General features: G+C 40.1%; 1 long non-coding RNA gene across 1 annotated transcript; it reads left to right on the top strand.

The window, feature by feature from the left end:
* The first annotated feature begins 12,945 nt into the window (after nt 1–12,945).
* On the top strand, nt 12,946–60,574 carry LOC121399159. Its single transcript, XR_005964785.1, has 4 exons — nt 12,946–13,087; nt 36,217–36,324; nt 49,900–50,000; nt 60,303–60,574. It is a non-coding gene; the product is annotated as an uncharacterized LOC121399159 (long non-coding RNA).
* The last annotated feature ends 2,539 nt before the right edge of the window (nt 60,575–63,113 follow it).

Here is a 63,113-nt window from a genome sequence, read left to right on the forward strand (position 1 = left end):
CTCATACCTTTCATTTGCTTATTATTTTCAAACTATCAGAAAAGGACATTTGTTAGCGGTACAACATGGTTTTTTTTCTCCCCGTTCTGTTTTTTGGGCGACGTCGCTGATGTACTAGTTTTAATTTCTGTTTGTTTTAGAATGTTTTTGGAATGAGCCGCCAGAATGAATGATGCATTGCCTTCCAGCGTGAGCAAATATTGCTTAACCTTTATTCCAGAGCAATTTATTTGCTAATTGGATGCTGTATTTCCATGAAGTTCTTCTAAAAAGAGACTGAAAGTAACCTTGTCCCTTCCAAAAGAAAATAATCTTTTCCTGTGGAAGTAAAACTGATTCATTCCTGTTAACCTTTTTAATGAAAGATACTTTTCCTTGTAAAACAAAGCAGTGTTACCCTTATAAACCCAAATCTTCTGTTGTTATATGAATTCCATGACTGATCTGTTCCACCAGTAATGAAGTTTTGGAATATGTGTCCATTGTAAGAGATCCTATTTATGGTATCAGATAAGGATGCACATTTCAGGACTTGCCATATTCTGATGATGCTTGTCACTTCTGTGAATGCTTGTGAAGTAGCTAGTGTACATGTCTACAAGCAAAACAGGCAAGTGACATAATGTATTAGAATGCAGAGCGAGGTCAGTGTTTTTGACCATTTATCGTAGTAGGGAAAAGCTTACATAGCACTACCCCGGGGTGTCCTAGACTGAACTGAGGGTTTAAATGTCAAACTCTCTTGAGTTAACACAGGTATTCCTGTTTCTATTTATATAACTGTTAATTGTATACACAATTCTTTACATTATACATAGATTAGGAACTATACATTAAACAATACACATACAAAAATATGATTACAAGTGTTTAAGGGCCATAAATAGGGCAAGAAATGGACATACTTTTTCCTATTATAAAATATCGTTTTTATTTCTTGCCCAAAACTCCCACTCTGTGGGCGGCTGATTTGTTTGGATTGTGCTTTAAAGAACAGCAGATAGAATGTCACTTTACTTTTCATTTCAGATGTTATTCTGTTTGGTGCAACAAATAACAAAAACAATAAATATTTTCTTTATTAAAACAAAAGTATATATTTGATACAAGCCCTTTCATTGAACACATCTTGCAAAAAGGGAGGGTATACTGCCTCTTAAGAGACAAGAGGAAGGGGGTCTCTGCTTCTTAGACCTTACAAATTATGCATACCTCCCAACTGTCCCGTTTTTTGCAGGACAGTCCTGATTTTGACTGCTCAGCCCGCAGTCCAGATTTGTTACTGAAATGTCCCGACTTTCTCTTTGTTCTCCTGCAATGAACAGCCAGAAAAAAGATACAAAGTTTCTAACTTAATTGGATTTTGGCAGAGAGCCCAGATACAATAGATACTTATATACTTTTGTAACAGTTAAGATAAGCAGGTCTCTAGGGATAACTTAGACTCACAGCTTAAAGGGCAATTCACCTTCATTAGCAAAACTGTAATAACACATAAAAAAACACAGAATTGTGTTTAAACTTTCATAGCCTACCAAATTTTGTAAAATGGACATGGTAATTAGGAGGTGTGGCCACAAAAATGGACGTGGTCGAAAATGCGGCAAATCTTTTTGTCCCTCTTTCTATTTTCAAAATGCTATGGTCTTGTGTTTTGTTAGATTGCTTTAAATATCCACCAAAGATTAAATTAAGCAATTATGTACATTGTACATGTATGTCACAGCTAGGATAGCGTGTGCTGATAACCCCTACAGCATTCCTGACACACACCTACAGCAGCCCAGAACAAAGTGAACACGTGTGGTGCTGACACCAGGGAAAGTTATTACTAAGATGGTTCTTCTTTGTCCTAGAACTTTTGTACAAGTTTTATTAATAAGGTATATCATGTGAAAATCTTTAGTTGCCCTTTAGGGGCACTTAGTTTTCCTAGATAAGTATGGCTAAATGCACAAGGGGGATTAAAAGGCAGTTATGTGCGCAACAAATGTTGCATATCAGAGGTAAAATATTTTTGCAGTATGCTGCCTTGTTAGTTTTTTTTTTTTAGGTTGTATATGTTATCTTAAAGGCATAGTTCACCTTTCAATTAACTTTTAGTATAATGTACACATGATGTGGTGATATTCTGAGGCGATAAATTGGTCTTCTATTATGTTATTTTTGAGTTATGTAGCACTTTGTTCAGCAGCTCTGCAGATTGGAATTTTAGCCGCTATCTGATTGCTATGGTCTGTGTTAAGGTCCCCAAGAAGTAACGATTCTTCTTTGGTGAACGACCGATTTCAGTGCAGTCCGACCAATCCATTTTTTCACAAATTATCGTGCAGTTAGTGGGATTCGAACGATCGTACATCTTACGTTTTTTCGGCCGACATCTGTCAGAAAATTGATCGGCCAGGTTTAAAAATCTTTATCGGTCCCAGTGCAGTCTATCTATGTTTGCAGGGCCAAGCAGGCAGCTACTCTTCAGTTCTGCTGGCAATATCGCACGAAATGGTCTTTTATTAACAATAAAATTGTTAGCAAATAAAAAAACAAGACCAGTCAAAAAGTAGCTAAGAATAGGACATTCTATAATTTGTCCTATATAGAAATGTAGGGTTTTATTTTCTATATTCTAAACATCTTTTTTCTATTTGGTGCCCGTTTAAAGCAGACTGCCTAGGATATTTTCTGGAAATGCGTGGCCTCCTGAACCACTGCAACAAAGGCCTTAGGAGACTATTGCACTGCAAAACATTAAACATTGTGCTGTTTACATTGCTTTATAAGGTAATATGACTTCAGTGGCAGTTTGTTAACAGTGCATTATCAGTTAACATGGTATAATGCATATTTTTTTTATATTCACAACTTCTCGCAAACATCTCGTTACATACTTTACATACAGGTATGGTATCTACTATCTTCATGAATTAATATTCTTTTTTCATTTCCCTACAGATTCTTACGGATCATCAGAATATGTCGGAACATGTTCTCTGTATGCTTTTGTATCTTATAGAACTTGGGCTGGAAAATTCTCCTGAGGACGAGTCTTGTGAAGAGGTAAAATTGATATCTGCCTTTTTCTGTTTTGAGACCCATAGGGAGCAGGACAAGTGTTTCCCCAACAGAGCACCAGTAGTCATATAAAAGTATAGATTCTGCTATATGTATGTATATGTATGTATGCATGTAGTCTAATCAGGGCCAGCATCAGAAATTTTGTGGCTGTGATTTATATGTCCCCCCCCCCCCGTTCCCCCATGAACTCAGGCGCACAGTACTTAAATTATGGCCACTCCACTTGTTTCTTCTACACAAATGATCAGCTAACAGTTATGTTGGTTTTGCTAGGACCATGTATCAACGTGTTGATGGGAACCTCCAGCAAGCACTAGCACTGACGGACCATTATTGGCACAAGTAAGTAGCTCTGGGCACTGTTAAAACGAATTTGCACAAGCCATTTGTACAATCGTGCAGTGCAGTTTAACCTCACAGTATACTTTTTTGGATGTTGATGCTTTGTATGTATTTTTTTTATTTCTGTAATGTAAATTATTACAAGCACATTTTGCACCATAGTGCAACACAAATGGGGGTCATTTATCAACACTGGGCAAATTTCCCCATGGGCAGTAACTCATGGCAACCATTCAAATTGCTGCATTCATTGTTCTACTTGCAGCTGGCTTCAAAAAGATAATCACTGATTGGTTGCCATGGGCAAATTTGCCCAGTGTTGATAAATGAGCCCCATTACTAGTTCTATTTTACCTTAATCATTTATTATCCTTTTGTCAGAGTGCAAGACGACCATCTCTGCTCCAGAGGGAGGTAGATTTGAGTGCAGTTGCCCATTAATGCTTATGACTGCATTGAAATTTACAGTGAATTGCATGTCCTATTAATAGCTGTTCTAATTTCTCTACTAATAGAAGTGGTTAGGCTATTGTTAATTGTATAGTTTATAACTAGGGCAAATCATTTTAAAACCTCACCGCAAGGGATAGAACTTGGTCTGCAATTCCAGGACCTTTGCATTTAGTTCAATCCCTTGAAATATTGATGGTGACAGTATAACTAGTGTGTGTTCCATTGATTCTGTTCACAGGGGAAACCAAATGTTTTGAACCATTTTCCTGTGTGATAGTACAATCTCTTAAATTGGGAAGTATAAAGTCTCTCAGGGTTCCTTTCTAAATCTCTTTTGATTAATAATTATACCACCAAGCTGAGAAGCGCAAAAGAATCAAAACCTCCCTGTTCAGGTCTTTCACACATCACATAATTGGTTGGCTTCCATAAGCTTTCTATGGAGGTGAAGTGGGGTAAATCCCTACATATTTATTGCATTCTTCAGTGTAACGTTTCGGGGACGGACCCCTTTGGCAGACATACAGAACTGCATTCAAAAAAGTGTAATTACCATAGTGAATTAGCTCCATCAGTTGTGTGAATTAACATGTGCAAACAACTCCTTGACCAAAAGTCCAAATGGAGTCCATATAGTACTAGGGGTATATAACACTATTTTGAATACAGTTCTGTATGTCTGGCAAAGGGTCCACCCCTAAAACATTACACTGAATGACACAATAAACATCCAGAGGTTTACCCTACTTCACTTGCCATAGTGTGCTTGTTATTCTATTTGTGTATTCAATTGGGAGAGGTGCCAACCTCTCTAACCAACCTCTCTAACCAACACAAGGCAATTCTTAAATTAAAGGGGTTGTTCACCTTTGAGATAACTTGTAATATGATGTAGAGAGTGATATTCTAAGACAAGCTTTTTCAATTGGTTTCTTATTTTTTATTATTTAAGGTTTTTGAGCTATTTAGCTTTTTATTCAGCAGCTCTTAAATTTGCATTTTAAGCAATCTGGTAGCTAGGGTCCAAATTACCCTATCAACCATGCATTGATTTGAATAAGAGACTGCAATATGAATAGGAGATGGTCTGAATAGAAAAACGAGTAATAAAAATGAGCAATAACAGTACATGTGTAGCCTTACAGAGCGTTTGCTTTATAGAAGGGGTCAGCGACGCCCATTTGAAAGCTGCAAAGAAGAAAAAGGCAAATAACTATAAAAAAAAAAATAATGAAAACCAATTGAAAAGTTGCATAGAATTGGCAATTCTAAAACATATTAAAAGTTACCTTAAAGGTAAACCACCCCTTTAAGAGACTGGGGAGAAAGAGGAGTAGTTGTTGTATATGCTCCATAACCCGTGTCTTATTCTGGTCCCAGAAAGAACTGCCTTGTGAGTTGCTATCCCATTCTCCCTCTCCATAATCTTTTTGTGCAGGCTGTTCTATATTAAAACAATGGTGTCATACAAAGACATTTCTGAATCTGGCTGTAGGGTCATATAGATTTCTTTGACGGGGAGGGAATCTTTTCCCTTGCTATATGGGGATATAGACGGCATCTTTAATAGTGCTTAATGAACTAAATTGAATTATTGAGTATCCAGTATTATCCAGTTTTCCCAGTATTAAGCTTCTTTGATTTCCTGCCTTATTTTATCAACTTGACTTGTGCTATATTTCTTAGCCTTTAAATATATTCTATTTCAATTTGGGACCATAGGTCCATGAACATTTCTTCAGGCTTCTCTAGCTAGGAACTTGCACTTTAGTTGACTAGCCTTATACCTGGCTAGGCTACAAGCCAAGGCATGACTCCAAGTAACCGTATGGCAGGCAGCATTTAACCAATGGATTTTTAGGTATAGTATAGAAGTATAGATGACCGGTTGTTTGGCAGTTTGCAGGGTGCCATCCTCAGTTTTTATATGGACTTTGTTGTTTGGTACTGTATAAGTAGTAAAAATCAAAGCTATACTAGTTGTCCATAATGCATGATATTGCTTGACAAACTGCATTAAGCTTTGTGTGCATTTTTTGCATGCAGTCTGTCGAGTTGAGTGGAAAAATCCCTGCTCATGTAGAAAAATTGACTTTATATAACGTTATGCCTAAAACACTTAAGATCTAGATTATTTGTACTTCCAGCACTTCTTTGATCATCCTCCTGTACATCTCATGCACACACACTATACATGCTCTATCTGATTGTGCTGATATCAGCAATAGAAAGGAAGTAGTTTGTGCTCGGGCCGGGATGACTCTTATTTGAACTTACTTATTTGAACATGTAAACTCTTTGTTCTGAACTAAATAATGTGTATCCCGTGTCTTTCACTATTAATACTTATGTTTCTACCATCGTTCATAAGAAAAGCAAATTGGAGATAATGCCACATTTGATATAATTTTGCTGTCCTTTTGAAATCTGCTAATTGAAAGCTCAGTGAGAAATGCAAATTAATTTTGAAGAATGGCATTGTACAAAGTCTGCATTTCTGTTGGCTATAAATCATTCATTGCTAGCTCTGTGCATGCTTTCTATGCAAATGTAATCTAATCCACATTACCTCAATTCTGCATCAGGGAAATATAATTGGAATTTGTATGTAATATCACTTGGAATGGTTATTAATGGCCTTTTTCATTTGCACTTGTGACAAAGAGAGAAAAGTTGCGCTGGGTTCCTGTTGTGATCCGGTGTTTCGTTTTTCTGGGCACTGACATGAAGCCCTGGGGTTCAGCAGCACATTGCATTTTTTTTACTCCTCTGGTTCACAGTGCAAGGGTTTAATCCCAAGACTATCTATAGCTCCTGGTGGTTGAACAATTAAATAGTTTTATATTAATGTTTTATTAGTTTAATATAACTGCTCTGTATTTTGAGCTCTATGAAATCATCTACTGCTAGGCTTTGCTTCATTATTGATTCAGTATGAAGCATGGATGAGCCTGGTTTTAATTTTGGTGAGCATTTATCTATTCAAACATGTGCCGACTGATGAATTTATAATATACAGTTACAGGGCCTGTTATCCAGAATGCTCGGGACCTGGGTTTTTCCTGATAACATATTTCCATGCTTTGGATCTCAATACCTTTAGGGTCTGGCCACACAGTCTCTAGGTGACAAATCTCTTCTTCTTCGATGCAACTAATCTCCCTGATCTGCCTTCCCCTGCCTTCCGCCGGCTAAAATGTAAATCGCCTGGGGGCAGGCTCACGGAATGCTTTGTTTCCCGAAGTCGCCCATAATTGCCTCACGAGGAAACTTTGATTGACTTCAGAAAACGAAGCGTTCCGTGTGCCTGCCCCTAGGCGATTTACATTTTAGCTGGCGGAAGGCAGGGGAAGGCGAATCGGGGGGGATAAGTAGCCGCAAAGACGAGGAGATTTGTCATGTAAACATTAAATACATCCCCTGATTTCAAGTTTTTCCTCATTTTAGGTGGTACCACCTATATATTATGCATAATACATTTCCCTGATTTTACATTTTCCTGGATTTTACACCATTTCTTTTCTGCTCCCCTAAAAAAATGTAAAATGGGGGTTCCACTGTAACAAATATATATATACAGTGGCGTAACTACCAAGGAAGCAGACCCCGCAGTCACGGGGGGGCCCGGGGGTACAGGGGGCAGGGCGGGGCCTGCTTCCTCAGTAGTATGTGCAGCCAGTTCCGACCGTGGATGGTGCTGGCCATTAATTATACGGACCGCTGGGCATTCAACCTTATATAACCCACTCTGCACCCCACATCCTTCTATGAACCAGTTAGCATCCCGGACGCGGAAACGAAACAGACTCAGGCAGCATAATACAAACACTCCATTCATACCAGGTTAAATAGAGAACGCCGTCAAACAGACCAATCGCGCCACGTGACGTCACCGAACGCTCCGATTGGATGGGCGCGCAGCCGCACACACAGGTTGCTAGGAAATGGCGTATGGAAATTAGAGTTAAATTACATATACCGACAGATATCTCACGGTGTTCAATAGAAGATTGTGGTCGTTAGCTATATTGTATATGGAATGGAACTATATTATATCAAGATTACTTGAGGTAGGAAGAAAGTTCTTCAACCCTAAAAGATTGTTTTTATCTTTTTTTCTTTTTATCCTACTCATGATAAAAGTTGGGATTCCCTGTCTAATGTTAATTCCCCAGTGGTGCTCTACCATTGCCTTAGAAGATAACTTGGGCTTAAAAACCCTACAGATAGAAAAGCAGAGGCTATATTAAAGGAGAACTAAACCCTAAAACCAAAAAACCAAAGCCACATTTTATATACAGAATGTACTTCATCGGCATCTCTAAACAAGTAAAGATCCAGGCCTTCAAAGTTATGTACTGGGGGTCACTATCTTGGATTTTGTTAGAAGTGTCAGTGGCCCAGCACATGCTCCCTGTGCTTTGGGCAACTGTAGGGAAGGCTGTTGTACATAAAAAAATGTGTTCAGTGGGTATCATTTATGAATCTGCCACTATGCCATTCTACTATTATTTATGGGGGATATTATACATGGAATTGCCTTTGTGCCATTCGACTATGAATTCTGGGGAGTATTATACATGGAATTGCCTCTTTGCCATTCTAATATGAATTCTGGGGAGTATTATACATGGAATTGCCAGTGTGCCATTCTAATATGAATTCTGGGGAGTATTATACATGGAATTGCCTTTTTGCCATTCTAATATAAATTCTGGGGAGTATTATACATGGAATTGCCAGTGTGCCATTCTAAAATGAATTCTGGGGGGTATTATAAATGGAATTGCCTCTGTGCCATTCTACCATGATTTCAGGGGGTATTATACATGGAATTGCCTCTGTGCCATTCTAATATGAATTCTGGAGGGTATTGTACATGGAATTACCTCTGTGCCATTCTAATATGAATTTGGGGAGTATTACACATGGAATTGCCAATGTGCCATCCTACTATGAATTCTGTAGGGTATTATACATGGAATTGCTTCCCTATTGTATGCTTGTCTATGTTTTTCTTTTGTGTTCTCATAACTTTTCTTTGTTTTAGCTGTTCCATTTCTCTCCATTCCCTTCTGCCCCCTCCCTTTTCCCTCTGGCAGTGATTTTCTTTTATTATGTTAAATAGAACTGCACATGGGTAGGATAAGTTTTATACTTTTCCATATATTCCATATATGTTATTCTTACTTCAAAAAGAAAAAGTGTATATTTATTATTGGCATTTCCACTAATTAATATAAATGGAGAGGGCACCAAAAGTTGTTCGCCAGGGGGGCCCCTGAAAGTTCCTCTGCAGGGGGGCCCCACAAACTCTAGTTACGCCACTGTATATATATATATACACACACACATATGTTGGAAGAAGTTCTAGGAGATAATCAACCGTAATAACAGTGAAGCCAATCAAGTTGTGCTCTCCAAATCTTCAGCTCTGAATTGACTGCGTCTGGTGTTAACTACGGTCATATTAGAGGTGAAAGATATATAAGAAATCTTCTCCGCCAGTGCCACCCAGAAAATCTAGTCCTGCTGACAAAAAGACTTTGAGTGAAGAAGAAAGGTGATGGCTCCTGATGCTACTAATCATTACTATTAGAATAATTGTTTTATTTCTTCTTGTGGCAGAACTTGACAAAAGGTCCACCATAGTTATTAAATAGAACAAAAGTTTTAAAATTATTAAGGCTAGAAATTCTATATTTTATATACTGAACTTACGGTATAAGCAAGTGGTTCAACTGGTCTTATAGCAGTAATGATCCAGGCCTTTAAAGTTGTTCACAGGACAATGAAATACACTGACAGTATCCTTTCCTAAGGCTACAAAGGGCATCGAGAGACACATTGAATACAGAATGGAGCAGAATTTGCATGTTTCTGCTCTGTGTGTCTACACCCATGCTGATTCAGTGATAGAAGGACCAATGGTGGTGCAGCCATGGATCAGAGGGCAGGGGCAGTTTCTTGACCTCCACTTTTATGCAGGTTGAGAAACTGGCTTGTGTCGCACTGCAGCTCAAATATTGTATGCCCATCTGTGAAGTTCTCAGTATTTTGTACTTAACACTGTCTGCTCACAGCCTGGGATAAAGCCCACTTCCGCAGAACACAAACTTTTTTTTTGTAATCCCTTTGACATACCTCCCAACATTTTGGAAATAGAAAGAGAGAAATAACCACGCCCATTTTGTGGCCACACCCCCTAATTATCATGTTCATTTTACTAAATCTGGCAGGTTATGAAAGTTTGAACACATTTCTGTTGTTTTTATGTGTTCTTTCAGTTTTGCTAATAAAGGTGACTTGCTCTTTAAGCTGTGAGTATAAGTTCTCCCAAGAGACCTGGTTATCTGAAATTGTTACAAAAGTATCTATTCTGGGCTCTCTTCCAAAAGCCAATTAAATTTTAGAAACTGGCTGTTCAGTGCAAGGATCAAAGAGAAAGTTGGGACATTTCAGTAACAAACCCGGGACTGTGGGCTGAGCTGTCAAAATTGGGACAGTTGGGAGCAATGATCTAACAGTTTCAGTAATATCCAGAACAACAAATAAAGTTTTTATTCTAAATCTTACCAGCTCTCAATAATAGTTTAGAAGCATTCAAACAGGTCCTGTCCAACGAGTTCACCAACGTAGTCTTCACATACACACGGCACTTTTGTTTGTTGTATTCTGTTGTTGTAACAGTTAGAATTAAAAACTTTAAAAAGTTTATAAGCTGTGTTATGTTTTGCGGCTCTTACATTTTTCTTTAGTGGAAGAGGGGGCAAAATGTCTCTTTTAATAGTAACGGTTGCTGACCCCTGTACTAGAGTAATACTCTATTCTAACAAAGTGTCAGTATTTGTGATCTAACAAAGTATGTAAATAATGGGGCGAAGCAATTGTGTCTGCTGTCTATCCCTATGCAGTTGTGATGCAACGGCATAGACACAATGTTTGCTGATACATTTACCTGTTGGCAGCTCTATTTTGGCATTGTGATGCTGCTCAGAGAACCCAACTTTTATTTATTACTGAATTCCAAGCCAAGTTTCTTGTAATGAAGATCAAATGAGCTATAAGAGCTCAATGATGACCCATTTCTGGTTACTTCAACCTGCAGACAAAGACAAAAGTGGCATTACCCAGACAATGTGCTGTCACCATAGAAACTGTGAGTGAGCAGTTGAAGAAAGGCTGAGAAACGCTGCAATATTTTTCAGCCTCCGTGTCTCATGAGCCATCATGGAAAATTACTGAGCTGCGCTGAATCTGTCAGACTTTGTTTATGTCTTCTTGTTAAGGGTCTCTATTTACAGTCAGACCTGCTTAAATTGAAGTTTATAGTAGATAAGGAGAAATGCATGCAGACAACTGCTAATGCCACATGAGCTTTACAAAGCAACAAACTGTTGGCAATGCACAATTTCTATTTATATTCCAGTGCAGTCCTTCCTTCAGGGTAGGGAGAAAAAAATGAGAACAGCTCTGTGTCTTCAGAAATAATTATTAAGTTGGCTGCAGAATGAAGCAATTGCTAAACAGATATTGGTTTGTAAGCAGCAAAATCCTGCGATTGCCGCAGGCACGCTGTTAATTGACAGAAATGGGGAAGCAGCTTTAAAAAATCCTGGAAATGCATCACACTTGACAAATCCATGTGGCTAAAACTACAGGGCTACGTTGTCAGTTGTGATCTAAGTGGCTGTGGATGGTGATGTGAATGAGCAGTTCAATACTTGTGACTGATTTTGTCATTATTTATGGTGGTCTTCTAGAGAACATTGCCAGCCAAAGACGTAACCTACCCTTGTTGGGGTCCCACCTCTTTTTTAGTATAGAAAATTACATAATATTTAAATTTAATATATATAATATTACATAAATATCATGGTCTTTGGGTGCAGCTTTGCCCACTTTTACTTTTTAGAGCCACGGTACATCTGTAATCAGCACTTTTCCCTTCTGTCACCTCTGCATTTCCCAGTGACTGCAGATTTTTCTCTTTTTTTTCTCGCTGAAAGGGTCTTGGAGCTCTGTGGATTAAATGTTCTGTTTAAGAAAGCTTGTGCATCTTACATGTAGTATGACTTTTTGTGTAGAGTACCAAAAAATAATTTAGTGGTTCCCAATTAAAAGTGTAAATAGAAATAGGCTATAGTTTATACATCTTGCAGGATTTGGATTTGGCCGAAGCCTTGTGCCTAACTGAACCGAATCCTTAAAATCACGTGACTTTTTGTCACACAGAACAACAAGGAAGTAAAACATTTTTAACTGCACACACAATACGCAGTTCTCTTTTGCCCTTTCCGCCCCTAATTTGCACATGCAAATTAGGATTAAGATTCAGTTTGGTATTTGGAGTAATCATTTGTGAATAATGGATTCGGTGCATCCCTACATCTTACTGTTTGTGAAGTAGAACTACATTCAATTCAATTAAAAATATGGCATATATTCAGAATATAACCTTGTGCAGCATTTTCTGTTCTGCCACCCCATCAGAAAATAACACGATTTGCAAACTAACTGAGAACACTGGGGTCAATTTAAAATTATGGTGGGTAGTTCTTATCCATGAAGAAAGCCAATAACTGTGCTATATGGTACGTGTTATATATAGTAATTTATGGCTATCCATTAAAGAGCATTCTTACAAATATGATCATTGTTAATAAAATTGGAGTACAGCAGTATAAAGCCCAGCATTATATCTTTATTTTTCCAATATTTAGTAAAAAAAAAAATCAATTTATTCTAGTGATTAATTCAGCATAACTCCCTATCCCCATTATGCTGTATTCATATTTTCTCCAGTGCTGCAATTCTTTTTTAAAGTATATAGATAAAGATCATATCTAGGCACACTTGATAAGGCACTAAAATATAGGCTTTGAACAGAGTAATTCTGCTTCATCTACAATACAAAGTATTTAAAAGCATTTTTTACAGATCCCACAAAGAGCTGAGCTGTAAAAGTCTGCCACACAATCTGAGCACCTTCTCTACAGACAAAGACCCTAGGCTTGTGCATTTCCTCTGATATTAATATATTATACCAATAAAATAAGAGTTCTCAGAATCTTTATTTGTGCATTTATGGTTGAAATGTACTTTTTCCTTTTTATGTATTTGTTATGTAGATGGCAAAAAGCAAGGGAGAGACAACAGAAATTGCTTGCAGAATTCGCCTCAGGGCAAAAAAACTTCATGGAAACAGCAATGGATGTTGGTATGTCAATCTTTTTCTGATGGAGAATTACTTCAGTTATGAAATATCAAATGCTTTGTCCTTAGTAGAGATGTCGCGAACTGTTCGCCGGCGAACTTGTTCGCGCGAACATCGGGTGTTCGCGCTCGCCGGAAGTTCGCGAACGTCGCGCGACGTTCGCCATTTTGGGTTCGCCATTGTTGGCGCTTTTTTTTGCCCTCTCACCCCAGACCAGCAGGTACATGGCAGCCAATCAGGAAGCTCTCCCCTGGACCACTCCCCTTCCCTATAAAAACCGAAGCCCTGCAGCGTTTTTTCACTCTGCCTGTGTGTGCTGAAGAGATAGTGTAGGGAGAGAGCTGCTGCCTGTTAGTGATTTCAGGGACAGTTGAAAGTTTGCTGGCTAGTAATCGTTTTGATACTGCTCTGTTATTGGAGGGACAGAAGTCTGCAGGGGTTTGAGGGACATTTAAGCTTAGGTAGCTTTGCTGGCTAGTAATCTACCTTCTACTGCAGTGCTCTGTATGTAGCTGCAGTGGGCAGCTGTCCTGCTTCTGATCTCATCTGCTGACTGCTGCAATAACAGTAGTCCTTGTAAGGACTGCTTTTATTTATTTTTTTGTTGTTTTACTACTACTACTACTACTACTACTATAAGAGCCCAGTGCTATTAGTCTAGCAGTGTTGGGGAGTGGGACTGGTGTGCTAATCTGCTGCTCCTAGTAGTTCAGCAGCACCAACTTTAATTTTTTTTTTTTAATATTCATTTTTTTTTTATTTTACTTTTTTTATTTTACTACCGCTGTAGTAGTGTATAAGTTGACCTTTTAGGCATTATTTGCCCTGTAGGCATTATTTGCACACTGTTTTCTTCAACCCGCCATCGAGCTGTGTGACCTTGTTCACATTCTGTCTAAATATCCATAATATTACCGTCTCCAGAAAAAACACCGGAGTCACTTTTTTCAAGCAGCCATAATATATTTTACGTAATCCGTATCCACCGCTGTAGTAGTGTATACGTTGGCCTTGTAGGCATTATTTGCACACTGTTTTCTTCAACCCGCCATCGAGCTGTGTGACCTTGTTCCCATTCTGTCTAAATATCCATAATATTACCGTCTCCAGAAAAAACACCGGAGTCACTTTTTTCAAGCAGCATTCATATATTTTACGTAATCCGTATCCACCGCTGTAGTAGTGTATACGTTGGCCTTGTAGGCATTATTTGCACAGTGTTTTCTTCAACCCGCCATCGAGCTGTGTGAGCTTGTTCACATTTTGTCTAAATATTGATAATATTATCGTCTCTAGAAAAACCACTTGAGTTACTTTTTTTCAAGCAGCATTCATATATTTTACGTAATCCGTATCCACCGCTGTAGTAGTGTATACGTTGACCTTGTAGGCATTATTTGCACACTGTTTTCTTCAACCCGCCATCGAGCTGTGTGACCTTGTTCACATTTTGTCTAAATATTGATAATATTATCGTCTCTAGAAAAACCACTTGAGTTACTTTTTTTCAAGCAGCATTCATATATTTTACGTAATCCGTATCCACCGCTGTAGTAGTGTATACGTTGACCTTGTAGGCATTATTTGCACACTGTTTTCTTCAACCCGCCATCGAGCTGTGTGACCTTGTTCCCATTCTGTCTAAATATCCATAATATTACCGTCTCCAGAAAAAACACCGGAGTCACTTTTTTCAAGCAGCATTCATATATTTTACGTAATCCGTATCCACCGCTGTAGTAGTGTATACGTTGGCCTTGTAGGCATTATTTGCACACTGTTTTCTTCAACCCCCCATCGAGCTGTGTGACCTTGTTCCCATTCTGTCTAAATATCCATAATATTACCGTCTCCAGAAAAAACACCGGAGTCACTTTTTTCAAGCAGCATTCATATATTTTACGTAATCCGTATCCACCGCTGTAGTAGTGTATACGTTGGCCTTGTAGGCATTATTTGCACACTGTTTTCTTCAACCCGCCATCGAGCTGTGTGACCTTGTTCCCATTCTGTCTAAATATCCATAATATTACCGTCTCCAGAAAAAACACCGGAGTCACTTTTTTCAAGCAGCATTCATATATTTACGTAATCCGTATCCACCGCTGTAGTAGTGTATACGTTGGCCTTGTAGGCATTATTTGCACAGTGTTTTCTTCAACCCGCCATCTAGCTGTGTGTATTATCGTTTCCAGAAAAACCAACTGAGTTTTTGTTGTTGTTGTTGTTTTTTTAAAAATAATGCCAGGCAAAGGCAGGCCGCCACGCAGAGGCCGTGCTAGGGGCCGTGCTGCTATGCAATCCTGTGGCCCTAGCAAATTGCCCAGTTTTAAAAAGCCAATGACCCTGAACTCCCAAAATGCTGAAGAGGTAGTTGACTGGCTTACACAGCACACCCCATCCTCTACCGTTTCTAACTTTACCACAACATCCTCCTCATCCTCCACTGCTATGGCCACCCCACGTAACACTTCCTCCACCACCGGTGCCCCTTCTTCACTGGGGTCAGAGGAGTTATTTTCCAATGAGTTTCTTGAACTGAGTAATGCGCAACCATTATTGCCAGAAGAAGATGAAGGAGATGAGGACCTTACACCAGATTTAATTCTGGCAGAGAACACGATAGAGATGGACATAATGAGTGATGAGGAGGAGGTCCCCGCTGCTGCTTCCTTCTGTGATGTGTCAGAAGAAATTGATGCATCTGAGGAGAATGATGATGAGGAGATTGATGTTTTGTGGGTGCCTAGTAGAAGAGAGCAAGAGGAGGGTAGTTCAGATGGAGAGACGGAGAGTCAGAGAGGCAGTAGGAGAATAAGACTTAGAAGAAGCAGGGAGGACAGCCCGCAGGGATCAGCAGGGCAACAACATGTATCGGCACCTGTGTTCAGCCGGCCAACGCACCCGCCATTGCCGCCAATACCGCCAACTCCGCCAACTTCTACTGTTACCGCCAGATCGCACACTTCCAAAAAGTCAGCAGTGTGGGATTTTTTTAATGTGTGTGCCTCTGACAAAAGCATTGTAATTTGCAATGAGTGCAGTCAGAAACTGAGCCTTGGTAAGCCCAACAGCCACATAGGTACAACTTCTATGCGAAGGCACATGAGCGGCAAGCACAAAGCACTTTGGGAGCAACACCTCAAAGGCAACAGGCAAACTAAAAGCCACACTCCTTCTGGTCCAGCATCTTACTGCTCTACCTCTGCTCTCCTTGACCCGTCTGAACCACCCTCCACTCCGCCTTCCACCTTGACCACCTGTTCCCATTCCCAGTCATCTGCCACCAGCCAAGTTTCTGTGAAGGCCATGTTTGAGCGTAAGAAGCCAATGTCTGACTGTCACCCCCTTGCCGGCGTCTGACAGCTGGCTTGTCTGCACTCTTAGCCCGCCAGCTTTTACCATACCAGCTGGTGGACTCTGAGGCCTTCCGCAAATTTGTAGCAATTGGGACACCGCAGTGGAAGGTACCCAGCCGCAATTTTTTTTCTAAAAAGGGAATACCACACCTGTACCAACATGTGCAGAGCCAAGTTACCGCATCTCTGTCACTTAGTGTTGGGCCAAAGGTCCATATGACTACTGACGCATGGTCCTCCAAGCATGGTCAGGGCAGGTATGTCACCTACACTGCCCACTGGGTGAACTTGGTAATGGCTGGGAAGCAGGGAATGGGTAGCTCAACAACAACAGTGGAGTTGGTGTCACCGCCACGGATTGCACGCGGTTCTGCCACCACCTCTACTCCTCCATCGCTCTCTACCTCGTCTTCTTCTTCTTCTTACTCTGCTGCTGGGTCCTCCTTCTCCTCCTCCACACCTGTGCACCCCCAGCTCCCCCTAGGCTATTCGACGTGCCAGGTACGCCGTTGTCACGCTGTCTTGGGGATGACGTGCCTGGAAAGCAAAAACCATACCGGATCTGTACTCCTGTCATCTCTGCAGTCACAGGCCGATCGGTGGCTGACCCCACACCAACTGCAGATCGGAAAAGTGGTGTGTGACAATGGAAGCAATCTGTTGGCAGCGTTGAGACTAGGCAATTTAACACATGTGCCCTGCATGGCACATGTGTTAAATTTAATAGTCCAACGTTTTGTCTCCAAGTACCCAGGATTCCAGGACGTTCTCACCCAGTCCAGAAAGGTGTCGGCCCATTTCAGACGTTCCTACACAGCCATGGCACGCCTTGCTGACATTCAGCAGCGCTACAACATGCCAGTCAGGCGTTTGATTTCTGACAGCCAGACTCGCTGGAATTCAACGCTCCTTATGTTGGAACGTCTGCTGCAACAACAAAGGGCCGTCAACGAGTACCTTTTTGAACTGGGTGGTAGGACTGGATCTGCACAGCTGGGGATTTTTTTCCCCCGTTACTGGGTGCTTATGCGCGATGCCTGCAGGCTCATGCGACCTTTTGAAGAGGTGACAAATATGGTCAGTCGCACCGAAGGCACCATCAGCGACCTAATACCCTTCGCTTTCTTCCTGGAGCGTGCCGTGCGACGAGTGACAGATGAGGCTGTAGACCAGCGTGACGAGGAGCTGGAAGCGCACGATTTCTGGTCGGAATCACCAGAACGAACCCAGGCACCTGCTGCAACGCAGGGAGAGGTGCCAGAAGTGGAGTCAGAGGAGGAAGGTGGCTTTGTGGAGGAGGAGGAGGAGGACCAACAGGAGCAGGCTTCCCAGGGGGCTAGTGGTGACCTTTTGGGGACCCCTGGTCTTGTACGTGGCTGGGGGGAGGAGACCGTGGATGATGCAGTCCTTGATAATGAGGAAGCGGAGATGGATAGCTCTGCATCCAACCTTGTGAGAATGGGGTCTTTCATGCTGTCATGCCTGTTGAAGGACCCCCGTATCAAGAGGCTTAAGGAGAAGGACCTGTACTGGGTCGCAACGCTACTAGACCCTCGGTACAAGCATAAAGTGTCAGAAATGTTACCAACATACCACAAGTCCGAAAAGATGCGGCATTTACAAACCAGCCTGCAAAACATGTTGTACAATGCTTTTAAGGGTGATGTCACTTCAGGAACTCATCAACATTCCAGGGGCAGAGGTGCCAGTAATCCTGCCACGAGCACACCTGCAAGGACAAAGCCCTTTGGCCAGTCTGTAACGTCAGACATGCAAATGTTTTTCTGTCCAAGGCAGCGCCACAACCCTTCTGGATCCACCCTCAAAGAACGCCTCGACCGGCAGGTAGCGGACTACCTGGCATTAACTGCAGATATCGACACTCTGAGGAGCGATGAACCCCTGGACTACTGGGTGCGCAGGCTTGATCTGTGGCCAGAGCTGTCACAATTTGCCATGAACCTCTTGTCTTGCCCAGCCTCAAGTGTGCTCTCAGAAAGGACCTTCAGTGCAGCAGGAGGGATTGTAACTGAGAAGAGAACTCGCCTAGGTCACAAAAGTGTCGATTACCTGACCTTTATTAAAATGAATGAGGGGTGGATCTCGGAGGGTTACTGCACGCCGGAAGACTTGTTCTGACTTCTATGCAGCTGTCCTTCTCTTCAAGCCTCATGACTCCACACACAGCTGTCCTTTAGCGTCCTCCTCCTCCCTCCGCCACCGTTACAAACTAGGGTGCAAACCCTACTGGTTTAATTTTTTCTGGCCTCTGTGCTTCAGTGGCTGCAACCAAAAAAACTGGGCAAACAATGTCTACAAGGTCAACGTATGGCAAAAAATGACTATTTTCAGCATTTATATGGCATATTTTTTCTGGCAACTGTGCTTCAGTGGCTGCATCCAAAAAAATGCATATTTTCTGCATTTATATGGCATAATTTTTCTGGCCTCTGTGCTTCAGTGGCTGCAACCAAAAAAATGCATATTTTCTGCATTTATATGGCATAATTTTTCTGGCCTCTGTGCTTCAGTGGCTGCAACCAAAAAAATTTATATTTTCAGCATTTATATGGCATAATTTTTCTGGCAACTGTGCTTCAGTGGCTGCGACCAAAAAAATGACTATTTTCAGCATTTATATGGCATATTTTTTCTGGCCTCTGTGCTTCAGTGGCTGCGGCCAAAAAAACTGGGCAAACAATGCCTACAAGGTCAACGACGTTGACCTTGTAGGCATTGTTTGCCCAGTTTTTTTGGCCGCAGCCACTGAAGCACAGAGGCCAGAAAAAATATGCCATATAAATGCTGAAAATAGTCATTTTTTGCCATACGTTGACTCAACGTATATGGCAAAAAATGACTATTTTCAGCATTTATATGGCATATTTTTTCTGGCAACTGTGCTTCAGTGGCTGCGACCAAAAAAATGCATATTTTCTGCATTTATATGGCATAATTTTTCTGGCCTCTGTGCTTCAGTGGCTGCAACCAAAAAAGTTTATATTTTCAGCATTTATATGGCATAATTTTTCTGTCAACTGTGCTTCAGTGGCTGCGACCAAAAAAATGCATATTTTCTGCATTTATATGGCATAATTTTTCTGGCCTCTGTGCTTCAGTGGCTGCAACCAAAAAAATTTATATTTTCAGCATTTATATGGCATAATTTTTCTGGCAACTGTGCTTCAGTGGCTGCGTCCAAAAAAACTGGGCAAACAATGTCTACAAGGTCAACGTATGGCGAAAAATGACTATTTTCAGCATTTATATGGCATATTTTTTCTGGCAACTGTGCTTCAGTGGCTGCGTCCAAAAAAACTGGGCAAACAATGCCTACAAGGTCAACGTATGCAGTTGTTTAAAGAGAACAGTAGATTACTAGCCAGCAAAGCTACCTAAGCTAAAATGTCCCTCAAATCCCTGCAGACTTCTGTCCCTCCAATACAGAGCAGTATCAAGCAGATTACTAGCCAGCAAACTTACTATCATCTGTCCCTGAAATCACTAACAGCTCTCCCCCTACACTATCTCTTCCAAGCACACACAGGCAGATTTTTCAGATACATTTTTGCCCTTGATCCCCCTCTGGCATGCCACTGTCCAGGTCGTTGCACCCTTTAAACAACTTTAAAATCATTTTTCTGGCCAGAAATGTCTTTTCTAGATGTTAAAGTTCGCCTTCCCATTGAAGTCTATGGGGTTCGCGAACCGCTCGCGTTTTTGCGCAAGTTCGCGAATATGTTCGCGAACTTTTTTTCCGACGTTCGCTACATCCCTAGTCCTTAGGCCGGCTGTCTGATTGATGTAAAGAGCAGAGCCGTGTTCCACCCTTTCTTACGCTGTTTGGGGTGAAAGCAAGGACACGAGCAGCTAAAAAAATAACCCTAAATAAATTCTATCTCTGGTTTATGTGCAGAAAGAGAAACAAGTGTTCAGTGATGTGTTAAAAATGTTTGATTGTGGGAAAGAATTCTATCTATTTGATGTTGCATTTGGTTGCACACAATGCATTGTGGCCAGCCATTAGGGATGTCGCGGACTGTTCGCCGGCGAACTTGTTCGCGCGAACATCGACCGTTCGCGTCCGCCGAATGTTCGCGAACGTAACGCAACGTTCGCCAATTTGGGTTCGCCTTAGCTGGCGCTTTTTTTTGCCATTTCTCCCCCAAACCAGCAGATACATGGCAGCCAATCAGGAAGCTCTCCCTCCTGGACCACCCCCACACCCCCTGGACCACTCCCCTTCCATATATAAACTGAAGCCCTGCAGCGTTTTTTCATTCTGCCTGTGTGTGCTTGGAAGAGCTAGTGTAGGGAGAGAGCTGTTAGTGATTTGAGGGACAGTTGATAGTAACTTTGCTGGCTAGTAATCTACTTGATATTGCTCTGTATTGTAGGGACAGAACTCTGCAGGGATTTGAGGGACATTTTAGGTTAGGTAGCTTTGCTGGCTAGTAATCTACCTTCTACTGCAGTGCTCTGTATGTAGCTGCTGTGGGCAGCTGTCTGTCCTGCTGCTGATCTCTCATCTGCATCTGTTCTTCAAACCACTGCCACCTAGCTGTGTGAGCTTTTTCACATTCTGTCTAAATATCAATAATAATACCGTCTCCAGAAACACCACCTGAGTGACGTAGTGTGATTTCTGCCCTTTACAGCACAAAACGCAGCGCTGTGTCAACAATGGATTTTTTAGAAACATATTTGCCCTTGATCCCCCTCTGGCATGCCACTGTCCAGGTCGTTGCACCCTTTAAACAACTTTAAAATCATTTTTCTGGCCAGAAATGTCTTTTCTAGCTTTTAAAATTCGCCTTCCCATTGAAGTCTATGGGGTTCGCAACGTTCGCGAACCGTTCGCATTTTTGTCCGGACGTTCGCGAACATGTCCGCGAACATTTTTTCCGACGTTCGCTACATCCCTACCAGCCATTTCTAATTTATTAAACTGAATTGACGGCAGTCACTCACACTGAAAATCTGTCTGGATAATGTCACCCGTTAAAATTATTATTAATTATCAAGTATTTGATAACATATTGCCCATTAACTTAGTTTAGACTTTAAGCCTCACGAAGGCAGGGACTGATGTGAATAATGTATGATTTCTGTAAATTACTGCAGCCATACATGGGCAGATATTGTTGGTGCTCTGCAAATTATCCTATTGGCTTAACGATCATTTGAAAACACAATTCGCCCACCCATGGTAGCATGATAGCTCTGCTATAATACATACTAACACAAGTAGCCCTGTGAATTAAATTATATTCCTCAGTTTCCACCAATTTTTTTTTAGGTTACCACCTCTTCTTCAGCCAGGGCAAAGGCTATCTGCAGTGTGCAGGTATGGGGTACTGGTGCTAAGGGCTAAGCAGAAGAAGCCCTGAGTAAGTGGAGGTTGAGCTTTTGGCTTAGCGCTTCTGGCCATGGGAAGGAGCACTGAAACAGTATGATTGTTCCAAGCAGGATCAAGTAGTAAGCCCAGTTAACGGTATTTGTTGCTTGTTTTACTTTTTTTTCACCTTTTTTTGCTCACCTTCATTCCTAAAATTTTCATCTTTTTTTATATTACTGCTTACACATGATAAAGGAAATTCCACTGCACAAACATGCCTAAGATTTTTCTCAGACATAGGAACATCTCACTGGCCAAGGAAGAAAAAGAGCCGTAGAGATAATAAGGTGAACATATAAAGGAACTAGAACTTAAAAACAGTAGAGGTTATAACCAAAAGTAGCTATATGCATAGCATGGGTGTGTGGGGGGGTCAGAAAGGGAGGACAAAGATTTAAAGAAATCATTTTGCATATAAAGATTTGGGAAAATAATTGAATAATTTATAATAATAATAAAGAGTGGGAGAATAATTTACTAAGCACTTCTCCATCATGTCCCCTGTTTATGGCTCTCTTAGAAGAGACTCACTGTGAAAGTACATGCTCTTGCTTCATTCCCCCTTCCCCCAGAAAAAAACCCATGGTAAAGTCAGACATGCACTGTAATAGTCAGCACAAAAATGGATATACATTTGGGCATATGGAGAAGGATGGCATTAGTGTGTTGCAATCTTCTCTCTAGGCCCCCATTATGATCCGTTTGTTTAAGGGGCAAAAAATATTGTAAAGGGGCCTATGGAGGAGTGGACCGCACCAAAACTGTCCTTTCCCAACGGCAAATCGAAACTCTCTGATAGATAGATATGCTTATATTCATCCAGATATCAGTTATCTAACCAACAAAAGAGCTGCTGCTATTAGTGATGGGCAAATTTATTCGCCAGGTGCAAATTTGTGGCGAATTTGCCCATTTCAACACCAGCGAATGAATTTGCAAATTTGCAGTGAAAATCTATGTTTGTAAATGAGATAAAGGGCAACTGTCACCAAACAGATCCCCTTGCTGAAATGATAATATTGCATTATCCTGTTATACTATGTAGACATAAATAGAATATTGTATTTCACAAACTGTTGGAAAGCAAGCAATTTGAATATGGGTTTGTTGGCAGCCAGCAGTGTTTCCCTCCAGGAATGACAGGCAGTTATTTCTGCAGATATGCTGCAGGGCAGACAATATGCACACATTTTTGAAGGAGATGACACCAATTTACTGAACCAGTTAGAAAATTAAAGAGTTTTCACTTGTCTTTTGAGAATACACTTGCTGGGCCTGGGCTAGATATATTAGTCTGCTAATAGCTCCTTCGGTGCTAGGGGACTATCTTGACATAAAATGTTTAGCAAAAGGAAAATATTGCTTCCAGCAACATTGTATAAACTGTATTTAGCATTTTAAAGCCCATTTTAACAAGCTGTGTGACCTCAGCTGCTTGAACCCAGTTGGGAGAACACTTAGAATGATGTATTATTGAACTTAGCATCACTACTACACAAAATATATCATATCGATCTGTACAGGGAGAATAATGTTTTGATTCCTATGGGGTTATTTATTAAACTCCGAATGGTAAAAACCTGAAAAATTTGAGGGTTTTTTTTGCTATAAAATTCCGTTTTTTTGTGGTGGAAAAGAAAAAACCTTGAATTTTTCGAGATTTATTATTCTCGAATGCTGCAAAAAGTCAGAATTTGAAAAATACTCCATTTTCAACCTGTTGAGGTCCTGTAGCAGTGAATAGCAGAGGTCCTATTTGCAATTTGAAGATATTATTGTCTGCTCTGGGTTTCTTACGATAATCCGAACATTTAGGCTTTTTTCATGAAAAAAATTCGAACTTTTTGGGCATTGAATACAAAAAATTTGGATTTTTCACAAGAATCAAAAAAAAGTTATGGTTTTCATGAGACAATCTGAAAAAGTTGTTTTTTTGCCGATTATTCTGTGGGTTTTTTTTAATGAAAAATTAGGGTCGATCATGGATTCTAGTTCGGATTTTAGCAAATAACCACCCTAGTGTTCAGTGGAAATGTTCTTATTTAAGTGTGTTCTTTTTTTAACTGCTCCTTTTGATCTAGATTGGTTGTTTTTGTTAATAATATTATAGAAGATGTGCTATTCATTGTGTAAATAAATTTTTCTTTATCAGTACTGTGATGATGAGCTGATTCAGGTGATCGTCTGATTGCTTTCTGAACCTTTCCCTAAGGCTAATGTCACATGGCGCTCAGCAGAGAAATCCCCCTAACACTCTGAACCACCTGTGCGGGCAGCCATTGATTTAAACGCATCCACCAGTCAGTGCGCACATTAGGCAGACATCACTGAAGTCAATAGCTGCTTCACCTATTACTGAAAATTTGTTTTCCCCCACCACAACCACATCTGACATTACAGCTCACAGAATGCCTTAACCTTGATAATATGTTAACATTTGCTGAGATTTGTAGTCTACCAACAATAAAGTGGGTAAGCAGTGCAGTAACACAGGTTTTAGTGTCTTTTTTAGACAGGGCCAGAACTAGGGGTCAGCAGAAGAGGCACCTCCCTAGGGCACAGCGATGTGGGTGCCTGTTCAAGATTCTTCTGCCTACCCCTAGTTCCTATTCGTTCCCATCTGCAGCTCTCGCCTTCCCCTCTGTCCTCCCCTCCCCTCTATCCCTCCCCTCTGTCCATTCCCTCTACTCTGCATCTCCCCTCTCCTCTGTCTCTCCCCTTACGTTTCCCCGGACCTTTTAGTTGCCCTTCCCGTTTTCATGGGGCACACACACACAAGCGGGGGGGGGCGCTAGCCAACCGAGTTGCCTACGGTGCGCGGTCAGCTAGATCTGCTTTTTTTTTTTTAAAGGTTTTTATTTTTGTATTTCACAACAAACAACACACACAGTAACATGTACAGTTAGGCTACGACAATCCAAAAGCAATTATACAGCAAAGTAGATTGACAAGTAGTATGAGCATACAGCATAGATCCGTAAGTGGGTAAGGGGAGGGGGGGCATTCCGGACCCAGGACGTTGATTTGTTAAGAAAGCACAACGCTTGGGGGCTGCTTCTGAGTTGGCGTCTAGCCAGGGGTCCCAGACCCTTTCAAATTTGCGGGGACAACGTCTGGCTTAATATGTGAGTTTGATGACAGGTAGTTTATTATTCACCAACTGTACCCATTGTTTAGTTGTAGGTGCCTGAGGGCTCATCCACTTCATTGCAACAAGCTTCTTTGCATAAAAATACATGGTTTTAAGCAGTATTCTAGTTTTGTTCAGGGGGACCACCTCATCAACAAGCCCTAGGAGGCACACCTCTGGGGTTAGTACACCCGGGAGGAGCAACTGATCCGAAAGATATTTTACCACTCCAGTCCAGAACTCATGGACTAGCGGACAGGTCCACAATAGGTGGAAGAACCCAGCATCTGGGGCCTGACATTTGGGGCATGTGGCATTGGGGTTCCTGCCCATCATTTTAAGTCTCAGTGGGGTGATATAGGTCCTATGCAGGATTCGATACTGAACCATCTTGTCCCTAGTAGAAATCAGAAAATCATACACTCCCTCAACAGTATCTTCCCACATTGCGTCGTCTAAGTGAGGGATGTCCACAACCCATTTACCCTTTACCTTCCCAAATGGATTGCCTAGAGCTGGGATCAGGGATTTGTAGAGGTCAGATACTAACTTTTTAGGGCTAGAGTCCCATAGTCTGCATTCATACTGTGGAACCATAGTAGAGATCGATTGTGAGCCAAATTGGGACACAAATGCACGCCGCAGTTGGAGATACCTATATATCTGGATTGTGGGCTGGTTCAGTTTCTCTTTAAGTTGGGACAAAGTAGGGAAGTTATCATCAATTAGCAAGTCGTTCAATTGTCTAATCACCAGTCTAGGCCAATAGTGGATATCTGGCAATTGTGTTAGTTGTTGAAGGTTTGAGTTCCTCCACAATGGGGCATTAGGTGAAGGTGTAGGGCTGTTTTGGGTCATCATTTTCCGAACTATAGCCCATATTCTTTGTGGGATTGTCAGCACTGGTGGCAGCTCAGGGGTATCTTTGCTTCTCCTGTAAGGGGCGTTTCGAATTGCCTCCAGGGAGCCTGCTATAGAGGCATGAAGTGCAGTTAGCGTGTTCTCTGGGTCTGGGCAGAACCAGTTGTGTATATACATTAATTGTGAGGCATAATAATAATATCGGAGATGTGGGAGGGCAAGGCCACCCTTTTCCTGAGGGGCCATAAGTGAGAGCTTGCTGATCCTAGGGGATTTGTGGGCCCATACCTAGGGGAGTAAGATAGAGTCTATGTGTTTGTGTACCTGGGGGGCAATCCACACTGGGGCATGTTGCATCACATACATATATTTGGGTAAGACAATCATTTTGAACAAGTTCACCCTGCCCCACACCGTGAGAGGAAGGCGCTCCCATTGACCTGCTCTATTTTTGAATGACTGTGTCACTGGTTCAATATTGTCCGCCACATAATCATCAAGTTTGTTTGATATGGTAACCCCTAGGTACTTAAATTTCGACACCCACCTCAGTCCCAGGATCTCCCCTTCATTACGGGGAGCTTCAATAGAGAAAAGGCTAGACTTGCTCTCGTTTACCACCAGGCCGCTGAAGGTGCCAAAGTGATCAGTCAATTCTAACGCCTTGTGCAACGAGTTTTCGGGATCCGCTAAGAATAGAAGGATATCATCCGCATATAGGGCTATCTTTTCTTCTAATCTCCCATACTTAAGCCCAACCACGTTGGGTGCTTGGCGTAGCATTATGGCCAGGGGCTCTATCGCCAGAGCAAATAGTAGGGGGGAAAGTGGGCATCCCTGTCTGGTACCACGGGATAGAGGAAAGGCTCTAGAGAGGGTGTTATTGACCTGTATACGGGCAGTCGGAGAGCGATAGAGTAGCTGAATCCAGTTTATGAAATTGCAGCCTATCCCAAAATTCTCTAATACCTTCCACAAATAGGACCACTCGATTGAGTCGAATGCCTTGGTGGCATCCAGGGATGCTAGCGTTCTGGTGCCCCCATTACTATGTTCAATTTGGAGGTGGGAGTACAGCCGCCTTAGGTTAATGGACGTGCTTTTGTTGGGCATAAAGCCAGTTTGGTCTGGGTGAACCAACGTAGCTATCACTTTATTTAGGCGCTGGGATAATATTTTCGCTAAGACTTTCACATCCGTATTAATAAGAGAGATGGGGCGGTAGGAGTCACAAGATTCAGGATCTTTTCCCTCTTTAAGTATAAGAATGATGGTGGCAGTGTAGAAGGATTGAGGAAGTGACCCTGCCTCTTTGGCCTTAACTAATGTGGCATGGAGTTTTGGAGTGAGCTGGTCACTAAGAAAGCGGTACCAGGCGGCCGGTAGACCATCCGGTCCAGGGGTTTTCCCTGGGGATAGGCTACCAATTGCTTCTGCCACTTCACCCAAGGTTATGGGGGCATCTAGATAAGAGGACTCCGCAGGGCTAAGCCTAGGGAAGGTAATGCCTTGTAGGTATTGGACTAATTCTGCCTTGGAATAGGAGGCGTGTGCGGAATAGAGGTCCTGGTAGTAGGTTGCAAATACGTCTGCAATGTCCTCCGCCCTCGTCATATAATTACCAGCGGTAGTTTTGATTCGAGCTATCATTGTGGGGGGGTTGTTAAGTTTAGCCAGATACGCCAGGGTCTTGCCATTTTTGTCCCCTTGATCAAATATCTTTTGGTTGATATACAGTAACTTTTTCCGAGTGGCGTTAGTTTGCGCTAACTCGAGGTCTCTCTGGGCAGTGATCAGCTGCTGATGACTTCCTACAGTGCCTTGTACACAGTAGGCTTTTTCGGCTGTGAGGACTTTGTCTGCAGCCTCATCAATTGCCTGCTTAGCTACTGCTCGCGCTCTGGCAATTGCTGAGATTAGCGTGCCCCTGGCTACTGCCTTGGAGGTTTCCCATAAAACATCAGTTTGTGCTGAGTGGGAGTTAGTCTCCCAGTATTCATCGTATCCCTTGGTACAGGACTCAGCCACTTCGGCGTTGTTGAGCCATAGGGGAGAGAGTCTCCACTGGAAGTGCTTGGCCCGGGGTGTGACACTAAATACTAGATATAGTGGGGCGTGATCAGATAGGGCCCTTGGGAGGTATGTGGCTTCCGTAACCCATTGGGCGAAGTCTGGGGTGCCCAAGGCCATATCTATGCGGGACAATGAACCCTTACCCACAGAGTGGCATGAAAACTGTTTTTCTGCGGGGAATTTGTGCCTCCAGATGTCTTTCAACCCCACCGCTTCCATCCACTGATTGAGTGGGGAGGTTGGCGCTGAGGAGGCATGTAACCTATCTAACGTTTGATCGAGCACCGTATTAAAATCTCCTGTGACACAGATTGGGCATGGTAAGTAATCAGAGAGTTTAGTAAAAATGAGGTCTAACAGATCCAGTTTGAAGGGAGGAGGCATGTATATATTGACTATGACCAGCTCCTGATTATTAACTTTACAATGGAGGATTACAAATCTACCAAAGTGGTCAGTATTAACACTTAGCAATTCATACTGTATGTTCTTGCGTACCAATATAGACACCCCTCTGGAATATGTGGAGTAGGAGGCATGATATACCTGATTAACCCATCTCTTTTTTAGGGCCATCAATTTTTGACCAACCAGGTGGGTCTCCTGTAATAAGAGGATGTCAGGTTTGTATTCCCAACATAGTCAAACACGAGTGCCCTTTTGAATTTGGAGTTTAACCCACGCACATTCCACGATAGTAATTTTACATCCCCCATAGTTTGCGTCTACTAGAATTAATGCCAGGGTCCTGCCATTTACTCCAGAGTGTCTGTATCCCCTCCTCCGCCCACACAGTTGATAGGAGAACAAGTACATAACCAGCTGAACATAACAAATAACACACAAGAGACACCCCAACTGTTCCCCTAACCCACCCTGCCCGACTATACCATATAGACGGCCTGTACCCCGAACTGGTTCCCATTAGAAGAGTTAACAAGTGGTAAGTTCTTGAAGTGCTTCCATGCCGACCGCACTGGGGAGCAGGGACAACAGCCCCCTGTTGCAGCGAATACACCATTGCTTTTGCATGGAACTGGACTGCTGTTGAAGTTTTGCAAGTGGTAGTGGGATAACAAGGGAAAACTGAAAAAAGGGGGGGGAGCATACGCACCAGCGTGGGCCACTTGCTGTCACCGAGAAGGCATCAGTGGTCATTCGGGCCATTCCTTAAAGAAACAATGAGGCTTGACAGAGGCAGTCTTAGTGCTCAGGACGAAGGACAGAATAAATGTGTAGGGGGGGGTCATGCCCCTCCGCATATGGGAACCCAAGGGACTATTAGACATAATTAGTACTAAACCAAGTACTGATGCTCGATGATAATGAGACGGCCTTGTGCGTCACTGTGTTTTGTCTAGTAGTCTGCGGGGGGGCAAGCATGACTCCCAGGGTAAAGTCTGCCAAAAAAGGGGGGAAAACCCTCAAACAGAGCTATGGGGCCCCAAACAAATTAGCAATCAGTCTCTGACACGTATACTCACACACCCTCCAGGGCTGCATTACTGTCGACGAGGCGGACTGTGGAGTGGGCTGTTCTGTTGCCTCCGCATATTAAGCCATTGGTCTGCTTCTGAGGGGGATCCAAAAAACCGTGTAGAATCGCCATCTACGATCCGCAGCTTTGCAGGATAAATGAGCGAGTAAGTTATTCCCGCTTCTCGCATCCTTCTCTTGACACCTTGAAAAGAGGCGCGTTGTTTTTGTACCGCCGGCGAGTAGTCTGGGTAGAGGCTGACAGGAGACCCATTCCAGGTAATCGGGCCCTTCTTCCTGGCTGCTACTAGCGCCGCATCCCTGTCCCTATAATTCAGAAACCGCATGATGAACGGCCTTGGGTTTGCGCCAAGCGTCAGAGGCCTTGTGGGGATGCGGTGCGCACGTTCGATTATCAGGACTTGTGAGAAGGTATTCGCTCCCAGGTTCTCCTTCATCCAGTTCTCAGCAAAGGTTTCTGGGGCAGTGCCTTCGGTTTTCTCAGGTAGCCCTACCATGCGCAAATTGTTGCGGCGGTTTCTGTTTTCCAGGTCTTCAGCCCGGTTGGTAAGGATCTGTACTTGTTGCCGCAGCTGGGCGATGTCATCAGGGATGGGACGCACTGTGTCCTCTAACTCCGACACTCGCCGTTCTGCCTCTGCTGTACGCTCTCGGAGGTTCTGGAAGTCCTGGCGCAGAAGCGAAAGATCCACCTTGATGGTTTCAAGCTGTGCGGTTGTGGACGCATGAGTGCCTTTAATCGCCATGAGAATCTCTGCGTTGGTAGGCTCAGGCACTGCGGAGTCAGAGTTGTTACAGTCTGACACTGGATTTGGCGGGTCCGCGTCTGCGGCCTTGTCAGCGTCCTGAGAAGCCATCTTGGCCACTCCCCCAGCTTGATCTGCTTTTAGATACATACTTGTACCCGTACATGTTCCTTTGCAACCCGCGGTGTGCACTGTTGCATGGTTTCCCTAGCTTTTAGGGAAAGGTTATCAAACTTCATCTGCCACAAGTATGTCCACAAACCAAAGATAAGCAAGAAAACAATACAGAAGTACCCCTTTATAAGAAATTAAAAATAAATAAATCTTGGTTGATGGAATTCAATATGATTTTCATACAAATTGTAAATATACTTAGGATAATTCGATTTTTTTCATTCTGCTCATTATTCAAGGGTGTTTTTAGTCGCTGAAAAATATCTCGCCACAAGTATTGCTGAATGAACCCAAAAATAGCAGGAGATTCATTGCTGCACAGCTGAGCATTTTTTTTTTTCAATAAAGGTTAGAACTGTTATCAAACGATAATAGAGTGCAGGGAAAATGCGTCATAGAGCAGTCACCCTTGTGTGAAAATAGATTCTATTTTTCTCTGGGCTTTGAATGCCAGGCCTTCCCTTCATGTGACGATGTAAGCATTCCCCATTGCCACTGTACGAATGACAAACCTTTCTTCTTGTGCTACTTCATATTAATATACTATTAAATATAATCCTCAAAATGAGTGTTTTTGTACCCAGCAGGTGTGTTCAAACACAAACCTAACTTAATGACTTGTGTAAAAAAAAAAAACAGTTTATAATTTCTATGGCACTTACTTCGCAGATGGAATCATTTCTAATGATGTTACATGGGAAAATTAACTTTCAGTTTCTTTTTCATTTTACAGAAAATTAAGTTTTTAATTAACCATATTTTTTGCATATTTTGCATTTCAATGATTACTTGATCTAATTAGCCACTATTACTTTATGATTCTGTAGCACAATTATAATAAACTATTGACCTGGCAAGCACTCTGCACATCTTTGGGGAGCACTTTGTTTTCTGTGTCCAAAAAAGTATATAACAGGCTCATGATTAATAGGAAGAAGCTTCCCAAGAAAGCCAAATAAATGTAGGTTTTCTCAGGAAAGATGCCTACAAATACAGCATGCGCTTGAGTAGGTAATATAGTTCAGGCCCCATGAAACAATTAGTCCTATGTGTAGCATATGTAGCTTTTGTATCAGAATTATTGCGCCAGATTGAATGTATTACTTTTTTGTGTTTAGTAGGTGCCAAATAGTACTTATTTGCCTCTTCTACTGCCAGGAAATTAAAACAATCTAAAAGGAACATTTTCAGTAAATGAACATGTATTTATCTGAAATATTCCTCCTTCCCTTTTCCTTCATATTGAATAGAATCACTTGAAAGTGATGCGGCAATTGTTGCAGCTGTGCAGCAAGTGTCAGAACCAATATATAATTGTGTTATATGTGGACAGAGTGGCCCATCTACAGAGGATCACCCTCTAGGGCTTGTAGTTCTACTTCAGGCATCTTCTGGTACGTCTGGGATACTTTATAGCTCCTGTAATGCATTAATATGTTATATGGCATATGCTTAAAGGGGATGTAAAGGCAAAAAAGTAAAATCCCATTTTTACTTTCTTTCATGAAAAAGAAACCTATATCCAATATACTTTAATTAAAAAATGTGTGCCCTTTTATAAGAAATCTGACTGTATGCAGTGAAATTATTCCTTCATTTACTTGCTCTAACTCCTGTGGATAGGAAACTTCAGACGGTCCCTAACTGCTCTGCAGGGAAATTATCATACAGCAGGGGGCAACCCCCCACCTTACTTCCCAGCCGTGCAGAAGTCAGCAGCTTTGTTTGTTTCCCTGAAGAGCAGTCTGCGACTGTATAGAGATTCGTATTGGATTTTATTTTTGCCTTTATATCTCCTTTAATGTTTCCAACTCCAGTGGCAGGGGCACAGATCATGGAGCCAGATTTAAACCGATAAAGTGGGATTCTCAGTGAAGGATTATTTTGCTGCAGCCACTGGTTCTGCAGAGTTAGAGACAGTTTGTATTAAACAATACAAAAACTATATAATCCATGTTAGATTACATGACAACACAGGATCCAGTGCAAACTGCATATTGTGATTATTAATCAGTCTTGCTGTAGCGGCTTCTGACAGATATTATCTGACTTGTGCTGTTTTGATAATTTATGACGATCCCTAAGCAGCCCAGACCAAACTGAGCATGTGCATAGTCTTGGTCTTGCAAAGAAGTTAGGCTTCTGGTGCAGTAAGTTCATGTTTATGTTTAGTATACAAAATACAGCATTTCTAGCATTATTCTATTTTAGACTTAGTTCCCCTTAAGTTGGCAGTGATCAACACAATTAGCGCTACTTTTTTTTATATATTTTTTTAATAATGGCTTATTCTGAGAATTACACACATCCTTTAACATTATATTTACAGATCAGAATATTATGAGTTATGCCATAGCCTTTTGAGCGTTAATATAAACCAGCTAATCTTTTATCTTTTATACATAATTATTTTACTCTCCGTTCATCCAGCTAGTTTAATGGTAGATATAAATGTGCGGGCTGTAGAAACTACCGACCACAGAAGAGGAGCAAATATACCAAGAGGGCACATGTGCTGCAGCTAATGATGTCAAACTTACAATATTACAGAGATACTTTAAAGATGTAAGTAGTTATAACTAAGCTTCCAAATATTTCCAAGGATTAAGTTGGGCCTGTTCAGCCCAACTGTTCAGCTCATGGGTCTTGCACATTTTGGGCCAGCATACACATGTTTACAGATATAGGAAAACTTTGGTTTATGGGCAGGTCATCAATAGTTCATAGAATAAATCAACTTAATTCACATTCAGTCTGGGTTTTCATTTGTATCCGGTGTATTCTTTTCAGAGATCTCATGGTGTGCCCTTGACCTAACTGGTCTTCAGACGGAGTCCCCCTCCCTCTTCTCCAGCCCCCACAGTTTAGGAGCCACTGCCCTTAAGAAATGAAAAACTTTAAATTCGAATATCGAATTCGAAGTTTTTTCACCGAATTTGGCAATCCTACCATTGAATAAAAATCGTTCGATCGAACAATTAAATCGTTTGGATCGAACGATTCAAATGATTTTAGAGTACGATGGAAGGATTTTTATTCGACGTGTAAAGACTTAGAAAAAGTTTTAGAAAGGTCCCCATAGGCTAACATAGCAATTCGGCAGGTTTAATTTTGCGAAGTATCGAAGTCGAAGTTTTTTTAAAGAGACAGTACTTCGATTATGAAATGGTCGAATATTTGAACGATTTTTACTCCGTAAGTAAATTCGAAGTCGTAGTATCCTATTCGATTGTTGTATCCAAATAAGTACTTCGAAATTCGAACTTTTTCGCACTTTTTGTACTTCGAAAATTCACTCGAACCTTAGTAAATCTACCCCTTAACTGTCCCTTGTTACTTTAATAATATGGTAATGTTTTACATATAGTTCAGTTGGTCCATTCTGTTATATAAACAATACAAAACACACACCGCCTAACTAAATAGATATTCTTTGGCTCAGAAAAGATTTCAACACAGTGTGACAGCAGATTTGTGTTTTTTCTGTTTATTTTTGTAGGGGGTATGAATATAACCTTCAGATAACATATTGCTTTGTATCGTGTCTATTTTTACCCTAAGGTAGCTGGTGTAATCTCCAAATAGCTGTATTTAACCTCTGCTGTCACAAGAAAATAGATCATTTGTACCCCCAGATGTATTTTCCTGTATGTGACACATGGAAGTGATGAAGCATGAGCCACACATATACAATTACTCACATATGGCGCTGGTTGTGTATGATCATCACTGTGCAACTGTAAACCTGCCACTGATAATATAGGTGTATGATATTGATTCACCTTATGGGACAGAGCATTTGCACCTTGTCTATTAAATGAGTGGTTCACCTTTAAGTTAACTTTTAGTATGTTATAGAATGGCCAATTCTAAACAAGTTTTCCATTAATCTTTCTTATTTATCTTTCGTAGTTTTTGAATTATTTTCCTTCTTTTTCTGAGTCTTTCCAGCTTTCAAATGGGGGTCATTGACCCCATCTAAAAAGACAAATGCTCTATAAGGTTACAGAAGTATTGTTATTACTCATCTTTCTGTTCATGGCCTCTCCTATTCATGTCCCAGTCTCTTGTTCGGATCAATGCATGGTTGCCAGGGTAATTTGGACACTAGCAACCAGATTGCTGAAAATGCAAAGTAGATCGCTGCTGAATAAAATGCTAAATAACACAAAAACCACAAATAATAAACAGTCTATATAAAAATTATATATATATATATATATAAAATATGTGAGATACTACATTCTGAAGGGACCCATTACAGGTTGGCTGCTTGAATATTAACTCCAGTCAGTAGTAGCTTATTATATGTGACACTCCATTAAATTAATGTGTATGAGTTGCTGAGGAGCATTTCTTAAGGATTTACAAGTTTAATTAAAACAAGGCACTTTTCTTAATGATGTCTATTCCTGTTTGTATTTGCCAATTTTCTATGCCTGTGCTTCTATTTTTATTTCTTTATTTCTCACCCAATACAATATTTAATCATTTGGCAATTTTAACATAGTTTTTTAAATTTCAATTGAAAACCGTATTTTTCTGTTTATATTCTCTGCTCTCCTGGCTATGACTCTTGAAATAATAATAGTCAAATCAACTGGACATGAAAAAAATAAATAAATAAAGCAAGTCCAGTTGAAATTACATTTAAAAATAACTTCAAAACCATTGAAATTGCTAATGAATGTATATTAGAAGTTGCTTAGAATTTAACTTTCTTTCATTATGCAAGAACAGTTTTTGGTTCTAAGCATAAAATTGTACGTCTTATGTTCAGTTATTTATTTAACATTTAAGCAAACAAGAGTATATGTTATTAAATATTGAATGTTTTTGTGAATTAAGTCTAGTGCCACACAAGGCTGGGTTTATAAGCAGGTGTCGAAATATAAGCCTTAAAAATGGTAGGGTTTTTCCTTATTCTTCTTGTCAGTTCCGGCTAATAAAATTATACTGTGTAGTACATTCAGTACTGCTTGTGGAACTCTGAAAACATTCTTATCCTCAGCTGGGCAGCTTATTTATTCTCAGGGATAGCAACTACTCACTGATTGGATATTAACCCAAAAAGTGCACCACAAGCAGCTTCTTTAAGAGAGAGAGAGGCAGACTCCTGCAGCGTGGCTGATGTGTAAGCAGCTGAAAGTCGCCCACACGCTGTTAACATTTGATTTGCTCTTGCTGGTTGCTAAATTGTTTGGGAGTGTCAGCAGTGATTTTTTTTTTATTTGGTACCGTTTAAAACTGTGAGCCACTGAATCCTAAAGTTTAGTCACCAGAAAAATTCTATTTTTATTATGCTTTTTGTTTTATGCAGTTTTTACACTGACAATAGTAGGAATGCCGTGAGTTTGGGAAGTTTTCAGTACGTTCCAAACCGTATTTATGAAGGTGATGTACTATTTTATTATTGCTTTTTATGTAATGCTGTTAGTGCAGTGCTTTGCAGAGACTGATAATCCTTTTCTCCAGTGTAGCTTTCAGGAGGCCCGAGAGTGTGCGGACCCGGGTGCGATCGTACCCCTGGTAGTTCCGTCACTGGTGCAACCGTGTAATTTACACCAAACATTGCCATTTGAACTCCAGTACCTAGTGAAGTCTAAATTAATGGCATCATTTTAGGTATTCAATCAAAGGATCCTTTTGACAAGGTTATATAAACAGTATCTGCTCGTACAGTATATACAGTACAGTAGATGTTTCTACAGTATATATGCTTCCAAATGCTGTATGCTGTGCACACACGTTTCTTTTATTATATGACTCTCAAGGTAACACGCCACTTCTTAAACCTACAATGCATTAGAAATTATATGTATTTTATGTGGGTGTATCTATATCTATCTCATTATTGGTCTATGGATAATATATATTTCTTTGTTTTCTTTAAGAGCTCCTGTCTTCAGTCAGTATCAGTCGGTTGGGAAGGTGGCGTCTATGTTCAGACCTGTGGCCATACTCATATTGACTGCCATAAATCGTATATGGAATCCTTACGGGTAAATGTTATGTTTTTATCTCAGTGGTTAGTGCAGCATGAACATCCCCAATTTGGCCAGTCTTTCCTCATAGCTAAGATTTTCCATACCTTTCACCAGCTTAGTTGCCCTTCTCTGGACCCTCTCTAATTCAATAATGCCCTGTTTGAGCGCTGGAAACCAAACCCATACAACATATTCTAGATGGGGCCTTACCAGTGCTCTATACAGTGGAAGAACGACCCCCTCCTCCCGTGACTCTATGCCCCTTTTAATACAGCTTAAGACCTTATTTGCCCTTGATGCTGCTGACTTGCATTGCTTGAGTGGCATGCAGAATGCTGATACTGTCTTGTGGAGGGGTTTTGGAACCTGGTTGCAAATTTTGTGGCGGTCTAGTTCTGTATAAAGGTGATGCATATGCTCCTCTTTATTAATTTTGCATACTAAGGCGATTGAGAGGAGGTGGGTAGTCTTGCAAGGGTTTGCAGTGTGCAAATAATTAGTTAATCTTTCACTTTGGTGAACGGACTCTACACCTTATTGTGCTGTTGCCATGACAAAGTCAATAAGAAAAAATTTTTTGCACATGTAAAGAGAATATTATTTACAATTGTCTCTTTTTGCTCAATACTTTTGTCTACACACTATTTCCATTGCTGGGAGAAGTTATGTAAGTGCATTGAAGATTGCCATAGAAGCAGAAAATTCCCCTCAGACAGCTGCCCTTATCAGCACAAACCAGATGGAGTGCTAAGCCCGAGCATTATCAATTTTAAATTACCTTTTTTTTTTCACTGAAAAAACGAAAGGATTAAAACATTCCTTCAGAAACTGGTGGCATAAGCTGCAAAAACTCAAGCTATGTTAATACATCGATTACTTGCTTTTTATTTATTTATTTTCTGACTTATGTAAAAATAGCTGCACACAAAAAAAATGCAGAGGACAATCTTTCTGACATAAGGTTTCAAAAATAAATCAGAAATATTTCAAAGTACATGAAAGCCTAGTTAAGCCATAAGCCCCCAAGTGTTTAAATCTGTAATGTCATATACACGGGGGAAGCACTTCAACCACCGGTGTAACAACTATTCTGTAAAGCATTTATAAAGTAAATAGGAATTGCAGTATTTGATTTCTGTAAACAACATAATTCTGTCCTCGTGTCCTCATTGTTTCACCCATTTGCCAACCACTACAAATTGGTTGTCAAATAGGTGACTGCAAAAAAAAAAACCTTTCATGTTTATTTAGGCCCTCAGGGTGTAAATAAATATATAACCAGCAAACCGTTTTATAGAATTCATTTTCAGTCACGTTTTTTGGAAGCAGTGTCTTTATTAAGTCAATTAAAACACTTGTTAAAGACACTCCTCTTCTGTATGTTTCACAGCAGTGGTAATGAGATGTCTTTACTGTGATTAAGCACAGCACTCCATAGTCGCCTTGTAAGAATTGTTAACTTTGTTGATTAGATATTGCTTTAAATGGGATGTGATGTCTCCGGTGTGCTTTTTACAGGAGAGGGTATCGGAGAAAACAGTCAGAACAAATAGGTCAAGTACTGTTTTAGTAGATTGAGCTGGAAGGGTTTACTGCTCTGGGGAAATGTAAATTAAGAATGATTGATAGACCTGCCAGCGGCAGCCTCTTAAAGAGTGAGGCAGTATGACTTTGTGAACGATTCGTTTTTTTCACTACCAACAACACATACTTGCTTCAATTGGTGGGATACTTAAAGCCAATCAACAATAGTGTTTAGCCGCACACCACTTACTTGCTTGCTGGGTGCATCCGTATCCCTGGCAGCCTCCAAGCCAAATATTATACAGATATGTGAAGTGGGAAGGAGCACACCAAAAATGTCCAGGCAATGCCTTAATTCATATGCAGATTTATTGAGTGCACAAGCTTTCGGGGTCAGAACCCCTTCTTCAGGTGCAAGCCAAGGGGCTGGTCCTATTTGGGAGACCAGAAGTATTGGGGAAGGTACCATCCTGGTGGTCAGATTTGTGCAGAATGCTTGTTTGCTTCTCTAGATCTCCTGGAAGCCCAGATTGAAGGATTAGGGTAGAGGTCCCCAAAATTTATTTTTTACCTGTAAGCAGCATTCAGATGTAAAAAGAATAGGGGAGCAACTCAAGCATAAAAAATGTTACAGGGTGATACAAAATAAGCGATTGGCTATTTGGCAGCCCATGTGTGTACTGGCAACCTACAGGAGGCCCTGTTTGGCAGTGCACCTGCTTTTTACACAAACTTGTCTTCAAGTTTCAGGAATAAAAAAAATAAGCATCTGCTTTTAGGCGACTGGGAGTCCACTGAGAGGTTTGGTAAACAACATGTTGCTCACGAGCCACAGGGTGGGGATCACTGGATTAGACTGAGATTTAGGTGTAACGGTTATTTGCTTCCTATAATTATCCTTTGAGCTTGTTTTCTGATTTTCCACATTTGCTTATCATACAGTATCAACTTAAAAACATCTAAGATCTAAATGGTGTACCAAGCCCTTGCCTGTCCTCACCCACTTCCCTTTTGAATCAGTGGGGCCTTGTGCTGTAAGATGGGGGTTATTTGGCAAGTCTGCTGCATCTCCCACACATTTGAATGGTTATTATTGTATGTAGGGAAGGGTGATGTTCATGGTTCTCCTAAGAGGAATCCACTGTTCAAAACACCAACCTTGCCACAGGTTTTAGAATACATAAAACACCAGATTTCAGAAACATTTAGAATATTTCATTAACAAATCTCTATCTCTATGTGACTTTCTGCCAGATGTTACAAAATGCTGACAATATACATGGTAACATGTTGCAAAAGGAAGCCATTTACAAGGGGGCAGTGTTAATCTTTTTGCACAGACATAAAGCCAACATTTAGGGGCCGATTCACTAAATTCGAGTGAAGGATTCGAAGTAAAAAAACTTCGAATTTCGAAGGTTTTTTTTGGCTACTTCGACCTTCGACTATGACCTTCGAATCGAAGGATTCGTAGTAAAAATCGTTCGACCATTCGATAGTCGAAGTACTGTCTCTTTAAAAAAAACTTCGACCCCCTAGTTCGGCAGATAAAAGCTACCGAAGTCAATGTTAGCCTATGGGGAAGGTCCCCATAGGCTTGCCTAAGTTTTTTTGATCGAAGGATATTCCTTCGATCGTTGGATTTAAATACTTCGAATCGTTCGATTCGAAGGATTTAATCGTTCGATCGAAGGAATAATCCTTCGATCGTTCGATCGCAGAATTTGCGCTAAATCCTTCGACTTCGATATTCGAAGTCAAAGGATTTCAATTCCTAGTCGAATATCGAGGGTTAATTAACCCTCGATATTCGACCCTTGATGAATCGGCCCCTTAGCGAATTTACAGAACATAAAATAATGTGAATTCCCTGAGAGATACAGAATAATAATAATAGATTGCTTCTGGGTGCAGTGTCTGCATCCTGCACTCAGGGGACATTTGACCTTTAGATGCAATTTTAACTCAAGAGGTAATTTTAGCTTCAGTGTTTCTCATTCATTTGGTATATAGTAGCTAACAAACATGAGTGATGTTCCCATCAAGACATACTAGAATAGTATGCATCATTTTAGAACCAGTCTCCAAAAAAGTGTCTTGAAAATCTCTGGAATGTGCTTTCATACCAGTGGATATGGGCTAATATTGGTTAAATTAGATGGTATTGTACTCATAATCATATGGTTTGGGTGCATGGCTTGAGATATTCTTCGTCAAGCTAGGCCTTAAATAATTTCATATCTTTTTTTTTTTTTTGTTCAGTAGACCAATATACAGGTACGGGACCTGTTATCCAGAATGGTTGGGGCTTCCTGGATAACGGATCTTTCCATAATTGATTGGATAATTTGAATAGGCTGTGTCAGCTTTTAATAAATATTAATTATGCAGTTTCTTAGTTTGGATCATGTACAAGGTACTTTTTTATTATCACAAAGAAAAAGGAAATTGTTTTTAAAAAATGTGGATTATTTGGATAAAATAGTGTCTGTGGGACGTGGCCTTTCCATAATTCAGAGATTTCTGGATGACAGTTTTACGGATGATGGATCCCATACCTATAATGGGGGAAAAAAAAGCAGATCCATATGTATCTGCTTGTAGTATGGAAATCATTATAATTACATTTATAATTAGGAGAGCTGATTAGTCGTTTAAAATCAGTCAGACCATGTTTCCTAATTGCATTGTCTGTATGGGGACAACATGGATGACTAGATTATGCATAGTGTAAATGTATATTGTAAATAAATCTTAGAAAAATTGATATTGTTTTCTATTTTTATTTTATTGTTCTCTTCTTCAGAATAACGCTCTTTCTTCCAAAAATGTAATTTTTTCCATATCAGTGAGCTCTCTGTCCCCTGTCCCACTAAGTTGCACCCATCACAATTTATGTTCGAAGTAGCAGTACATTATGTTTGCAAGTCATTACTGAAGCAATTTCCACAGGATTTGTACCAGGGTTTCTTTGTGTCCACAGATGTATATGGGACCTGTTATCCTGAATGCTTGGGATTTGGGGGTTTTTGGATAACAGATTTTTTTTTTGGATCAAGTACAAGGCAATGTGTTATTATTCCAGATAAAAAGGAAATTATTTGTAAAAGTTTGAATTATTCGGATAAAATGGAGTCTATGAGTGATGGCCTTTCGTAATTTGGATCTTTTTCGGATAACGGATCCCATACCTGTACGTGATTAGCAGGCGAGATGGCAAATTGTTAGAAGGATGAATGGGAACAAGTTCCTTTGTGAATGGCATCGACACATGCACACTTTTGCATTCATTTTAATGCCTTGAACTTGTGCTCATAAACGTATATGAGGTTTATTGTAGATTTGCGATTGACTATAGTTGTATAACCAATATATATTAGGTATGGGATCCGTTATCCAGAAACCCGTTATCCAGAAAGATTCAAATTAAGGAAAGTCTGTTTCCCATAGACTTCACTATAATAAAATAATCCAAATTTTAAAAAATGATTTCCTTTTTCTCTGTAATAATAAAACAGTACCATGCACTTGATTCAAACCAAGATAGAACTAATCCTTACTGGAAGAAGTACCAGCTTATTGGGTGTATTTAATGTATACATGATTTTCTAGTAGTCTTAAAGGAGAATTCAACCCCCCCCAACTAATAAAAACCGCTATCCCCTACCCTCCATAGTCCCCCCCCTGCACAGATGTTAACACCTGTTAATGCCCCTAAACCGATACGGCGCTTACCGAAGATGACGCCCCTGAGCTCCGTAGCGCTGAATCTGCAACGAGGAGTAATTAAATGGGGCATTTACAGGTGTTGACACCTGTGGTGAGGCCAGCAGGGAGAGGGAACTATGGAGAGTAAGGGTTTTTATTAGTTACGGGGTTCCCCTTTAAGGTATGAAGATCCAAATTACGGAAAAATCCAATTTCCGGAAAACCCCAGGTCACGAGCGTTATGGATAACGGGTACAATACATGTACCATAATTACTAGACTTTTATAAGCAAAATGTGTGTTTGCCTTGTAAATAAACAGGGATATACACAGTGCTGAATAATGTGCATTCTTCTGATAATCACCCTTGTGTTTAACTGTTGGCTGTGCCATAGAACTCTTTCTCATTGCTTCCGTGTCTCATTCCTATGCTGCAACCCCTCACTTAATGGGGTCCCAATCAGGCAGTCGCTTACAAGTAACAAAGTAGGGTTCAGCTGGTTCACTCCTCAGATCATCACCTACATCTGCTTAATGCATTTATTGACTTGCCTTTCACTGTTCCTGTGTAGGCATGAAATACATTATGTAGTTGTAGCTGATAAGCTGCAGAATGAACCATTTATACAGTATATTACTATGTGGAGTTGCCTTTTTGTACTGAGACATTCTGCCTTCAGTGTATTGCCACTGTCTGCAAGTCCTTTCCATTGTAATGACTACACTTTCTACCTTCATTTGATTTGAGCAATAAACCAATAATTTTTCATGTGGAGTTGCCTTTTTACTGAGCCATTCTTTTGCAGTTTCTTGCAGCAACATATAAGCCATATCCATAGGAATTGCTGTGATATTTACCCTTTAGTTTGTCACTGCATGCCTTATGTTAGATTGCCAACTTGCACTTTCTTCTAATTAGGACTTACTTCGTTAAAAAAAAAACAAAAAAAAAAAACGCCTGAATCATGTATGAAATGCATACTTTGGTGGTCCTGTACTGAAAAACTATGCACAAATTTTCATTTATCTGATTATTGATTCAGAAACTTATGAAATATGTCTGTTTAATTAGAAGTGTTAGAAAAGTGTTAGAAAAGCATTTATATAAAGCATATAATATGCATATTTAGATATTATTGCATTTTAGATTAATTCTGCCATTGCAACTACTTATATCTGATTTCTTTTTGCAGCTCAGCTATTTCATGTTTTAGCGATGCACATGCGGTTATACAGCATTGATCCCGAATACAACTCCTAGAAAAAGTTAACCCAAATCATACAGAAAAAACCTTCTCTGTAAGTTTTGCACTCTGTGTATGAATTTAGTTTAGCAATGAGAAAGAGTTCCATCCAATATATTAGTGATAATATCTGTATTGACACTGATAATGCACCGCCTTGACTGACTGTTTGATTCGATCAACAACTAGGAGCATGCACCCTTGAAACAAGGACCATATCAGCTTCATCTGTGCTTGTTTGTCCATTACGAGAAGTATAGCAAAATTGGGACATGGTATGTGTTGTCATTACTGCAATTGGGGAGAGGGGCAAGTGCAGGGAACCCCTGATTATGTTTTGCTTTTTCATTATCCACTCATGGTGTGAGGGTGCACCGGCAGGGTCCAGGCGATTTCATTTCTTTAAGAGCAGCATCATTGTATTTAGTTCTAATGTGATTTTCTAAATCCTTTCTAATTCACTTCAAAAGTTTTATCTTTCTTTTGTGTTGCAAGAGAATGCTCCATTCTTTCCAATACTGAATAGCTCTGCGGTAAATCATCTAAATTATTATTATGTAGAAGAAGTCACTTGACTACCTGAAACAGTCTCTTCCAACCAAGCCAAAAAATAAAGATAAAAGTGTTTGGGGGAGGAGGGGGGAAGCAAGCTTTTTGAGCACATATAGATATTTCACTTTTTTTAACTTGGATGGGTAGGAAAAGAAATGTTGGCAAACCAGAAACTGAAACACGTTCCTGATGCTTCAGAACGAAGCATCTATCTTTTCTGTCACATTATTACTCTTGTCAATGACCATATGGCTGCTGTACACAGAACATGTACATATTTTGACAAGTGTGGTGGCTGAGCAAATTATGAGGCAAATCATGTACACAGTATGTTGTAAATCAAAATGCAGCAGAGACTTGCCTTAGTAAAAAAAAATATTTAAATATATATATATATATATATATATATATATATATATATATATATATATATATACTGCCACCAAGTCATGTTTTCTTCTAAAATTGACCATGAGCTGATTGTCTTATTGCATTCCCCTCTGACTTCTCTGTGAATATTAATTAGGGTATAATATATGTATATTGCAGCAATGGATAGCAAGATAATAAGAGTAAGTTGTGACTGTAATGTATGACTAATGTCTGTATGTCTATATTTATCTAAAAGAGACAGGTATAGTTAGATGTGTCACTAGAAAGATAAATAGCTGCTACTTAGAGATGGCTAGAAGTACTTTTTAGTGTTTGCTATGAGGTAGCCATCAATTATGCACTAGGAAACAGTAACATATAGTATGATTTTGTTTAGAGCAAGGGTTTTCTTGTGCTGGCATTGTTTCTTTCCCTATAGACTGTGACAAAAACTAGCTGCCTCTGACATGGTAAGTTCCATTTAAGGCAGTGACCGTAGCCTAGTGACAAGCGCACATCACCTTGTGGACTGCTAGGCTCTAGTCTCCCTGGCATTATGTAAGTCACATATTACTATTTATCAGTATAAGGGAAAAGTAAAATCACTGATGGGGCCCCTGAGGTCACTTACCTGCTACCCTAGAGCTTATGGGCATGGCACTGCCATTTTCTGTTACTCGTATTTGAAAAAAGTTTGTCATATAAAGACATACTCTTAAATAGGCAGAGTATGGCACACACAGGCAGAGTAGGGCATGTACAGGCAAGGTAAGGCAGGCAGAGTAGGCCATGCACAGGCAGCATTGGACAGGCAGAGTATGGCACACACATGGAGCATAGAGCAGGCAGAGTATGACACACACTGGCAAGGTAGGGCAGGCAGAGTATGGCATACACAGGCAACATTGGACAGGCACAGTATCGCACACACAGGCAGCATTGGACAGGCAGAGTATGGCACACACAGACAAGGTAGGGCAGGCAGAGTAGGGCATGCCAGAGTATAGCACACACAGGCAGAGTATGACAGGCAGCGTAGGGCATGTACAGGCAAGGTAGGGCAGACAGAGTAGGGCATGCACAGGCAGCATTGGACAGGCAGAGTATGGCACACACAGACAAGGTAGGGCAGGCAGTGTAGGGCATGCACAGGCAGCATTAGACAGGCAGAGTATGGCACACACAGGGAGCATAGGACAGGCAGAGTATGGCACACAAAGTCAGAGTAGGACAGGCAGAGTAGGGTATGTACAGGCAAGGTAGGGCAGGCAGAGTAGGGCATGCACAGGCAGCATTGGACAGGCAGAGTATGGCACACACATGGAGCATAGAGCAGGCAGAGTATGACACACACTGGCAAGGTAGGGCAGGCAGAGTATGGCATACACAGGCAACATTGGACAGGCACAGTATCGCACACACAGGCAGCATTGGACAGGCAGAGTATGGCACACACAGACAAGGTAGGGCAGGCAGAGTAGGGCATGCCAGAGTATAGCACACACAGGCAGAGTATGACAGGCAGCGTAGGGCATGTACAGGCAAGGTAGGGCAGACAGAGTAGGGCATGCACAGGCAGCATTGGACAGGCAGAGTATGGCACACACAGACAAGGTAGGGCAGGCAGTGTAGGGCATGCACAGGCAGCATTAGACAGGCAGAGTATGGCACACACAGGGAGCATAGGACAGGCAGAGTATGGCACACAAAGTCAGAGTAGGACAGGCAGAGTAGGGTATGTACAGGCAAGGTAGGGCAGGCAGAGTAGGGCATGCACAGGCAGCATTGGACAGGCAGAGTATGGCACACACATGGAGCATAGAGCAGGCAGAGTATGACAAACACTGGCAAGGTAGGGCAGGCAGAGTATGGCATACACAGGCAACATTGGACAGGCAGAGTATGGCACACACAGGCAGCATTGGGCAGGCAGTGTATGGCACACACAGGCAAGGTAGGGCAGGCAGAGTAGGGCATGCACAGGCAGCATTGGGCAGGCAGAGTATGGCACACACAGGGAGCATAGGACAGGCAGAGTATGACAGGCAGAGTAGGGCATGTACAGGCAAGGTAGGGCAGGCAGAATAGGGCATTCACATGCAGCATTGGACAGACAGAGTATGGCACACACAGGGAGCATAGAGCAGGCAGAGTATTACACACAGACAATGTAGAGTATGCAGAGTATGGTACATACAGGCAGCATTGGACAGGCAGAGCATGGCACACACATGCAGCATTGGGCAAGCAGAGATATCAAGACCTATCAAGCCTATCAAGACAACTCTAAGATGAACAGTATATACTTTAGTCTGTACAGTAACACAATGCTAGTGCTGCTCCTACATTTTGTCTGATGAACAGTGTGGGTACTGACCGTATGAGGTGTGTGTGCTCAATTCAGCGTCTTAGAGGTGTGAACAATATATAGTGAATAAAGTACCCCCTCTTGTAAAATATAAGGATATTACAAGTTACCGAGGAGTTTCATGACCATATAAAAGTACGAGGCCGAAGGCCGAGTGTTTTTATACAGGTCATGGAACTCCGAGGTAACTTCTACTATCCTCATATTTTGCAATTGGGGGTACTTTATTTATTATAATACACAAATTTCAGTGAGTCATGTGACAGAAATGACATCAGAACTCACCATTTATAACTGATGACATCAGAACTCACCGTTTATAAGGATATAATTTACAGGATATTTATGGCTCTTGTGTATTATATGGGATTACAGGTGTGAACAAGGTAGGGTTTTTCCAGCCTGAATCTGAGGTGTGAACAATGCAGGTGCCAGTTAATCTCAGTTCTGATACCTTTTGAATTTACTCAAATGTAAACAATCAGAAGACAGACTTCAATGAAGGGCCACAACTGGGGGGGGGCATGGGCCACCAGTTATACAGCACTGCTATAAATGGTATAGTTGACATTTAAAAACAGACATTCTTAATTGCAGATTTACAGGAAAGACACAAAATAAAGGGATCTGTTTGTTTCACTTAAGGATTCTTTATTTTGCCAAGTTTTTGTCCGTTTTCAGGGGCCCATATAGGATGCTGCTTGAGTACCATCTTGTTTTACATTTGGATATAGAGGTAGAATTTTGGGATATTGTAGAGTATAGGTGCAAACACCTACGAATTCCATAGTATTTCTGAAATAGTAAATGTGTTATACAAATGTTGTAATTGGTTTTATTTAAAAAGTTTCTGATGTCCACGAATTTCAGCGTAGAAGTGTTGCATTCAACAGACATATATAAACGCTTTAATACTTATAAAACCTAATACAATAATTTTTTAAAAAAGCTAGCCAGAATGGACAATATTTTAGGTTGTTGGTCCTTGGGGAAGCAAATGTTCTTCTCTGCACAAGACTTTATACTAGAAAACCCTGTTTGGATGCTGAACACCAGCTCTATAATTCCTCAAGTTCAGAGCAGTAAGTACTCTTGCTGGCCGCAGGATATGTTTTCTAGCAACAGTTGACAGTTACTGCTAGTTAAAATGTTGTTTCACCATCTTTAATATAAACTTTCCAATCTAAAAAATGTAATCGATTACATCTAAAATTGAATGTGAATTCCACATTCTTTTTAATTCTCTATGGGCTAAGGAGCAGGACCTTTTAGGTCAGTATTTGTATGCAGTTTGTTTGCTTGATTTATACACCTTGCTGTTATAAAGCATTGTGGAATTTGTTGGTGTTCAATAAATACGTTAATAATATTATTAATATGCTTACCCCCATATCACAGAAGTCTTCAGCTACTATTCCTGTTTTTCCTTTTTGCCTTTGTTTGTCATTTAAATCCATGCAGTGTGCGTGTACTGTTCAGCTAACAGAGTATACCGCTTGAGAGTGCCTTATTTGCTTGCTCATGAATTTCTAACTCTCCGAGGGGCTGTTCAAGTCTGTACGCATTGAGCCTGCTACTGTGATTGCAATTACTGACCCAGTTGGTGGTGCTCCATTCTCCTGAGTACTGTGGGCTTGGTGTTTCAATTAACACTTTGTTTGTTTAGGCATTTTGCCAGTTTCAAATCAGGTCTTAATAACTAAGTATACCGTTGATTTACAGGATGTACTCTTTATTTTAGCTGCCAGTGTTTCTATGTTTATAGGAGAAGGAAAGCTACGCATTCTAGGAATTTTATTGCCAATAGATTAGATGCAAAAGTGCAAGCTAGAATACTATATTTATTCTGTAGAATGTTTTACCATACCTGAGTAAAAAGCTCTAGAAGCTCTCTGTTTATTTAGGATAGCAGCTGCAGTATTAGCTTGGTGTGACATCACTTCCTGCCTGAGTCTCTCCCTGCTCACGTATAGCTCTGGGCTCAGATTACAGCAGAGAAGGGGGGGAGAGGAGCAGCATTACTTTGAGGGTTTACTGGTATATTTGGGTGGACCTTTCTGATAAGGATTCGGTTCGGGATTCGGCCTTTTTCAGCAGGATTCGGATTTGGCCGAACCAAATCCGAACCCTAATTTGCATATGCAAATTAGGGCCGGGGAGGGAAATTGCGTGAAGTAAAAATGTTTTCCCCTTCCAACCCCTAATTTGCATATGCAAATTAGGATTTGGTTCGATATTCACCCGAATCTTTCGCGAAGGATTCAGGGGTTCGGTCGAATCCAAAATAGTGGATTTGGTGCATCCCTACGTGTAGACAAAGGTGCTTTTCAAATACTGATAATATGTCTGTCATAAAAATATGAGGCCCATGGGGAATTTAGATGTGAAGATTTGCATTAAATATTGCAGTGGCATTTAGTATTATGGACTGGAATGTAGTGTATGGCTTGAATATTTGCAAGCCATATGCTTGCAATACATGAATGAAGTTGCTTTTTATATTAACACAAAAACATTCCCCTTCCCCAGTTCTAGATTATCCCATGTTGCTGTTATTGTTATCCTTTATTTATACAGTACCAATACAATGTATATTGTATTGGTACTGTATAAATAAAAGACAACAACAACAACAACATGGGATAATCTAGAACTGGGGAAGGGGAATGCTTAACACAGAATGTTCTTTCCATATATTTGCACACTGCCTCCCCCTTGAAAAATTGCTGCAGGTCTCTAAACACTGTTTTCAGAGCACAGAGAACTGTGGTCACCATAAATACAGCACTATCTGCATTTGGAAGATCTGTATTCCTGAGTGGTGGGAGGCCTCTTAACGATCATGTGCAAGGAGCAGAATGCAGCCATTCTCCCACAAGGAAGTGCTTGAGGACTAAGGGGTGCTCTGCTGATGTTGTAGTAAATGCCCCTTATAGTGAAGCTGGCAGATACACTGAAGGTTTGCATTTGATCTACAATTTTCAACCCAGGTTTACTGTTTTTCTCACATTTTGCCTAATAGAAGTTCTTCATCCCACCATTGTAATTTAATGAAGATTTAAGGCAAAGTTTCCTAAATCAGTTGAAGATATAGAAAACATTCAACTTGGGTAAGGCCTTGTATTGGCAGTTTGCACCCTAGAGCATTGTTTCACCAATAGAAAGTGATGATAATTTACATGTTAATTTATATCATCCTTGCAGCTGATGTAATGAAAGAAGTAAAACCTACTTATAAACAAGTTTGAGTTTCTCATTGACATGATGGAGGTTATATGTTAAAATCAAGATCTAATAAGAATAATAAACTGGGTGCTGCCTCTGGGAGATATCATTATTGCTTCCCTGTTGGTTCATTTAGTAGACAACAGCTCACCTCATCACAAGACTTTGAATTTAGTATAAAATTGTTTCTGTGTGCATTGTTCATGGAGCAAAAAGGACAGATATTTTCTCTTGCAACCCAAGATCACCTAAAATCCCTGCAATGTCACTCATTATCCTCCTGGTAGTATGATTGCTATTGGCTGCGAGTGAATTGGATTGCAACATTGTATTCTCCCGTGCTCTGTTTCAGTTTCTCCTCCAACCATGTCACCTCTTGTCTGCAAAATTATCAAAATGGCTATTGAATATGGGAATCAACCAGTGTATCATCATCTTTTAGATAATGGACCAGACTTAATTTCATGAAAAAAATCCTTTTTCCCTATAATGTAATCTGATCTAATCAGAAATCTGGAAATAATTTGAGCTATTATCGTTATACTAATACTATACTAATTTATATCATAAGTAATCATTTTCTTTTTATTACCTTAGGGGATGCGAAGAGGAGAGGGAAGAAGTCCCAATACTTTTCCGAGATGTCACCTCTCTTTTGCTCATTCAGGTTCTAACAATGCCCCAGTTATTGTGTAAAGGTATGTAAATGTGTCCCAGAGTATTGTGTTCCTCAGCAACAAAAATGCCAAATCCCAATGTGACTGATATGTCTGCTGAAATAATGATCATGCCTTATCTGTACAAAGTGACATTGCACTGGAAATTCAGTTGTGGTTTGAGTGGCTTATCTGTGTCGCCTGTAGTCGTCCTTTATCAGTCATTCAATAAAGTGAAGTCACAAGGTCTTAGAGGAAAAAGCAAATAAACTATCAAGATTGCAGGACTCAGAAATCATGTCCTTTTTACGACCTTCATCATTCCAATTTAACTTAGGCAGTTTAATATTCAAGTATAGCTCAGTGCCTCAAGATAGTTACTAAATTATCCCTGAGTTTCAGATCAGGCACCAGCAATAATAAGATGGTAGAGGTCAAATCCAGAGATCATACCTGTAATGGTTTAATGAACACAGGTAAAAGAAAATAAGTTCAGGGGCCACCCTCGGAGCAGATAAATCACCGACTATTTATAAATTAATGGAATGCACAAGGTGCCTCCAGTTTTCTAAGTAGTTAAGGAAATATTCAAGCTTCAAAGAACTAATCAAAACAATATGCATATGTATACACATTGAATATATACATGTGTGTGTTTCTTTGGTTTTCCTCTGTTGCATCATTTGGTGCAACAGGGTGGTCATCATATTATCTCAGGATCTTTTTAGCACCTACTATGGTTGTTTTCAGGGTGTTGTCATGAGGAATCATGCAGCCTTAGCTAATTGTTCTACCTGCTTAAGGGTAAGGGCACACTTGGCCATTCTGGGAGATTTAGTCACCAGGCGACTAATTGCCTCTTCTTTGGGGCGACTAATCTCCCTATACGGCTTCTCCCTGTCTTCCGCCGGCTATAAAGAAAAGTCGCCTAGGGCATGGCACACGTGGTGCTTCTTATTCAGAAGTCGCCTGAAGTTTCCTCATGAGGCAGCTTCGGGAAACAATGTGACGCGTGTGCCATGCTGCAGGTGAATTTTCATTATAGGCGGCGGAAGACAGGGGGAGGCTGTTCGGGGAGATTAGTCGCCAGGCAACTAAATCTCTCTCTCCAAATCGCCAGGTGTGCCCTTACCCTAAGTGTTGTCTGCAGCAGAGGATCTTTTTTTCTACTGATTGTGACACCTATCTTACAACTCCAAGATTGTTTGTGCTATCATTATCGTTCCTCCCATTGTTCACAGTTGGAGTGAAAAATTATTTTGTTTTCCATTCAAAAATCTTTTCAACTGTCTGTTAAAGGAAACTATACCTTGAACAGTGTATAAAAATATATTGCATAAAACCGCTCATATGTACAACCCTGCTTCATGTAAATACCATTCTCATAATATAATTTTTGTAGTTTCCACCATTGTGTAATCTTGCATAGACACTTGCCATTTTAAGCATTAAGGGTTGCCCAATGGGATCCTACGATTCACAGTGCACACAAACTTACCAAACAAACCAAACATCTTAGGTCACATGAGCCAAATTAATGGTCTGTTGCGTAAATATTTATTTTGACGGTATAGTTTTCCTTTAACTTTCCTTTATATATAATTATAACATGTTTCTGTTATTTGGTAACTAACATACATTATATATTAAAGAATATGTAAACCCTTAAAAAAATAAATGTACATTTGCTCAGGGCACTTTTCTAAGCACTTTTGCAGTTTGCATTAATTAACCCCCCTTCCATTTCAAAGCTATAAAGCTGCTTATAAACTGTCAATAAGCTGGCGCCACCTTCTTCTTCTTCTGACTTCTGTCAGAGAAATATATGCTTAAATGGGAATAAACTGTTTTATGTTGCTCCGCTAAGGACTTTTTTCATGTCTTTCCTGAGCAGAGCAACATCAGAGCAGTTCACTGATTACTTCTGAACGTATCTCTCCAACCATACAGTCAGATGAACTGGCCGCAGATGGTGTGTTGTTGCAAAATTCATTATTTTAGCAGTTAATAGAAAAAAAAAAAAAATGCTTAGAAAGTCACCCTGAGCAATGTTGCATCCATCTTCTAAGGTCTACATATTAAAGGTATCAGTTCATGTGAAAAATCTATTCTAGAAATTCTGAAAGAGGGGCTGCATTACATTTTGCAATTAGTAGCCCAGCATTTTGCATTTTTTAGGTCTGATCTACTTTTATTTGGTGCTGTTATGTCGACTGTTCTTAATGAGTACGGCATGGATGTAAATTCAGTGATTATCAGACAGTAGGATTTTCTTTGTAAGTAGAGACACACTATGGGGGTTATTTATCAAAGTCCAAATTTATCTCAGTTTTTTCTGAAAAAACTCTGACCAAATGTGGAGATCGTCAAAAGCACCAAATTTTTTGGTGTCCACCTGGTGGAGAACCTCACCTGGTCCCACAACACCAGCTGCTTAGCCAAGAAAGCCCAACAGCGCCTCTTCTTCCTGCACAAGCTGAGGAAATCCCATCTCCCACCATCCATACTCAAAACCTTCTACAGAGGGACTATCGAGAGCATCCTGAGCAGCTGTATCACTGTCTGGGCTGGGAACTGCACTGTCATGGAGCGCAATACCCTACAGAGGATAGTGAAGACAGCAGAGAAGATCATAGGTGTCTCTCTTCCTTCCATCACGGACATTTACACCACTCGCTGAACCCGTAAAGCCACCAGCATTGTGGCTGATCCAACACACCCCTCACACTCACTGTTCACACTCCTGCCTTCTGGAAAAAGGTATCAAAGCATTGGGGCCCTCACTACCAGACTATGTAACAGTTTCTTCCCCCAAGCCATAAGGCTCCTGAATACTCAGGGACCGGACAGATCTCTCTCACACACACATTCCATCTGACCTTACTATATACCACAACGTTACAAGCCACAGTTTGCCATTGTATAAATAAATAGCAATTGGATACAGTTGTTCCCTATGAGCATATCTGCACTTTGTTCTTTATCATGTTCTTACTACTGTCATGTCACAATGATACTCCCATCATGTCTGACGTTTAGCATTATTTACTTAACATATTACGTCTGCTGAGTGTGCACTGTTTTGTCCTGTCCCTGCCCTGTGCTGACCTGTCTTGCAGGAGTTGCATATTTTTGCACTTACACTTTTTGTCTGTTGTCCGGTACATATATGTTGTGTTGTGTAGCACCATGGTCCTAGAGGAACCGTTGTTTCATTTCACTGTGTACTGTACAAACGTATATGGATGAAATGACAATAAACTCACTCTTGACAAATCCGCACAGGTATTTTCACCTTATTTATCAATACACTTTTCCGAAAACTTTGTTTGCGGGAAAAAACCAAGTATATAGTAGAAATTTTTTGGACATTTTTGCCTGAAAACCCCGAAATCTTCAGGTTATTGCACCCAGTGCAGCTCAAAAAATCTTTGGGACTTCTCCCATTGACTTATATGCAACCTCAGCAGGTTTGAGATGCCGGATTTTCAGAGTCTGACTTTTTCCATCTTCGGGGAATAATAAATCCAGAAAAAAAAAATTTCCACTAAAAATTCGTATTTTATACTAAAAAACCACAAGGTTTTTGTCATTTTTTTTTTAGTAAATAACTCCCTACAACTGCTAAGAATAAAACAAGCTTTTCCACAATGTCTGTGTCACAGCTACAATATGCACTTTTATCATTTAAACCTCCTTTTGCTGGTGAGCTGCTATAATAAAATAATATGCATAAAGACTCCTTTTAGCCTGACATAATATTCAAATACACATGCAAATAGCAAGAGAAGTTATTTGTTGTATATTCAATATATTTTTTGTACTTTATGTTAGATTTAGTGTCTCCATTCACTTTAATTTTCTCTATATGATCAGAAGCACATATTTATGTTCTCTATACCCATAGTCTTTCTGTTGTGTTAGAATCCCTTTAGGGGAAGTTGGGAGCATGGCCTTTTGACTAATGGTTATTGTATGATATCATCAGTGGTTGTCCAATAATAAACAGCTAATTATAGAAAAGCCTTTTTCAGCAGTTGGTTTCCCAGTAAAGTCACACTTCTTGCTTTCTCCAGTGGAGAAACTCCAGAGACTGCCTGATCTTCATGGGTCTGAATATGCTCAGAAACTTTATAAAAGGATTTACCAGTTTTATTGTAGATTAAAGCTGAAATATACTTTACCAGTTTCCAAAAAAAAAAAAAGAAACGTGATTGTAGAAAAAAATCTGTGTAAATAGACTTTTTTTTGTCTTCATTATCTGCCTTGTAACTCAGCAGTAAAAATAAATATAGTTTGTTAAAAGCATTAGTACTTCATAAAAAAAAAAGCTCAGACTGTGTGTTGCCCTTGAAGTACAGCTCTGGGAATAGCATTAACTGCCGCATTAGCTGTTAGATAGACTTGGTATCTTTTCCAATCCTACATTGATTAAGGCAAAGTAAATGCCATTATACTCCTCAGGTCTGTTCATTCCGAGGGAAAATTGATCTGAACCCATCACCAAGAATGAGCACCACAAATGAAGTCTTTGATTATAGTATAGCCCTTTTATGATAGAGGTCAGAACATTTAGTGGCGTCATTCCCATCAATTCTAAAAGAGTGTCCTGGGCCATTGTTATGTGTCAGTACATCGCTAATACCATGTGCAGAACATGTGACCCGTACTGGAATAGCGGATAAAAAGACAAGATTGCATTTTGAGAAGAGATTCAATCATGTTACAAAGACAAGGAATGATGACGTCTGAACAACAGATGTCTGTTACAATTATCTGCCTTTTTTAGGTCATTAATGTAAACATTTATTTTTTTTAAAAAAAATAAGGATTGCTTTTAGGTTTACTGGAGTCTTTATATTTTTTTGCATTTACTCCTTCTCCGTTTATGACACGAGGGGCTCATTTACCAACAATTGCATTTCATTTTTTTCCACGAATCTGGAAAAATGTGTGGTTTTCCGATATATTTCTAAAAAATAAGTTTTATTAAAGGGCAGGTTCACCTTCAGAACATAGTCTAAATTTGAGTAGCCCCAGTCAGAAGAAACATGTTTGTAATTTTCTTTATTATTATTTTATTTTTTTATTATTTGAATGGATAGATTTGAAGTTACAGACCATATAAGCTGTGGATTGCTGCTGCTAAAAGTCTTTCTCCTCTTCTCTCTGCTTCCTTTCGAGCTGGGTTTGCTCAAATGTAGTATATAGTCTAGGGTGAACATCCCCTTTAAGTGTAAAAACCATGAAAACCTCTACGGCAAAACTTCGGCAAGTAAAAGTTGTCGAGGTCCTATAGACGTTAATGGGAGCTGCATTGATCTGATTGGACTGCTTTGGTTTTGGGATTTTTTTCTCTGTTAGAAATTGCCTGAAAAAATGCATTTATTTTTAGGTTTTCGAGGTAATCATATTTTTTAGCGCCTCGTTAATTGTTTTGGGTTTGAACTTTTAATATTTGGATCTTTTGATTAATTCAATGACATTCATGGTTTTAGAGTTTGTGAGTTTAGTTGTGGTTTGTAAACCCGCTAAAATCCAACCTTTTATAAATAAGCCTCTTATTGTAGAAATATCATATGCTTTTCTCTTATTGTCTCCTTTTACTGCTTGTTCTAGAACACCTCAGCCTATACATTTCATTTTTTTACTTTTGCTGAGCTGTATAACCCCTCCATACTAAAAATCCCTCTAACAACATGCTTTGTAATACTCAGACTCAGGTTTTGGCTCCATAAAGCTCAGTCCTTTGGCACTCATCCTGCACTTTTAACATATATCACAGCGGAAGCAAACTAGTCTTTTGCAAGTTGAGCAAGTTAAACATCAGCAGAACTCATGGTTATATGTTTTTAATACTGTGTGTGTGACAGTAAACCGTTGCACATCCTTTGCTAATAAGGGTTATAATAAATTGTAAAAACAGAGGGCTATAAGTGCTATCTTGTAAACAGGGTTGCAGCTACAGAAACAGCAGACCCAATCGGTGCTTTAGGGGTCCAAGAGTCTTTACTATGTTCAATTTTGCAATGTAATATAGGCTTAAGTTCTGCCAAAAATCAAAAGGGATTGTTTGCCTAAAATGGTCAAACGGTTGGGGCACTTGGTTGTATGAATATAAATTCTATTTATATGATGTTAGGTGTATATGCAGAGCTGTATTGGTTGCAGTTATCTCAGTGGGCATGTAAAAATACTGTAAACACAGACACAGGTAGTCATGTTGTCCGGTTGCCCAAAGGGCAGAATTTTACTAATAAAGGCAGTCATTAAAAATTGGATGATGTTACCCACCCACTATTAGCCACTTGTTCCCCGGTAGCACTGCTGGATGCTGTGGTTTGACAGGGGGTTTTGTATAAGTGTTTACAGTTTTTAAAAGAATTTAAAATAATTAAAGTTTTCGAATAAATGTGATGATGAGACCCGGGACACTGTGCACAACAGGGTATAAATCCAGGATTTGTAAGGCCAGCAGTTAGGGATGTACCTGGTCCATGGATTCTAACTTCTAACAAATCTTCTATGATTCAGATAAATCCGAGTCCCAATGCATATGCAAATAAACATAACTCGGTGGGGTAGGGGGTTGATTCAGCTGAATCCCAGCTTATTGCTTCCTGATCTGAATTTATCCAGTTGGCACTTTTGAAAAGTGAGGTGAGTACAGGTCAACTTACTTGAACAATGTGACGTAAGTAAAGATTGTCTTTAATGTTTATTTTACTGGCATAAAACAATGTAACATAAAAAAAGAATTTTCAGTGCTGATGCATTTAATTAAAACTATCACAGAGGACATATTTATTCATTAAAATTAGAGAATTGGTCAAGGCTAGAAAGACTTTTGCAAGCACCAAATAATATCAACTCCTGTAAAATGGAACTGTATTTAACCTGGCCCGACTGCAACGAATGTCTCATTCACTGATCTTTATGGCTAAGCTTAAGTAGGCTGAGAGGGTTCTCATTAAGGTATGCCTTAGGCTGTGTGCTGGTAAGGAAGGCAGTCCAGGAACTTTGCTACATTCATATACCGACTGCACAAACCTAAATGGATGTGAACAGATTGCAGAATAATTTTATAATGTTGTTCTGTTCTAAAGAATCCCAGATGTAGTGCAAGGTTTACTATATTCTTGGTATTCACTTCTTTAGCTAACAGAAAAGCTGTGCTCGCCCCAAGCTGTTTTAAATGATAACCCACCCATAGTTGTACAGAAAAGATCCAAAATAAATCATATACATTACTCCAATAGTTCTTATTTGTAGGCATCAGTTGACACAAATTAACAACAACCAATGGGCATGTTTAGATTCCACATTCGCTTTCAGTGTTTCAGACTATGTACTGTAGGTCGGGTATGGACTGTTCTCTCATTTAATATAATTTTAACTGTTTTCATTTGATTTTGTGGCCATAACATTCTTACAGATTTCTTTAGTATCAGTTACAGATGTGAACCGTAGGAAAAGCACAATTATAACACCTTGAAAGTGATGGATTGCCCCTGTGATTCCAGGCTGGTAATATTATGAACATTTTTGGACCAGTAAAATGCTCAAGCAGGAGACGGGGGTTTATTCCATGTCAGTGACATTCTGTGTAAGAAATTGCTTGTCAGAGGCAAAAGCTTTGTGTATGATTGATTGCAAGGCCTAAAGGCAGATACTTGAATTCAAAGGTACTCTTTGGTCTGGTATAATATTGCTTTGTTTTATTTTTAATTTCCATACAGCCAGTGTGACATAAGACATAATGCTTGTGTGTATCGATTTAAGGAGATCTTTACAAGAAGAACTGTTGACTAGGTTTTCTTTATTCTGTAAATGTCATCTGCAGCGAGAACTATTGCATCCATCACAGCCTCTGCATCAACCATCGCTTGCTTATTCATGGGTTTTGGAAAATAAAATGTTTCATCCATAGCACGAACGGCAATATTCAGTAAAGCTGCTTTTAAACTTTTACTTCAACTCCTCTGATTTATTGATTTAGCTGAGTACAATAATAAAAATGTTCTATTGATGCAGCCAACTAGATGAAAGCAATGCCAAGAATTCTTTGTACTGTAGATGCTATGGCATAATAGAATGTACTGCTGTCTCTCTATCTCTACGTACATATATATATATATATATATATATATATATATATATATATATATATATATATATATATATATATATATATATATATATATATGTATATATATATATATATATAGTGTGGCTTTTTGAGTGTCCAACTCCGTTTATGTGATGATACAGTCATATGAAAAAGTTTGGGAACCCCTCTTAACTTTTTGGAGTTGTGTTTATCATTGACTGAGCTTTCAAAGTACTAACTTCCTTTTAATATATAACATGCCTTATGGAAACAGCAGTATTTCAGCAGTGACATAAAGTTTATTGGATTAATAAAAAAATTAAAATATGCATCATAACAAAATTAGTTGCATAAATTTGGCCACCCCAATAGAGATATTACATCAATTCTTTGTTGAGCCTCCTTTTTGCATTAATGTAACAGCCTCTAGCCTTTGATGAGTGTCTGGATTCTGGATGACGGTATTTTTGACCATTCGTCCATACAAAATCTCTTCAGTTCAGTTAAATTTGATGGCTGCCGAGCATGGACAGCCTGCTTCAAATCATCACATAGATTTTCGATGATATTCAAGTCGGGGGACTGGGTCGGCCATTTCAGAATATTGTACTTCTCCCTCTGCATAAATGCCTTTGTAGATTTCCAAGTGTGTTTAGGTTCATTGTCTTGTTGGAATATCCAACCCTGCGTAACTTCAACATTGTGACTGATGCGTCAACATTATCCTGAAGAATTTGTTGATATTGGGTTGAATTCATCCGACCCTCAACTTTAGCAAGGGCCCCAGTCCCTGAACTAGAAACACAGCCCCACAGCATAATGGGACCTCCACCAAATTTGACAGTAGGTAGCAGGTGTTTTTCTTGGAATGCGGTGTTCTTCTTCTGCCATTCAAATCGCTTTTTGTTATGACCAAATAACTACATTTTTGTCTCATTAGTCCAAAGCACTTTGTTCCAAAATGACTGTTGTACCTATGAAGTTCAAGGCTGAATGAACTAATCCAACCAATTTGGTGTTGCCAATAATCAGTATTGAGCAGTTACATGTATTCAAATTTGCAAAATTACAAGGGTACCCAATTTTTTTGCACAGCCAGTTTTTTGCATTTGATTTACTTTCATACAACTAAATACTGCTTCACTAAAAATCTTTGTTTAGAAAACACACTCCCGCACTCCTGGGAAATGAAAGACATACCACTGTTATTTTTTTTGTTGAAAGTGGAGTGAATTATTATGCAGGCTGGGAGGGGTTCCCAAACATTTTCATTTGACTGTATATACATTTTTAGACCTGCCCAAAGGCTATACATAGTACATAGGTATTGCTCTTGGTCTTTGGGCCAGCATCAGCATGCATGGCACTGGCAGCATTGTTAAACACAACCCAGTAAGTAGACATTTTTAATAGATGACCAGTTGTGCTGATCTGCAAGGTAGCCCCTTTCAGTCTACAGCAGCTCTTGTTACAGCTGAAGGGACAGCACCCACTCTGTCATTTCTGAACCAAAAGAGTGCTGTAGGGCACTAAAGGAAACAGCATTGCCATAGACACCATACTGGAGCAACCTGTAATAGCCTTTCTGGTGTGTTATAAATCTGCAAGGCAGATATTGCACAGAGCCTGGCATTCTCCCAGAGACAGTTTATATGAGTCTGCCAAAGCATATGGGGTGATGGCCTACCCTGATAAACCACTGCAAATTAGAACATTTGTCATGTGACATTAGCATTGGCATCGGGGTTTCCTATAAATTCCTTTAGGTTGCGAAAAAAAAATTACTTGGGTGCAACACACCAGTGCCCAGTTTAGAGGAAACATTATAAACTATTTTCTTACCACTTACATCTAATTTTGCATCTTCATGTGCAGAAGTGTTTAGTCCATTCTTTTCTATAGCAGTTACAATGACCGAACATAGTGCCAAGATATGAACTGCTGTCTTGGGATGTCATAGATGACCTTGTATTTGCCCTCATAGGAGCCATCTTTCATAAAGATGAACATTGCTTAAGAGGTCATTGTTTTTCCGTTACATAAATTGAATTCTCTAACCTTTGACACTGAATGGTTCAGCCCTTAAGCAATATATATGGAAAAGCTTGAAATTGGTAATTTTAATGCAACAGGAATGTTGAAAGTTTTGTCATCATTATTACATCATCGTACACCAGCACTGGCTCTTGCCTGCTCTTTATCCATGTATATTCTTTTATTTGCCTTTTTTCCAGCATTCCCAAAACTGCGGAGCTGGCACTGAAATTCTCCTCTTGATCAATGCTTCCGTCGTCATTATTATTCAAGGCCATCGCTTCTGCCTCTGGGGCTCTGTCTATCTCGATGCACATGGGGAGGAAGACAGAGACCTTAGGTAATATGGATTAGTATTACTGCCTTTCTATACGCAGACAGCACTACTCTGTAATTTGTTAACTCTCTCTTCCTTTCTAGTCCACTTCACCAATTTTACATTTACAGGATTAAACCTTTTATAGTGAATTTTTCTTTCTCATTGTACCCCTTTTCTTTATTTAGAAAATATTTTTTTATTCTTTATTTAGAAAATATTTATATTATTGTTATCATCTGTACAGTTTAAATTTCCCCTTGGAGTTCTAGCCTTTGGTCCATAACAAAGTTACAGATATAGATAAACAAACGTATCAGCCAGAGCTCCCAAGTCTCAACCTAACTGGCCTTAAAAGCTGGACTTTTAGGTGTAGCTTGCAGATCATAAAAGCATGTTCCCAAATTATAATTTAGGGTCCTCTACCCCCGTTGCAGCTGTTACATGTTCCTGGGGTGGGGCAACCCACCAGTTTGGGAAGCAGTGAACTAATACATTCAGTAATTAGCCCATACTCTGTGCTATACATAAGCTCAGCCCCAGAAGAGCAGAAAGGTGCCACTGCCATAACTTGAAACAAAAGTGAAGCCATTCAAGGGCTGTACAGTAGAACTCCCATTTTACATTTTTCAGTGGGCCAGGAAAATGTAAAATCAGGGAAATGCATTATGTATTGTATATTGGTGGGACTCTAAAAGGACAGTGTAAAATGAGGACAAATTTAAAATCAGGGTATGTAAAATTGAGTTTTCACTGTATTTCATCTGCCTTCTGTATTTAGGAAACAGCTCCCTGAAAAGTAATGTATACCGATTAGTCTGGCCTTTAGTTCCCCATAAAGAGGATACATTTCTGCCTCTTTGAGTGAATTTTAATACAATGGGCAAATGGAATTCCTGGATGTAGTTGAATTCAAACAAGCATTTTATCTCATAATATTCAGATACCAGAAGCACTCATAATTGCTAATTCCACAAGGGTATGTTTCACCCTGAGTACACTTATCATGACATATACATAGTGCTAGGGTTTCACTATGGCCAATCCTACAAAAGTTCCAGGGGACCTTACACACAAAAATGATACAGAAATAATGGGGCATAGGAATAACTTAGAAAGTGAGCATTAATCTCAGGTGCACAACCGCATTGACTTCTCTTCTCAGCCAAATACCCCGGCAATGTTCCTGCTAACTACCTGTAGTTTCTGTGTGCAAAAATTAACTTTAGAGCAAAGCAGTTTGATTGGTCCAGTCCAATCCAATAGGAAATTATACTGTGTCCATACAAGTAAGGGAACATTACCTGCTGACCTCTTGTCTGGTTATTCATAACACACTACACACAATGGCTCCCAATAAACAGTATGTATGTTTTCTGTATAATAAATGACTGCAAGCCACATGCAAAACCTTTTTTCAACAGACGTGGGAAGCCTCTGTACATCTGTAAGGAACGGTACAGCTTGCTGGAGTAGCATTTATTTGATCACATCAACAAGAGATGGGGGCCACATTACAATGGCTTGTGAAAGTCTGCTGGGTCCCTCGTTGCAACTCAAAGAGAGAGGAGACGGCAACGCCAACAGGGATACCAGCGCCTATTGACTGGGAAGCAAGCACAGTGTTTTGCCAGCACAATGTTTCAAAGCCATTAGGTGCTACTGGACTTGTGACAGCCACCCCATCCCCAGTCACTTAAAGTGTAAGGTACTAATGAGAACATTTTTTTAAAAAAAAGTCTTGAAAAAGGATATGAATGTTTAATGCTTCTAGGATTGTGCACTTTTTGTTTTTTATTCTTAATATTAGCATTAAAAATCCAGTCCTATACTGTATATTCCCTGTGTAATTGTACAGATTACCGTCACAACTTCTGAGCACATTTCTATTAACAGTATGTTGTTGTACAACTGATTTATTCCTTATGGCCAGGTAGAGATTTGCCCAGAAGCCCGCCTACACCTCTGCTCAATCAGACACCAAGATAAAGGGTCATTTAAAGGCAACAGACAATTTGCAATCGTTTGGTTTTTTTGGTTTTTTTGTTTTTTTTGGTTTTTTTGAACTATATAGCATATTTGTTCCGTGGCTTGGTATTTCAACAGCTCTATGGTTGCTAAGGTCCAGTTTATCCTAGCAACCAGGCAGTGGTTTGAATAAGAGACTGGAGTAGGAACAGGAGAGAGCCTGAATAAATAATACAAAGTAACAATAAAATTGAAGCCCCACGAAGCAATAGTTGTTTAGCTGCCGGGGTCAGTGACCCCCATTTGGAAGCAGTAAAACATACTGAACATATACTATAGGTGAACTACCCCTTTAGGTAATTTAATCTTACTGTTGTCTATTTTAATTGAAATATATGTCCAATCAAGTGGGACTGCACTTTTAACGCCTTAGGTGCCTTAGATGAATAGTTTACAGAATCTTTTCATTCACTCTAGAAGTAAAGTTCTAGATAAGCTCATTGTTCATTAATTCACCTAATTCTTTCTCTCCTTATTTTCTTATTTGCGTCTTTTTTCCCGAATGTTGTAAAGCACATTTTGTTTTTTTGTGTGAAATATATTGTATAGTTATTGCTGATGGTATACAGGTATTTTAAAATGACAAACCTATAAGCAAATATATAGAGAGCTTTATATATCTGTCTGTGTGTTTAGCATTATACATGCATTCAGGGACATGGAAATA

The sequence above is a fragment of the Xenopus laevis genome, chromosome 9_10S, assembly GCF_017654675.1.
Source record: "Xenopus laevis strain J_2021 chromosome 9_10S, Xenopus_laevis_v10.1, whole genome shotgun sequence".
NCBI classification, from domain to species: domain Eukaryota; kingdom Metazoa; phylum Chordata; class Amphibia; order Anura; family Pipidae; genus Xenopus; species Xenopus laevis.